This window comes from Carcharhinus amblyrhynchos, unplaced genomic scaffold (genome assembly GCF_965287045.1).
Source record: "Carcharhinus amblyrhynchos unplaced genomic scaffold, sCarAmb.v2.hapA scaffold_806, whole genome shotgun sequence".
In the NCBI taxonomy this organism is placed as follows: Eukaryota; Metazoa; Chordata; class Chondrichthyes; order Carcharhiniformes; family Carcharhinidae; genus Carcharhinus; species Carcharhinus amblyrhynchos.
Window position 1 is genome coordinate 1 of NW_027650546.1, and position 67,154 is coordinate 67,154.

The 67,154-nt window shown below is 50.2% G+C and overlaps 2 protein-coding genes across 2 annotated transcripts; one reads left to right on the plus strand and one right to left on the minus strand.

Annotated features, from left to right (window-relative positions):
- Positions 1-20,132: 20,132 nt before the first annotated feature.
- On the plus strand, positions 20,133-53,937 carry mettl17 (methyltransferase like 17). Its single transcript, XM_080184584.1, has 14 exons — positions 20,133-20,183; positions 20,315-20,477; positions 23,076-23,225; positions 25,257-25,365; positions 30,342-30,423; positions 31,053-31,126; positions 34,079-34,173; positions 37,371-37,447; positions 40,048-40,152; positions 43,572-43,640; positions 47,588-47,626; positions 47,750-47,842; positions 51,152-51,336; positions 53,776-53,937. The coding sequence occupies exons 1-14, from the start codon at positions 20,139-20,141 to the stop codon at positions 53,921-53,923; spliced, it is 1,434 nt and encodes a 477-aa protein (XP_080040710.1). The 5' UTR covers positions 20,133-20,138; the 3' UTR covers positions 53,924-53,937.
- A 7,614-nt stretch (positions 53,938-61,551) lies between these two features.
- Positions 61,552-63,504, minus strand: LOC145340153 (ribosome biogenesis protein WDR12-like). The gene is made up of 3 exons (XM_080184585.1): positions 63,345-63,504; positions 62,650-62,754; positions 61,552-62,284 (listed from the first exon to the last, which is right to left on the minus strand). The coding sequence occupies exons 1-3, from the start codon at positions 63,465-63,467 to the stop codon at positions 62,150-62,152; spliced, it is 363 nt and encodes a 120-aa protein (XP_080040711.1). The 5' UTR covers positions 63,468-63,504; the 3' UTR covers positions 61,552-62,149.
- Between the last annotated feature and the right edge of the window lie 3,650 nt (positions 63,505-67,154).

A 67,154-nucleotide genomic window follows, 5' to 3' on the forward strand; every position in this document is an offset into this window, starting at 1 on the left:
AGGGGCAGCCGAAGGGAGGTGTTTCCGGACCTGTGGAGGGGAATGATGGCGAAACGGTGTCAGTGCAAATCACCTGGAAGTAACGTCTGTTTAAAGTCCTACCGTGGAGTGTGGGGGTGCGTCACTGGCCAGGCCCGGTGTTTACTGACCCCTCGAGAAGGTGGGTAGTGCTGCACTCGGCGTGGCGTGGGTTCCATCAGGGAGTGAGCTATAGGATTCTGACCCAGCGACAGGAAGGAAAATAGCCAAAGGGTCTTTGATTTGATTCATTCTTTTCACACGCATTGCGACACAGTGAACAGTATTGTTTTTTTGCGCGCTTTACAGACGAAACATGCCGTTCGTAGAGAAGGAAAAGGACAAAGAACAACACGGCAGAGGAAACAGGCCCTTCGGCCCAACAAGCCCGCGCCGCCATTTTAACATCGTGAGTGCCCTCTTCAACCTATGACCTTCGTCTACGCCTACTGGACTCCGCGAGTGAGTGCAGAATGTAGTGTCACAGTCATAGCTCGGGTGCAAAGAACAACTTAATGCAAGGTAGGTCCAGGAGATCTCATTGAGACGTATAAGATGATGAATGGGATGGATAGGATAGAGGTGGAGAGACTCTTCCCGCTCAGAAAGGACAGGAGGACTAGGGGGCACAGCCTCAAGATAAAGGGGGGGAGCGGTTTAGAACGGAGTTGAGGAGGAACTTCTTCACTCAAAGGGTGGTGAATCTCTGGAATTCTCTGCCCGTTGAAGTGGTGGAGGCTGCCTCGCTAAATATTTTTAAGACGCGGGTTGATGGGTTTTTGATAAGAGAGGGGATTAAGGGTTATGGGGAGAGGGCGGGAATGTGGAACTGAGACACGACAGATCAGCCATGATCTTATTGAACGGCGGGGCAGGCTCGAAGGGCCAGATGGCCTACTCCTGCTCCCATTTCTTATGTTCTTATGTTCTTATTCAAAAGTCTGATGGCAGCGGGGAAGAAGCTGTTCTCGAGTCGGTTGGTACGTGACCACAGACTTTTAAACAAAGAACAACCCAGCACGGGAAACAGGCCCTTCGGCCCAACGAGCCCGCGCCGCCATTTTAACAAAGCATTTTCCTACACGTACCTTGCCCCGCGTGTATGCGAATGGTACCCCTATTGTAGCCAGATTCAGGGGAGAATAGCGTAGGGTCAAGTTGGTAAAACCAATCAGCCTAAGAGCACATCTTTGGGGGTGTGGGAGGAAACCGGAGCGCCCGGAGGAAACCCACACAACCACGGGGAGAATGCGCAAACTCCCGCAGACGCCAACCCAAATCCACGTGTCTGCACAGCTAGCAGTGATAGTCACTGAGCTGTCAAGGTCCAAGTCAAGTCAGCACGTTCTCCCCCTGAGTGGGTTCCCTCCGGGTGCTCCGGTTTCCTCCTGCAGTCCAAAGATGTGCAGGTTAGGTGGTAAATTATCATGCTAAATTGTCCCTTAGGGGGATTAGCAAGGCCATGCATGGGGTTATGGGATATGGCCTGGCTGGACGATGGCCGGTGCAGACTCGATGGGCTAAATGGCCTCCTTCTGCACTGTAGGGATTCTATTCCACGTAGGAGCGTTCTTTTCCGTGATGAATTCATTCACTGGATGTGGCCATCGCTGGGTGGGCCTGCATTTATTGTCCATCCTTAATTTTAATTTTTTAAAATTCATCTGCGTGATATGGGCGTCGCCGGCTACAAAGCATTTATTGCCCAGCCCTCGGTGCTCCCTCAGAAGGTGGTGGTGAGCTGCCTTCTTGAACAACTGAGTGGCTCACTGGGTTACTTCAGAGGGCAGCTGAGTGTCAACCACGTTGCTGTGTGGCCTCTGGAGTCACATGTAGGCCAGACCGGGTAAGGACGGCAGACTTCCCCTTCCCTCAAGGGACATTAGTGAACCAGATGGGTTTTTCCCACAATGGTTTCACCGTCATCCGTAGATTCATAATTCCAGATTTTTATTTATTGAATTCAAATTCAAACCCAGGTCCCCAGAACATTAGCTGAGTTTCTCGAATAATAATCCAGCAATAATACCCACTAGGCCATTGCCTCCCCTTGAACTAAATAGCCTATTAAGAACATAGAATAGAATATAGAACCCTACAGTACAGAAAGAGGCCATTCGGCCCATCGAGTCTGCACCGACCACAATCCCACCCAGGCTCTACCCCCATATCCCTACATAGTTACCCGCTAATCCAGAGGGTTAGATGATCAGAGGGTTAGATAGGGTGGACAGTGAGAGCCTTCTTCCTCGGATGGTGATGGCTAACACGAGGGGACATAGCTTTAAATTAAGGGGTGGTAATTATAGGACGGATGTTTCTGTACTCAGAGGGTAGTAAGGGCGTGGAATGCCCTGCCTGCAGCAGTTGTGGACTCGCCAACTTTAAGGGCGTTCAAATGGTCAGTGGATAGACACATGGATAACATGGGAATGGTTTAGGTTAGAGGCTCATTAGATTGCTTCCACTGGTCTGCGCAACATCGAGGGCCGAAGGGCCTGTTCTGTGCTGTAATGTTCTAATCCCTCTAACATCTCAAGACACTGACAGGCAATTTTTAGCATAGCCAATCAACCTAACCCACACATCTTTGGACTCTGGGAGGAAACCCACGCAAGACACAAGGAGAATGTGCAAACTCCACACAGACAGTGACCCGAGCCGGGAATCGAACCCAGGTCCACTGGAGCTGTGAAGCAGCAGTGCTAACCCACTGTGCTAACCGTGCCGCCCATTTTTTTTAATGCACTTCAACTGCTAATCAGCTCAGGAATTGCACCGCCTTTTACCCCACTGTTCCCCAAAGAGAAACTAGAACATAGAATCCAGAAGAATATCGTTCAAACACATCACTGTGGCTCTGGAGTCGTATGTAGGCCAGACCGGGTTAAGGACCGGATAAATGCCAAAAACACCAAACTCTTATTCATAGACAACAGCTTGAGGGGGTTGAGCTATGAGGAGAGGCTGAATAAACTAGGCTTGTACTCGTTAGAGTTTAGAAGAGTGAGGAGAGATCTCATTGAGACGTATAAGATGATGAATGGGATGGACAGGATAGAGGTGGAGAAGCTCTTCCCGCTCAGAAAGGACAGTAGGACTAGGGGGCACAGCCTCAAGATAAAGGGGGGGGCGGCGGTTTAGAACGGAGTTGAGGAGGAACTTCTTCACTCAAAGGGTGGTGAATCTCTGGAATTCTCTGCCCGTTGAAGTGGTGGAGGCTGCCTCGCTCAATATTTTTAAGACGCGGGTTGATGGGTTTTTGATGAGAGAGGGGATTAAGGGTTATGGGGAGAGGGCGGGAATGTGGAACTGAGCCACGACAGATCAGCCATGATCTTATTGAATGGCGGGGCAGGCTCGAGGGGGTAGATGGCCCACTCCTGCTCCTATTTCTTATGTTCTTAGCCTTTAGCACCATTCTTCCTACGAGTCTCATCTCCAAACTTAGTGACCTTGGGCTCAGCTCCTCCCCCTGCGACTGGATCTGAGACTTCCTAACCCACAGACCGCAGTGAGTAAGGAGAGGCAACAACCCTTCCTCCACGATCATCCTCAACACCGGTGCCCCATAAGGCTGTGTTCTCAGCTCCCTACTATACGCCTGTGATTGTGCGGCCAATTTCCTCTCTAACTCTATCTTCAAGTTTGCCACCGTAAAGGGTCGGATCTCAAACAATGACGAGACAGAGTACGGGAACGAGATGGAGAATCTGGTGAACTGGTGCGGCAACAATAATCTCTCCCTCAATGTCAACAAAATGAAGGAGGTAGTCATCGACTTCAGGAAACGTAGTGGAGAACATGCCGGTGACGAAGTAGAAATGGTCCCTCCACACCGACACTAAAGTTAAGAAAGCCCACCAACACCCCTTCTTTCTCAGGAGACTATGGAAATTTGGCATGTCCGCTACAACTCTCACCAACTTCTTCAGGTGCACCGCAGAAAGCATTCTTTCACAGGTTGGTATGGCTCACGCTCCAACCAAGGGGGCCGCAGCTGGAGTACTGTGTGCAGTTTTGGGCGCCGCACCTGCGCAAGGATATTTTGGCCCTGGAGGGAGTGCAGAGGAGGTTTACTAGGCTGATACCGGAGTTGAGGGGGTTGAGATATGAGGAGAGGCTGAATAAACTAGGCTTGTACTCGCTAGAGTTTAGAAGAATGAGGGGAGATCTCATTGAGACGTATAAGATGATGAATGGGATGGATAGGATAGAGGTGGAGAGACTCTTCCTGCTCAAAAAAGACAGTAGGACTAGGGGGCACAGCCTCAAGATAAAGGGGAGGCGGTTTAGAACAGAGTTGAGGAGGAACTTCTTCACTCAAAGGGTGGTGAATCTCTGGAATTCTCTGCCCGTTGAAGTGGTGGAGGCTGCCTCGCTAAATATTTTTAAGAAGCGGGTTGATGGGTTCTTGATAAGAGAGGGGATTAAGGGTTATGGGGAGAGGGCGGGAAAGTGGAACTGAGCCACAACAGATCAGCCATGATCTTATTGAATGGCGGGGCAGGCTCGAAGGGCTAGATGGCCTACTCCTGCTCCTATTTCTTATGTTCTTATGTTCTTATGTTCAAGACTGCAAGAAACTACAGATGGGTGCGAACGTCGCCCAGTCCATCACGCAAACCAGCCTCCCATCCTCTGACACTGTCTACACCTCCCGCTGTCTCAGGAAAGCAGCCAGCATAATCAAGAACCCCACGCACCCCGCACATTCTCTCTTCCACCTTCCTCCAGAAGGAAAAAGGCACAAAAGTCTGAGGTCACGTACCAACCAACTCAAGAACAGCTTCTTCCCTGTTGCCATCAGACTTTTGATTGGACTGACCTAGCATTAAAATGATCTTTCTCTACACCCTAGCTATGACAGAAGTGTGTCTCCTAGCCACGTGCTAGCGAGGGGAGGTGTAGGGAGAGACAGCAGTTGAACACATGGCTACAGGGATGGTGCAGGAGGGAGGGAGTCAGATACCTGGATAATTGGGGCTCATTCTGGGGTAGGTGGGACCTCTACAAACAGGATGGTCTACACCTGAACCCGAGGGGTACCAATATGCTGGGGGACAATATGCTAATACTCTTCAGGAGGGTTTAAACTAATTCAGCGGGGGGACGGGAACCTGGATTGTAGCTCCAATGTACAGGAGGTTGAGAGTAGTGAGGTCATGAATAAGGTCTCAAGGTCACAGGAGTGTACCGGCAGGCAGGAAGGTGGTTTGAAGTGTATCTCCTTCAAGGCCAGGGGCATCAGGAATGAGGTGGGTGAACTTGCAGCCTGGGTTGGTACCTGGGACTTTGATATTGTGGCCATTTCGGAGACACGGGTAGAGCAGGGACAGGAATGGTTGTGGCAGGTTCCGGGGTTCAGATGTTTCAGTAAGATCAGGGAAGGTGGTAAAAGAGGGGGGAGGTGTGACATTGTTAATCAAAGACAGTATAATGGTGGCAGAAAGGACTTTTGATGAGGAGTCGTCTATTCAGGTAGTATAGGCTGAGGTTAGAAACAGGAAAGGAGAGGTCACCCTGTTGGGAGTTTTCTACAGGTCTCCGAGAAGTTCCAGAGATGTCGAGGAAAGGATTGCAAAGATGATTCTGGATAGGAGCGAAAGTAACAGGGCAGTTGTTATGGGGGACTTTAACTTTACAAATATTGACCGGAAAAGATATAGTTCGAGTACTTTAGATGGGTCAGTTTTTTGTCCAATGTGTGCAGGAGGGTTTCCTGACACAGTATGTAGATGGGCCAACAAGAGGCGAGGCCTCATTGGATTTGGTGCTGGGGAATGAACCAGGTCAGGTGTTAGATTTGGAGGTAGGTGAACATTTTGGTGATAGTGACCACAATTGGGTTACGTCTACTTTAGCGATGGAAAGGGATAGGTATATACCGCAGGGCAAGAGTTATAGCTGGGGCAAAGGAAATTATGATGCGATTAGGCAAGGTATAGAATCCGTAGGATTGGAAAGGAAACTGCAGGGCATGGGCACAATTGAAATGCGGAGCTTGTTCAAAGAACGGCTACTGCGTGTTCTTGGTAAGTATGTACCTACCAGGCAGGGAGGAAGTGGTCGAGCGAGGGAACTGTGGTTTACTGAAGAAGTTGAAGCTCTTGTGAAGAGGAAGAAGGAGACTTATGTAAAGATGAGATGTGAAGGCTCAGTTAGGGCGCTTGAGAGTTACAAGCTAGCCAGGAAGAACCTAAAGAGAGAGCTAAAAAGAGCCAGGAGGGGACATGAGAAGTCTTTGGCAGGCAGGATCAAGGAAAACCCTAAAGCTTTCTATAGGTATGTCAGGAATAATTTTATATAATAATATTCATCATGGAGTTCGGTTACGAGTGGTGTGCCTCAGGGATCTGTTTTGGGGCCACTGCTGTTCGTAATCTTTATTAATGATCTGGATGAGGGTATAGTTGGGTGGATTAGTAAGTTTGCTGATGACACCAAAGTCGGAGGTGTGGTAGATTGTGAGGAAGGGTGTCGAAGTTTGCAGGGTGACTTGGACAGGTTGCAGAGCTGGGCCGCGAGGTGGCGGATGGAGTTTAATGCGGAGAAGTGTGAGGTAATCCATTTCGGTAGGAATAACAGATGTGTTGAGTATAGGGCTAACGGGAGGACTTTGAATAGTGTGGATGAACAGAGGGATCTAGGTGTATGTGTACATAGATCCCTGAAAGTTGGGAATCAAGTAGATAAGGTTGTTAAGAAGGCATACGGTGTCTTGGCGTTTATTGGTAGGGGGATTGAATTTAGGAGTCGCAGCGTCATGTTGCAACTGTACACAACTCTGGTGCGGCCGCACTTGGAGTACTGTGTGCAGTTCTGGTCCCCACATTACAGGAAGGATGTGGAGGCTTTGGAGAGGGTGCAGAGGAGGTTTACCAGGATGTTGCCTGGTATGCAGGGGAGGTCCTATGAGGAGAGACTGAGGGATTTGGGGTTGTTTTCACTGGAAAGAAGGCGGCTAAGAGGGGATCTTATAGAAACATATAAGATGATTAGAGGTTTAGATAGGGTGGATGGTGATAGCCTGTTTCCTCGGATGGAGAAATCTAGCACGAGGGGGCATGGCTTTAAATTAAGGGGGGGTAGTTATAGGACGGATGTCAGGGGCAGGTTCTTTACCCAGAGGGTGGTGAGGGACTGGAATGCCCTGCCTGCTGCAGTTGTAAATGCGCCTAGTTTGGGGGCGTTTAAGAGATTGGTGGATAGGTTTATGGACGAAAAGGGAGTGGTTTAGATTAGTGGGTCAATGTTTTTTTTTTAAAAAATAAGACTGGTCGGCGCAACATTGTGGGCCGAAGGGCCTGTTCCGCGCTGTAATGTTCTATGTTCTATGTTCTATGAATAAAAGAATGATTAGGGTAAGATTAGGGCCAGTCAAGGACAGTAGTGGGAAGTTGTGCTTGGAGTCCAAAGAGATAGGAGAGGCGCTAAATGAATATTTTTTGACAGTATTCACACAGGAAAAAGTCAACATTGTCAAGGAGAATACTGAGATACAGGCTATTAGACTAGACGGGTTTGAGGTTCATAAGGAGGAGATGTTAGCAATTCTGGAAAGTATGAAAATAGATAAAGCCCCTGGGCTGGATGGGATTTATCCTAGGATTCTCTGGGAAGCAAGGGAGGAGATTGCAGAGCCTTTGGTTTTGATCTTTATGTCGTCATTATCTACAGGAATAGTGCCAGAGGCTGGAGGATAGCAAATGTTGTCTCCTTGTTCAAGAAGGGCAGTAGAGACAACCCTGGTAATTATAGACCAGTAAGCCTTACTTCTTTGATGGGCAAAGTTTTGGAAAGGATTATAAGAGATAGGATTTATAATCATCTAGAAAGGAATAATTTGATTAGGGATAGTCAGCATGGTTTTGTGAAGGGTAGGTCGTGTCTCACAAACCTTATTGAGTTCTTTGAGAAGGTGACCAAAGAGGTGGATGAGGGAAAAGCAGTTAATGTGGTGTACATGGATTTCAGTAAAGCATTTGATAAAGTTCCCCACGGTAAGCTATTGCAGAAGATACGGAGGCATGGGATTGAGGGTGATTTAGCAGTTTGGATCAGAACTTGGCTAGCTGTAAGAAGACAGAGGGTGGTGGTTGATGGGAAATGTTCATCCTGGAGTTCAGTTACTAGTGGTGTACCGCAAGGATCTGTTTTGGGGCCACTGCTGTTTGTCATTTTTATAAGTGACCCTGGATGAGGACGTAGAAGGATGGGTTAGTAAATTTGCGGATGACACTAAAGTCGGTGGAGTTGTGGACAGTGCGGAAGGATGTTGCAGTTTGCAGAGCGACATAGATAAGCTGCAGAGCTGGGCTGAGAGGTGGCAAATGGAATTTAGTGCGGAAAAGTGTGAAGTGATTCACTTTGGAAGGAGAACAGGAATACAGAATACTGGGCTAATGGTAAGTTACTTGGTGGTGTGGATGAGCAGAGAGATCTTGGGGTACATGTGCTTAGATCCCTGAAAGTTGGCACCCAGGTTGATAGGGTTGTTAAGAAGGAGTACGGTCTGTTAGGTTTTATTGGTAGAGGGATTGAATTTCGGAGCCGCGAGGTCATGTTGCAGCTGTACAAAACCCTGGTGCGGCCACACTTGGAGTATTGCGTACAGTTCTGGTCGCCACATTATAGGAAAGATGTGGAGGCATTGGAAAGGGTGCAGAGGAGGTTTACCAGGATGTTGCCTGGTATGGTGGGAAGGTCTTATGAGGAAAGGCTGAGGGACTTGAGGTTGTTTTCATTAGAAAAAGAAGGTTAAGAGGTGACTTAATAGAGGCATATAAGACAATCAGAGGATTAGATAGGGTGGACAGTGAGAGCCTTTTTCCTCGGATGGAGTTGGTCAGCATGTGGACATAGCTTTAAATTGAGGGATGATAGATATAGGTCAGATGTCAGAAGTAGGTTCTGTGCTTAGGGAGTATAAGAGCATGGAATGCCATTCCTGCAACAGTAGTGGATTCGTCAACATTAAGGGTATTTAAGCGGTCACTGGATAAACATATGGATGATATTTGAATAGCGTAGGTTAGATGGGCTTTAGATTGATTTCACAGGTGGGCGCAACATCGAGGGCCAAAGGGCCTGTACTGCGTTGTTATGTTCTATGACTGTAACATTACATTCTGCACTCTCTCTTTTCCTTTTCCCCTATGGATTCTATGAACAGTATGCTTTCACTGTAGGCTGTGCGGGAAAACAATACTGTTCACTGTATACCAATGCATGCGACAATAATAAATCAAATCCTTTCCCTTCTCTCCTATGTACTCTATGAATGGTATGCTTTGTCTGCAAAGCTTGCAAGAGACGATACTTTGCACTGCATCCCATCACGTGACAATAATAAATCAAACCAAAACATTGGGCTCATAATGACACTAACTTTTGTTGCTTGGCAGATGTTTGCCACATCTGTGGAGCTCTTCTGGCACTTTCGCTCTTCGTTTCAGATCTCTGGTGGTTGCGGGGGTGGGGGACGCGGTTTAGGCTGGAGGTACTAGCAGATGTAGGGAAGTAGGGGAGGGGAAGAGGCAGTGGAGGGAATCGCAGGATGAGAACTCTCACACGGTGAGGGGGGTATACGTCATATACGTCAATCGAAACACCGCACGCTACTTTCACACACTCACCGCAAGGCCTCAGAGATTTCCTGCGCGTGCTCATCGGAATAAGTGTTCCAAACGCCACCATCCCCTTCCCATTCCCAGCGACATGCCAATTCATCGAGCTCCTCTTCCTCCTCCTCTGGATTCTTTCGCTTCCTGCCTATGAGAGGACCAACAGTTAACATCTCAAATACCCCGATCGACTGCCCCTGGAGTGCCGGGAACGGATCCGGGCAACCAGCTTCAGAGCAGGTAGACTGGATGATACTGTGGTTAGCACTGCTGTCTCACAGCACCAGGAACCCGGGTTCGATTCCCGGCTTGGGTCACTGTCTGCGTGTTCTCCCTGTGTCTGCGTGGGTTTCCTTCAGGTACTCCGGTTTCCTCCCACTCTCCAAAGATGTGCAGGTTGGATGGATTGGCCAGGCTAAATTGTCCCTTAATGTCCAAAGATGTGCAGGTTAGGTGGATTGGCCATGCTAAATTGTCCCTTAGTGTCCAAAGATGTGTAGGTTAGGTGGATTGGCCATATTAAATTGTTCCTTAGTGTCTAAAGATGTGTAGGTTAGGTGGATTGGCCATGATAAATTGTCCCTTAGTGTCCAAAGATGTGTAGGTTAGGTGGATTGGCCATGCTAAATTGTCTCTTAGTGTCCAAAGATATGTAGGTTAGGTGGATTGGCCATGCTAAATTGTCCCTTAGTGTCCAAAGATGTGTAGGCTAGGTAGATTGGCCATGATAAATTGCCCCTTAGTGTCAAGGGGATTTGCCTGGGGAAATGTATGGGATTATGGGGATAGGGCCTGGGTGGGATTGTTTTTCACTGCAGACTCGATGGGCCAAATGGCCTCCTTCTGCACTGTAGGATTCTACGAGTCGCATAGGGCCTAGATACGATCGCTAGACGATCAATCCAGAAACTCAGTTAATGTCCTGGGGACCCGGGTTCGAATCCCGCCACGGCAGATGGTGGAATTTGAATTCAGTAAAAAAAAAATCTGGAATTAAGAATCTACTGATGACGGTGAAACCATTGTCGGAAAAACCCCATCTGGTTCACTAATGTCCCTTTGGGGAAGGGGAAATCTGCCCGTCCTTACCCGGTCTGGCTTACACGTGACTCCAGAGGCCACACAGCAATGTGGTTGACTCTCAACTGCCCTCCAAGGGGCAACTAGAGATGGGCAAGAAATGCTGGACCCAGCAGGTGACACCCACAAATGAATAATAATAAAACACAGCTATATGTCAAGCCCTAAATGCGCGATATAACATAAAAATTAAGAGTCTGTTTAATCTTTCTTAGGATGCAGATGTCGCTGGCTGGGCCCCAGTGCTCATCACCTGTCCCTAATTGCCCCTTGGGAAGGTGGTGGGTGAGCCTCCCTTCTTGAACCTGCTGCAGTCCCCGTGTGCTGTGGATAACACTCCCACAGTGCTGTTAGGGAGGGAGTTCCAGGATTTGGACCCCAGTCACAGCGAAGGGACGGCCGATATATTCCCAAGTCAGGACAGTGAGAGCGTGTGGGGGGCTTGGAAGGGAATGTGGTTGTTAGAGCGTTTTCACAGCACAGAAAGTGACCCTTCGGCCCACTGTGTCCGTGCCGGCCACCGAGCACTTATCTATTCTAATACTATGTTCCAGCACTTGGTCCGTAGCCCTTGTACATTGTGGCATTCCAAGTGCTCATCTGAATGCTCCTTAAATGTGGTCACCTAGTGACGGGAAGGACGTAAATAAGGTTGAAAGAGCGCAGGGAAGGTTCACAAGGATGTTGCCGGGACTTGAGAAGCTGAGTTACAGAGAGAGATTGAATAGGTTAGGACTTTATTCCCTGGAGCGTAGAAGATTGAGGGGAGATTTGATGGAGGTGTATAAGATTTTGATGGGTATCGATAGAGTGAATGCAAGCAGGCTTTTTCCACTGGGGCTAGGGGAGAAAAAAAAACCAGAGGGCATGGGTTAAGGGTGAAAAGTTTAAAGGGAATATTGCGGGGGTGGGGGGGGGGGGCTTCTTCACGCAGAGAGTGGTGGGAGTGTGGAATGAGCTGCCGGATAAAGTGGTAAACGCGGGGTCACTCTTAACATTTAAGAAAAACTTGGATGGGTTCATGGATGAGAGGGGTGTGGAGGGATATGGTCCACCTGCAGGTCAGTGGGACTAGGCAAAAAAAAGATGGTTCGGCACAGACAAGAAGGGCCAAAAGGCCTGTTTCTGAGCCGTAATTTTCTGTGGTTCTCTGACTGCAAGGGTTCCTGCCTCTACCACCCTGTCAAACAGCGAGTCCCAGATTCCCACCACCTTCTGGGTGGAAAAAAGGATCTCCTCAAATCTCCTGCCTTTCATCTCTGTCCCCTCTACTAAGGGGAAAAGTTTCTTTCTATCTACCCTAGCATTTTAAGTTTTAAAGTTTATTAGCGTCACAAGTAGTCCTACATTAACACTGCAATGAAGTTACTTTGCCCGCGCCAAAACCAAGTGCGAGATAATGCATTCTGGAAGGTCCAACGCATGTCGAAATGATACAGTAAATGGTGGAACCCTTAAGAGTACTGACAGGCAGAGGGATCCGGGCGTACATGTCCACCCAGCACTGAAAGCGGCAACGCAGGTGGAGAAGGTAGTCAAGAAGGCATACGGCATGCTTGCCTTCAGCGGCTGGGGCACTGAGTATAAAACTTGGCAGGTCATGCTGCAGCTTTATAGAACCTTAGTTTGGCCTCATTTAGAATACTGTGTTCAATTCTGGTCGCCACACTACCAGAAGGATGTAAGAACACAAGAACATAAGAAATAGGAGCAGGAGTAGGCCAACTAGCCCCTCGAGCCTGCCCCGCCATTCAATAAGATCATGGCTGATCTGTCGTGGCTCAGCTCCACATTCCCGCCCTCTCCCCACAACCCTTAATCCCCTCTCTTATCAAAAACCCATCAACCCGCGTCTTAAAAATATTTAGCGAGGCAGCCTCCACCACTTCAATGGGCAGAGAATTCCAGAGATTCACCACCCTTTGAGTGAAGAAGTTCCTCCTCAACTCCGTTCTGAACTGCCCCCCCTTTATCTTGAGGCTGTGCCCCCTAGTCCTACTATCCTTTCTGAGTGGGAAGAGTCTCTCCACCTCTATCCTATCCATCCCATTCATCATCTTATACGTCTCAATGAGATCTCCCCTCATTCTTCTAAACTCTAACGAGTACAAGCCTAATTTATTCAGCCTCTCCTCATAGCTCAACCCCCTCAACTCCGGTATCAGCCGAGTAAACCTCCTCTGCACTCCCTCCAAGGCCAAAATATCCTTGCGTAAGTACGGCGCCCAAAACTGCACACAGTACTCCAGCTGCGGCCTCACCAATGCCCTATACAGCCACAGCAAGGTTCCCTAGGCTTTGGAGAGGATATAGAAGAGAGGATGTTCATAGAACATAGAACCCTACCGTGCAGAAAGAGGCCCTTCGGCCCATCGAGTCTGCACCGAACACAATCCCACCCAGGCCCTACCCCCATATCCCTACATATCATACCCGCTAATCCCTCTAACCTATGCATCCCTGGACACTAAGGGGCAATTTCTTAGCACAGCCAATCAACCTAACCCGCACATCTTTGGACTGTGGGAGGAAACCCACGCAGACATGAGGAGAACGTGCAAACTCCACGCAGACAGTGACCCGAGCCGGGAATTGAACCCAGGACCCTGGAGCTGTGAAGCTGCAGTGCTAACCCACTGTGCTACCGGGCCGCCCCTGATATGGAAGGTATTAGCTATGAGGGGAGGTTGGAGGAACTCGGTTTGTTCTCACTGGAACTGGGCGGAGGTTGAGGGGTGACCTGACAGAGGTCTACAAGTGGCAGAGTGGATAGTCAGATGCTCTTTCCTAGGGCAGAAAAGTCAAGTTCTGGAGGAAGTAGGTTTAAAGTGCAAGGGGAAAAGTTTAAAGGTGTGCGAGTGAAGTTTTTTTTTCAACACAGTGGGTGGAATGCGCTGCCTGGGGCGGTGGGAGCAGGTACGGTCACAGCATTTAAGGGGCAACTAGACAAATACGTGAATGAGAATTGAAAGATACGGACTCCATCAGTGCATACGGTTGGGGTGTGGAATGTACTGCCTGCTGTTGATAGTGGAGTTGCACACTTTAGGAACTTTCAAGCGGTTATTGGAAAGGCACATGGAGCACACCAGAACGATAGGGAGTGGGATAGCTTGATCTTGGGTTTGGACGTAGCTCGGCACAACACCGAGGGCCGAAGGGCCTGTACTGTTCTACGTTTTCTACGTGCTACGTCTACGTTTTAGTTTAGGCAGGCATCGTGATCTCAACCCTCTGCAGCAATCGCTATTGGTGCCGTTACGATCGGTAATAGAACATAGAACATAGAACATTACAGCGCAGAACAGGCCCTTCGGCCCACGATGTTGCGCCGACCAGTTAAAAAAAAACAACAACAGTGACCCACTAACCTAAACCAATCCCTTTTCGTCCATAAACCTATCCACAGACCTCTTAAACGCCCCCAAACTAGGCGCATTTACAACTGCAGCAGGCAGGGCATTCCAATCCCTCACCACCCTCTGGGTAAAGAACCTACCCCTGACATCTGTCCTATAACTACCCCCCCCTTAGTTTAAAGCCATGCCCCCTCGTGCTAGATTTTTCCATCAGAGGAAAAAGGCTATCACTATCCACCCTATCTAAACCTCTAATCATCTTATATGTTTCAATAAGATCCCCTCTTAGCCGCCTTCTTTCCAGCGAAAACAACCCCAAATCCCTCAGCCTCTCCTCATAGGATCTCCCCTCCATACCAGGCAACATCCTGGTAAACGTCCTCTGCACCCTCTCCAAAGCCTCCACATCCTTCCTGTAATGTGGGGACCAGAACTGCACACAATACTCCAAGTGCGGCCGCACCAGAGTTTTGTACAGTTGCAACATAACGCTACGACTCCTAAATTCAATCCCCCTACCAATAAACACCAAGACACCGTATGCCTTCTTAACAACCTTATCTACTTGATTCCCAACTTTCAGGGATCTATGTACACATACACCTAGATCCCTCTGCTCCTCCACACTATTCAAAGTCTTCCCGTTAGCCCTATACTCAACACATCTGTTATTCCCACCGAAATGGATTACCTCACATTTCTCCGCATTAAACTCCATCCGCCACCTCTCGGCCCAGCTCTGCAGCCTGTCTAAGTCTTCCTGCAAACTATGACACCCTTCCTCACTATCTACCACACCTCCGACTTTGGTATCATCAGCAAATTTACTGATCCACCCAACTATACCCTCATCCAGATCATTAATAAAAATCACAAACAGCAGTGGCCCCAAAACAGATCCCTGAGGCACACCACTCGTAACCGAACTCCATGATGAATATTTACCGTCACAACAGAAGTGAGACTCACCGGTCTATAATTCCCGGGGAAGTCTCTGTTCCCCTTCTTAAACAAATAGTATACAACGGAGGGAATAACACAGCAACTTGTCTTCTTTCACCTTCAGCAAGTTTATTCTGCCACCCAGCCCAGTGGAGTTGCAAACTCATTAAGATTCCCCCCCCCCTTACCCACCCAAATTCTTCCATCTTTGCCTTTTTATACCGTCTTGGCGGTCAGGTCAATGGCCATCACCCGTCTTTCATAAGGCTTAACAATGGAATTGCCCACTTGCTGCTACACTGACCGGTGTACCCACACCGCACTGACCGGGGCAACTCTAGAAGGCCGCTCACCATCAACTTCTCGAAGGGCAAATAAGGACGTGCAAAAAAAAAATACTGGCTCAGCCAGCGAGGACCGCAACTCACAAACGTATAAAAATAAATGTCGGGGAACTAAATTGCACGGTGGTTAGCACTGCCGTCTCACAGCGTCAGGGACCCAGGATCAATTCCTGGCTCAGGTCATTGTCTGTGCGGAGTTTGTACGTTCTCCCCCGCCGTGGCTGTGAGGGTTTCCTCCCACAGTCTGAAAGACATGCTGGTTAGGTGCGTTAGCCGTGATAAATTCTCCCTCCGTGTATCCGAACAGGCGCCGGAGTGTGGCGACTAGGGAGTTTTCACATTAACTTTATTATAGGGTTAATGTAAACCTGCTTGTGACAATAGTATACTTGAATATGTACAATATTCAATTCTAGAAGGCCGCTCACCATCAATATAATATTATACAATATAATATTATACAATATTATACAATAGTATACAATAGTATACTTGAAAAACTCTAAATAATAAATAAAATACAGTCGTAGAATCATTGAAGTTTATATCATGAAAACAGGCAATTTGACCCAACTTATTCATGCTGACCCTTTTGTTTTAAATCACTAAGCTCATCTCAATAGCCAGTGTATGGTCCAGTCTCCCATCCATTGATTCTGTCTGCATTTCCCACTGCCTTGGCAAAGCAGCCAGCATAATTAAGGGCCCCATGCACCCCAGACATCCTCTTTTCCACCTTCTTCCATCAGGAAAAAGATATAAAAGTCTAAGGTCATGTATCAACAACTCAAGAACAGCTTCTTCCCTGCTGCCATTGGACTTTTGAATGGACCTACCTCGCATTAAGTTGATCTTTCTCTACACCCTAGGTATGACTGTAACACTATATTCTGCACTCTCTCCTTTCCTTCTGTGAATAGTATGCTTTGACTGTACAGCATGCAAGAATATTTTTCACTGTATACTAATACACGTGACAATAATAAATCAAATCAAAATATCTCTCTACCCATCTTAGTCATGTAACTGTCTAAATGCTTTTTAAAAGACAAAATTGTACCCACCTCTACTACTACTACCTCTGACAGCTTGTTCCAGACACTCACCATCCTCTGTGTGAAAAAATTTTCCCTTCTCACCTTAACCCTACGCCTTCTAGACTTAGACTCCCCTACTTTTGGGAAAAGATATTGACTATCTAGCTGATCCGTGCCCCTAGTTATTTTATAAACCTCTATAAGACCACCCCTCAGCCTCCTACGCTCCAGGGGAAAAAAGTCCCAGTCTATCCAGCCTCGGGCATAACTATAAGGTTCATGGTGGGAGATATTGGGGAGATGTCCAAGGTAGGTTCTTTTACTCAGAGAGTGGTTTTGGGGTGTGGAATAGACTACCTGCTGTGATAGTGGAGTCGGACACTTTAGGAACTTTCAAGCGGTTATTGGACAGGCACGTGGAGCACACCAGAACGAAAGGGAATGGGGTAGCACGATCTTGGGTTTGGACGTAGCTAGGGACAACGTCGAGGGCCGAAGGGCCTGTACTGTTCTACGCAACTCAAGCCATCCAGATCAGTTTGACAATACTTCCAGTTGTGGTGCCCCTGAGTGTTGGGGGGGGGGGGGAGTTAGCAGGGTAAATATTGTGGATGTTGTGGGGTATAGGGGCTGGGTGGGATTGTTGATAGTACAGACTAGATGGGCTGAATGGCCTCCTTCTGCACTGTAGGAGTTCTAGACCTCGCCCTGCAGACATAAGGATGTTTGGTAAATAAGAAATTGGGGTGGAAAGTTGTGGGTTACTTATGCTTTTGTAACAAGCGCCACCTCACCAGCTAGCTTCTGGCTCCCTCTGCCTCCTGCCATGCCTTCAGTCCAGAGGGACAAATATGTCCCCCTCAGTCCACAGCCACTGCCTTCTCTTCCGGGCCCGCCTCCGGTCCCAGCGCTGATTGGTCTGATGCCACGTCCATCATCTAGCCCCTGCCGAAAGATCCGTTGATGATTGGTCAGTACCACGTCAATCAGCCACACCGCCGAAAGCTCGCCTGTCGATTGGCCAGTCGCACGTCAATCAACGACCCCGCCGCAGGATCCGCTGCCCGAATGGTCAGGGAACAAGCCCCGCCGCACCCACCCCACGCGGCGGCGTCTATTGGTGCAGGCCCAAGAAATCGTCCGCCCCTTCCCCATTGTCCGTCACCTATTGGTGAGCAGTCGTGTCAATCATCTAACCTCGTCGTTGATTGGTGAATCCGCAAGCCGTCCCGCCTCTCCACAGCTTCCGCTGATGATTGGTGAACCTGCACGTCAATCGTACGCACCTACTTTGTCTCCGCCGCGTATTGGTGAAGCATTACATCAATCATCTGAACTCCGTCCTTGATTGGTTAATATTCGTCCCGCCCCCCCAACATCAGCAGCGGCTCCTGATTAGCGGGAGGGAGGCGGCTTGCTGATTGGTTCAACGTCTCAAAGTGAGCGCGAGCGGACGGGGCGACTGGAGCTCGCTCGCTCTGTTGGGTAGGGGGGGGGAACAGGCTGGTGAGTCCTTCGACGTCTATTGGTTAGGGAGGCTGTCAATCAAGCACACTGTTCCCGCCTCCTCCCCCTCTCGGCCAATCCAACGCGGCAGCAGCTTCCGGGCGTGTTGACTCAGTCCGCCTGCCCCACGTGACCGGCTGGCAAGAAAGGGGCGGGGACAGGAATGGAACGGCCCCCGCATCACCCCCGCCCTCCTCATACCGATTGGCTGCCGTGTCTGTCTGTCATACAGGACCGTCCTCTGATTGGTCAGCCCTGGCACCTGCGGTCCCGCCCCTCGCTTCAATTGTCCTGGGGGGAGGGGCTAATGACTTGACCAAGAGGAGGCTGTTCAGTCCTTCGAGCCTGCTACCCCATTCATTTCGATTATGGCTGATCCTCAGATTCAATATCCTGATCTCGCCTTCCCCCCCCTTTGTCCCAAGTTCTATATCTAAACTGCTTCTAGGAAACTTACAATGTTTTGGCATCAAACTAGCCAATCCCACAAACTGATCACTCTCTGGGTGAAGAAATCAAGTAAGAAGTCTCACAACACCAGGGTAAAGTCCATCAGGTTTATTTGGTAGCAAACGCCACTAGCTTTCGGGGCTCTGCCCCTTCATCAGGTGAGTCACCTGACGAAGATGTCCAAAGACGTGCGGGGAAGGTTGATTGGCCATGCTAAAATTGCCCCTTAGTGTCCTGAGATGTGTAGGTTAGAGGGATTAGTGGATAAATATGTAGGGATATGGGGGTAGGACCTGGGTAGGATTATGGTCAGTGCAGACCCGATGGGCCGAATGGTCTCTTTCCATACTGTAGAACTTCTATGACTTCTTCAATGAAACCTGTTGGACTTTAACCTGGTGTTGTGAGACTTCTTACTGTGTTTACCGCAGTCCAGCACCAGCATCTCCACATCATGAAGAAATCAAGGCATTTGAAAGGGTGTTACATGATTCACCTGAATATAAACAATGCAACGGGGTTACAGGGTTAGGTGGATTACTCATGGTAAATTACACCTTATTGTCCAAAAATGCGTAGGTTAGGTGATTTTGATTTGATTCAGTATTGTCACATGTACTGGGATATAGCAAAAAGTATTATTTGTTATGCAAAGTATACTGTTCATAGGGGACAAGGAAAAGGATTTGATTTGATTTATTATTGTCACTTAAATTTTTAAAGTTAAAGTTTATTCCTGACTTGGATCACTGTCTGTGCGGAGTCTGCATGTTCTCCCTGTGTCTGCATGGGTTTCCTCCAGGTGCTCCAGTTTCCTCCCACAGTCAGAAAGATATGCTGGTTGGGTACACTGGCCACACTAAATTCTCCCTCAGTGTACCCGAACAGGTGCCAGAGTGTGGTGACGAGGGGATTTTCACGGTAACTTCATTACAGTGTTAATGTTAGCCTACTTGTGGACTAATAAAAAAACACAAAGATGAACAGGGTTATGGAGATAGAGCTTGGGTGGGATCGTTGTTGATGCAGGCTCGATGGGCTTAATAAACTTATACACAACAGCCCCGCCCCTCCCTTTACGGAGGGATCTCCCCCAATCACGTCGAGGGCCTGGGGTGGAGGATGATGCATGCAGCAGTTCCACACAACCGTAGGGTTCATGGGCTCTGAAGCTTGCCCCTTCTGTGGCCTTGTGGAGTCCGTGGACCATGTCTGTGTTCCTTAGGTTGCACTCCCTTTTTATTTTACTGAAGAACATTTTATTAATGTTTTGTTTGCACTTCAGTCCCACGCTTCTGATCTATGGACACCGTAGAGAGGGGTCAGGATGGTGACCTCCTCGCGAACCTGCTCCTGGGCCTGGCGAGACCCGCCATTTACAGGTCCAGGCAGTGGGCAATTGCGGGGGCCGTCCATCCGGACTGTCTGCCCCTCTACCGCGGCTATGTTCGTGGCCAGGTGACCCTGGAGAGGGAGCATGCTGTGTCCAAGGGCGCAGTTGACACCTTCCGCGCTCGTTGGGCACCGCAGGGGCTAGGGTGCGTTATAGACCCTAATAATCACATTTTAATTTGACTTTTTTTAAAGTTTCTTTTGTAGTTTGATTTTGTTCGGGCTGTTCCCCTTCCTTTTGGGGGGGGCTGCCCCTTTTACTTAGTCCTGATTTAACTTGAGTTTCTTTGGTTCGACCTTAAAAGGTCAACAGCCCGCCCGGAACCTTTATCCAGGGGGGGGCTCGGGCAGAGGGGTCGGTTTTCCCGGTGACACACGGTTAACATGGCGGCGTCCAGCGGTCGATTTAGGCTGTGCGGCCTAGTTCGGGTCAGGTTCACTCTCCCGGGGCGGCCGCGGAGCTGTATTTTTGGTCCCCTTCCCCCCCCTTCACCATGTGTATTTTAATCGCCTCAGCCCCGCTCTTGATAAATAACGTTTTTTAATGATTGTTTTTGCAGAATTTGAGCCGCCCGGCCCAGCGCCTGGGGGAGGAGGCCGGCCGCCTGCAGGAGCAGCAGCAGCAACGGGAGGTCCCGCACCGCCGGCACCCGGGGATCAGTCAGCTGAAGACGGTCCGCCTGCCCGAGGCGCTCTCGCAAGGGGCCCGGCTGCTGCTGGAGGGTAAGGAGCCCTCTTTCCCCCTCTCTCCTCACTGCGCAGGCGTCGTGGAGGGGTGGTGGGTCATCCAGGCCGTCAGGTGGCGCTGCGACCGGCGGCTGACTCCGCGTGCGCAGGCGCGTCAAGACTGCCTGGTTCGTCGCCGCCGCCGCCGGGTGGCGCTGCAGAGGCACTTTGTCTGGTCCTCCCAGGGTGCAGGCGGCATTCCTCCCCATCGCCTGGCGGCGCTGCAGGGGAGGGGGAACCCTTGTGCGGTCCTCCCAAGATCCAGGCTGAATTCCTCCCTCCCCATCGCCTGGTGGCGCTGCAAGGCGACCCTTCTGTGGTCCTCCCCAGATACAGGCGGCATTCCTCCACACCGCCTGGTGGCGCTGCAAGGGGACCCTAGTGTGGTCCTGCCAGGGTGCAGTCGTCATTCCTCCCCATCGCCTCGTGGCGCTGCAGGAGTCCTTTGTGTAGTTTCCCGCCCCCCCCCCCCCCCCCCCAAGTTACAGGCTGAATTCCTCCCTGTCGCCTGATGGCGCTGCAGGGGACCCTTGTGTGGTCCTCCTGGGGTGCAGTCGCCATTCCTCCCCATCACCTGGTGGCGCTGCAGGGGACCCTTCTGTGGTCCTCCCGGGGTGCAGTCTCCATTCCTCCCCATCACCTGGTGGCGCTGCAAAGGGACCCTGGTGTGGTCCTCCCAAGTTACAGGCTGAATTCCTCCCCATCACTTGGTGGCGCTAAGGGGGAGGAGGGTAAACAAAGTGTGGTCCTCCCAGGGCAGGTGTCATTCCTCCCCACCATGTGGAGGCGCTGCAGGGCTCATCCCCTCCACTCAACCCCAAACAAGACCATAAGATATTGGAGCAGAATTAGGCCATTCGGCCCATTGAGTCTGCTCCGCCATTTGATCATGACTGATTTGATTCTCAACCCTATTCTCCTGCTTTTTCCCCGTAACCTTTGATCTCCCCCCTCCTCCCTTTCGTTTACCGATCAAGATCCTATCTATGTCTGTCTTAAAAGACAATGAGGTGGCCTCCTCTGTGGCAATGAATTCCACAGATTCGCCGCCCTCTGGCTGAAGAAATTCCGCCTCATCGCGTCCCCTTTACTCTGAGGCTGCGCCCTCAGATCTCCTACTAATGGAAACATCTTCCCCATGTCCACTCTATCCCGAGCTTTTCAGTATCCCGAATCCCCACTCCTGTCCTAGCCCCGTTAAGGGCGAAGAGGCTATTCGTGCACCAACTCTGTGAAAGAGCAACACAATGAGATCCCCTTACCTTGCCCTCTCTTGTGCACACTGCTAGTTGCTTATATTTGCCTTCAACGGTGTTGATCCCTTTCCCCTTTGACCTGGGCCTGAGGGGGGGATCGCAATCTCCACATTATCGGAAGACACAAAACTTGGAAGTGTTGGGGAGGGGAGTGTAGAACTGCCAAAAGAACTCGTTATTAGCGTGGGTGGATAGGGGCAGCATGCTGGCACGGTGGTTTAGCATTGCTGCCCCCACAGCACCTGGGAGCCAGGACCTGGTTCGATTCCAGCCTTGGATGACTGCCTGCGGAGTTTCAATGTTCTCCCTGTGTCTGTTTGAGGTTTCACCGGGTGCTCCGGTTTCCTCCCACAGCCCAAAGATTTCAAGGTTAGGTGGATTGGCTATGCTAAATTTAGCCTTAGATGTCCCAAGGATGTGTAGGTGAGGGTGGCACAGAGGGTTAGCATTGCTGCCTCACTGCTCCAGGGACGTGGGTTCGATTCCCGGCTTGGGTCAGTGTCTGTGTGTGGAGTTTGCACGTTCTCCCCCGTGTCTGCATGGGTTTCCTCTGGGTACTCCGATTTCCTCCCAAGTCCCAAAGATGTGCGGGTTAGGGGTATTGATGATGTGGAGATGCCGGCGTTGGACTGGGGGTAAACACAGTAAGAAGTCTCACAACACCAGGTTAAAGTCCAACAAGTTTATTTGATAGTAAACACACGAGCTTTCGGAAACGCTGTTCCTTCGTCACACACCTTGACGAAGGAACAGCGTTCCGAAAGCTTGTGGCGTTTACTATCAAATAAACTGGTTGGACTTTAACCTGGTCTTGTGAGACTTCTTACTGTGGTTAGGGGTACTGGCCATGCTAAATTACCACTTGGTGTCCCGGGAGGCGTAGGTTAGAAGGATTGGCGTGTTAAATATGTGAGGTAGGATTATTGTCGGTGCAGACTCGATGGGCCAAACGGTCTCATAATGCACAGTAGGATTCTATGATTTCAAGGTTAGGTGGATTGGCCATGAAGAATTTCTCCTTAAGAGTCCAAAGATGTGCAGGTTAGGTGGCCATGGTAAGTGCACGGGCCTAGACGGGAGGCTCTTTTGGAGAATTGGTGCAGCCCTGATTGGTTGAAAGCCTACTTCTACACTCAATGAACCATTGAGTGTAGAATAAAAACAAAAAGTGTTTGACCTCCAAGTAGACGGCCAAGCCACTTAGCTCAAGGGGCAATCAGGGATTGGTGGTGGTCTTACCAGTGACGTCATGCACAAAATGGCTCCCACGTCGTGACCCAGCCATTTCTTTGCATTTGAAGAGCTTTGTTCCTATGACCTCTGCCCTCCGACCCCACAGAGAGCCCCGTCAGGCGGGTGGAAGAGAGCGCCCGGGAGCTGAGCGACTTCCTGTGGAGCCGCAAGAGAGCGGTGGAGGACCGGGAACTCCAAGCACGGGCCCAGCGCCTGTGGGAGCGGTTAGCAGCGAGCGCAGAGGGCAGCCGGACAGGTAACGGAGTGACGCCATTGGATGGGGAGTGCTTTGTCGGTGGGTGGGTGGGTGGGTGGGTTGGGGAGGGGCGTGAATTCGGTTGTAGTGTTTTGATCGTGAAGCATCATTCTTGACGCGCAGACAAATACTTTCCAATAGAGGACATCGAGAGTTGAAACCATGGGTGATTTTACCCATTTCTAACCCAGAACCACGAATAACCATGATTCATGAAGTGTCTGGTGTAAAAAAAAGTAGGGAGGTGTTGTATAGAGTGTCAGGGAGACCAAATCTGGAGTATTGTGCCTGGTTTTGGATAGCGTCTTTGAGAAACGATGCGGTGGTATTGTGGAGGCAGTTCAGAGGAGGTTTCAGCAGATTGAGTCCAGGGGATGAAGGGGTTTAAGTTTATTTATTAGTAACTTCAATGCGGTGTTAATGCGATACCGTGAAAATCCCCCAGTCGCCACGCTCGGGCGCCTGAGGGAGAATTTAGCACGGCCAATGCACGTAATCAGTATGTCTTTCGGACTGTGGGAGGAAACTGGAGCACCCGGAGGAAACCCATGCAGATACGGGGGGAAACGTACAGACTCTGCAAAGACAGTGACCCAAGCCAGGAATCGAACGCTGGCGCTGTGAGGCAGCTGTGCTAACCACCATGCCACCCTTTACCTGTGCTGTACCTGCGCACCAGCATTTTTGTAACTCGTGTACCAGGACACCCAGATCCCTCTGTATCTCGGGAGTTCTGCAGCCTCTCCCACATTGCGTTCCATCTGCCTTTTACTTTTTGCCGGCACGCTTAACCCACTTACTTCCTTTTACAGACTCCTTACGTTCTCTTCGCAGCTTACTTTCCCACCAGTTTGTGTCCTCAGTATATTTTGCAACCATACATAAGGCCCCTTTGTCTAAGTCATTGATACGTGGTTGAGATTCCAGTGCTGATCCCTATGACGCTCCACCAGTTACAGTTCCCACACCTGAAAATGACCCACTTACCCCTACTCTCGGCTCCCTGTTAGCTCAGCAATCCTTTATCAGTGGTTATATGTTACTTCCCCATCCCCCAACTCAATACCACAAACACATCTTTTGCAGTAATCTTCAATCGGCACCTTGTCGAATGCTTTTTGAAAATCCAAAGACACCGCGTCTACAGGTTCCCCTCTAATCCATCTGCTTATTACACCCCCAAAGGACTCCTGTTAGTTTGTCAAAGGGGATTTTCCCTTTCACAAAAATATTGCCTCCACTGGATTGCTTCTGATTTCTAAAAATTTCGATTCCGGCCATGGGAGACTGTGTGGAGCATGCACATTCTTCTCGTATCTGCATGGGTTTCCTCTGGATCCAAGGGTGTGCGGGAAAGGTAGATTGGCCATGCTAAATTGCCCCTTAGTGTGCAAAGATGTGGGGGTTAGGTGGATTGGCCATGGTAAATTGTCCCTTAGTGTCCAAAGATGTACAGGTTAGGTGGATTGGCCATGGTAAATTGTCCCTTAGTGTCCAAAGATGTACAGGTTAGGTGGATTGGCCATGCTAAATTGTCCCTTAGCGTCCAAAGATGTGCAGGTTAGGTGGATTGGCCATGCTAAATTGTCCCTTAGCGTCCAAAGATGTGCAGGTTAGGTGGATTGGCCGTGCTAAATTGTCCCTTAGTGTCCAAAGATGCGCAGGTTAGGTGGATTGGCCATGCTAAATTGTCCCTTAGTGTCCAAAGATGTGCAGGTTAGGTGGATTGGCCATGCTAAATTGTCCCTTAGTGTCCAAAGATGTACAGGTTAGGTGGATTGGCCATGATAAATTGCCCCTTAGTGTCAGGATGATTAGCAGGGTAAATATGTGCAATTATGTGAATAGGCCCCTGGCTGGGATTGTGATTGGTGCAGACTCAATGGGCCGAAGGGCCTCTTTCTGCACTGTAGGGCTTCTATGATTCTGTGACTCTCCGGTGGAACATCCTACCGCTTGTGAGATGCTAGAGAAACATAGAGAGTTGTTACTCTGGCACGTAACTTAACCGCCTCCTGTCTGGTGACATAGAGCCGCCCTCAAGGGACGCCCACGGAGACCAGCAGGGGCAGGAGGAGCGACTGCGGGAGCGCGTGCTCGCCGAGCTGCGACGGACCACCCACCGCTGGAAGGCAGTCAAGTGAGTGCGGGGGGTGGGGGCTCTCATCGGCCACAGAGAGCAAAGAGCTACTGGGGTGAAAAGTGGGAGGGCTGTGGTGTATCTGTAATGCCACCAAGTGACTAAAGACTGAGAGGCCCCAGGCTAATGCTGTGGGGTGGGGTGGGAAGTGGGCGGGGGGAGTGGGTGATGGGGAGGTGGGGGGGGACGTCACAGGTTCAAATCTGCGCCCTATGTACGTTCGCGCAATTTCACCTGCCCAAGCAATTTACAATTCCGGCACTATTCCCAGTAATGATGACCCCGCACCCCCCCCCAACTTCCATGTCTGCGTGGATTTCCTCTGGGTGTTCTCATTTTCTCCCACAGTCCAAAGATGTGCTGGTTAGGTGCGTTGGCCATGGTAAATTGCCCCTTAGTGTCCTGGGATGTATCGGTTAGAGGGATTAACAGGGTGAACATGTGGGGTTACAGAGATAGGGCTTAGGTGGGATTGTTGTCGGTGCAGACCCGATGGGCCAAATGGCCTCCTTCTGCACTGTAAGTTTCTATGAAATCTATGATTTGATGTGATTTATTATTGTCACATGTATTGGGGTACAGTGAGAAGTATTGTTTCTTGTGCACTATACAGATAAAACATATTGTTCATAGAGTACATGGGGAGGAGAGAGTGCGGAATGTTCTGCTACAGTCGTAGCTAGGGTGTAGAGAAAGATCAACTTCATGCGAGGTAGGTCCATTCAAAAGTCTGATAGCAGCAGGGAAGAAGATATTCTTGAGTCGGTTGCTACGTGGCATCAGACTTTTGTATCTTTTTCCTGATGGAAGAAAGTGGAAGAGAGAATGTCCGGGGTGTGTGGGGGTCCTTAATTATACTGGCTGCTTTTCCCGAGGCAGCAGGAAGTGTAGACAGTCAATGGATGGGAGGCTGGTTTGTGTGATGGATTGGGCTACATTCACAACCTTTCGTTGTTCCTTGCGGCCTTGGGCAGAGCAGGAGTCATACCAAGCTGTGATACAACCAGAAAGACTATTGTCACATTTATTGGGGTACAGTGAAAAATATTGTTTCTTGCACGATTTTCAGGTTTGCTGACGACACACCACCGTAACGGGTCGGATCTCAAACAATGATCAGACAGAGTACAGGAATGAAATAGAATCTGGTGAACTGGTACGATGACAATAATCTCTCCTTCAATGTCAACAAAACAAAGGAGATTGTCATCAACTTCAGGAAGCGTAAAGGAGAACATGCCTCTGTCTACATTAATGGGGACAAAGTAGAAATGGTTGAGAACTTCAAGTTTTTAAGTGTCCAGATCACCAACAACCTGTCCTGGACCCCGCCCCCCCCCAGTTAAGAAACCCCACCACACCTCTACTTTCTCAGAAGACTAAGGAAATTTGGCATGTCCGCTATGACTCTCACCAATTTTTACAGATGCACCGTAGAAAGCATTCTTTCTGGTTGTATCACAGCTCGGTACGGGCTCCTGCTCTGCCCAAGGTCACAAGGAACTACAAAAGGTCGTGAATGTAGCCCAATCCATCACACAAACCAGCCTCCCATCCACTGACTCTGTCTACACTTCCCACTGCCTCGGGAAAAGCAGCCAGCATAATTAAGGACCCCAGGCATTCTCACATACCAACCGACTCAAGAACAGCTTCTTCCCTGCTGCCATCAGACTTTTGAATGGACCTACCTCGCACTAAGTTGATCCTTCTCTACCCTAGCTGTGACTGTAACGTTACTTTCTGCACTCTCTCCTTGCCTTCTCTTTGAAGGGTATGCTTTTAGTGCGCAAGAAACAGTACTTTTCACTGTATACCGATACATGTGACAGTAAAGATCAAATCAAATGAATAAGAATGTGGACAAAGTATATCGTTCATAAAGTACATAAGGAGAAGGAAAGGAGAAAGTGCAGAATGTTCTTTCAAACAAAAACTTATCTGGTTCACTAATGTTCCCCCATCAGGGGAAGGGGGAAATCTGCCATCCTTACCCAGTCTGGCTGACACGTGACTCCAGACCCTCCCGTGCATCGTACCCCTTCCCCACCACCGCATCAACCCTGAACTGAGCTTACCCCCCCCCCCCCCCTCTCTGAAATAGCCAAGGAAGATCACTCAGTGCAAAGGGGCAATTAAGGGTGGGCATAAAATGCTTGGGGTCCTGCCAGCAATGCCCCCATCCCCTGCAAGGAAGCAAGGTCAACTTTAAACATGCCCTCCCTCCCTCCCGCCCCTCCCCAGCGAAGTGCAACTGTGCCAATCAGGTGCCTGCGTGTCCTTATCTGAGGAAGGATGCCCTTGCTATCGAGGGACCAAAGGTTTACCAGGCTGATTCCTGGGACGGCAGGTCTGTCAGATGAGGAGAGATATTCACTGGAGTTCAGAGGAGTGAACCTCAGAAAATCCTTACTTAGAATCATAGAATCCCTACAGTGCAGAATGAGGCCTTTTGGCCCATTGAGTCTGCACCGACCCTATCCACATAACCATGTGTATTTACCCTAGCTAATCCCCCTGACACTAAGGGACAATTTAGCATGGCCAATCCACCTAACCTGCACATCTTTGGACACTAAGGGACAATTTAGCACGGCCAATCCACCTAACCTGCACATCTTTGGACACTAAGAGACAATTTAGCATGATCAATGCATCCAACCTGCACATCTTTGGACTGTGGGAGGAAACCGGAGCACCCGGAGGAAACCCACGCAGACACGGGGAGAACGTGCAGATTCCACACAGATAGTGACCCGGGTCCCTGGCGCCATGAGGCTGCAGTGCTAACCATTGTGCCACCATATTGCCCCCGTAAGACAGGGTAGATTCAGAACAACCCTGAGGGTAGTTCATTCAGAATGTTCCCGATGGTGTGGGGGAACCCAGAACTAGGGGTCATAGTTTGAGGAGAAGGGGTAAGACACAGAGGAAGAGAAATCCTACAGTGCAGAAAGAGGCCATTTGGCCCATCAAGTCTGCACTGACGACAATCCCACCCAGGCCCTATCTCTGTATCCCTACACTTTTAACCGCTAATCCCTCTAAGTTGCGCATCCCAGGGCACTAAGGGGCAATTTAGCACGGCCAATCCACCTAACCTGCACATCTTTGGACACTAAGGAGCAATTTTAGCATAGCCAATGCATCCAACCTGCACATCTTTGGACTGTGGGAGGAAACCGGAGCACCCGGAGGAAACCCACGCAGACACGGGGAGAATGTGCAAACTCCGCACAGAGGGACAATTTAGCTTGGCCAATCCACCTAATCTGCACATCTTTGGACACTAAGGGACAATTTAGCACGGCCAATCCACCTAACCCGCACATCCTCGAAGGCCGGGAATCGAACCCAGGACCCTGCAGCTGTGAAGCAGCAGTGCTAACCCACTGTGCCACCCGTAGAACCTTTAGGAATCGAGGTGTACAAAATCATGAAGCGACGTGGATAGGATGAACGCACAGAGTCTTTTTCCCCAGGGAAGGGGGAATTGAAAACTAAAGGGCGTAGGCTAAAGGTGAGAGGGGAGAGATTTAAAAGGGACCTGAGGGATAACGTCTTCACACAGAGGGTGCTGTGTATGGAATGAGCTGCCAGAGAAAGTGGTTGAGGCGGCGGGTACCATAGCGACATTTTAAAAAGCATTTGGGTAAGCGCGTGGGATGGAAAAGGATGAGAGAGAACATAAGAACATAAGAAATAGGAGCAGGAGTAGGGCATCTAGCCCTTCGAGCCTGCCCCGCCATTCAATAAGATCATGGCTGATCTGTCGTGGCTCAGTTCCACATTCCCGCCCTCTCCCCATAACCCTTAATCCCCTCTCTTATCAAAAACCTATCAACCCGCGTCTTAAAAATATTTAGCGAGGCAGCCTCCACCACTTCAACGGGCAGAGAATTCCAGAGATTCACCACCCTTTGAGTGAAGAAGTTCCTCCTCAACTCCGTTCTAAACCGCCCCCCCCTTTGTCTTGAGGCTGTGCCCCCTAGTCCTACTGTCTTTTTTGAGCGGGAAGAGTCTCTCCACCTCTATCCTATCCATCCCATTCATCATCTTATATGTCTCAATGAGATCTCCCCTCATTCTTCTAAACTCTAACGAGTACAAGCCTAGTTTATTCAGCCTCTCCTCATAGCTCAATCCCCTCAACTCCGGTATCAGCCTAGTAAACCTCCTCTGCACTCCCTCCAGGGCCAAAATATCCTTGCGCAGGTGCGGCACCCAAAACTGCACACAGTACTCCAGCTGCGGCCTCACCAATGCCCTATACAGCTGCAGCGAGACCTCCCTACTTTTATATTCAATCCCCCTCGCTATGAAGGCCAGCATCCCATTCGCCTTCCTGACCACCTGCAGGCTGGGTTTTTGCGACTCATGCACAAGGACCCTGAGGTCCCTCTGCACCGTCGCCTGCTGCAGTTTTTCGCTACGTAAGTAATAGTCCTTCCTACCATTCTTCCTACCAAAGTGGACCACCTCACACTTGCCAACATTAAATTCCATTTGCCATTTCCTGGCCCATTCGCCCAGCCTATCTAGATCCTTCTGCAGACTCTCCACACCCTCCGCACAATTTGCCTTTCCCCCAATCTTGGTGTCATCAGCAAATTTCGACACCCTGCACTCGGTTCCCTCCTCCAGATCATCTGTATAAATGGTAAATAGCTGAGGCCCCAGCACCGACTCCTGGGGCACCCCACTAGTCACCATCCGCCAATCCGAATAGCACCCATTGACCCCCACTCTCTGCCTCCTATTTGACAACCAATCCTCTATCCACGCTAACACCCTACCCCCAACTCCATGTCCCCTGACCTTCTGCAATAACCTCTTGACAAGGTAGATATGGGCCAATCGCGGGCAGTTGGGACTAGCCGGGAGGGCAGCATGGATCAGTTGGGCCAAAGGGCCTGTTTCGCTGCCGTAATGCTAAATGACTCACCGTCATCTTCACTCTCCCGGTTTCTCATCAGTTACGACGCACAGCTGAGTCGCGTTTACGTGGCAGCGAGACTTGACGGCGGATACGCAGCGGTAACGAGAGTCCTACACGAGGTGAGTCTGCCTTCACCCACCCTCGTGCTGTACCTGTCCTGGGAGTGTTTGATGGGGGGACAGTGTAGAGGGAGCTTTACTCTGTATCTAACCCCGTGCTGTACCTGTCCTGGGAGTGTTTGATGGGGGGGACAGTGTAGAGGGAGCTTTACTCTGTATCTAACCCTGTGCTGTACCTGTCCTGGGAGTGTTTGATGGGGGGACAGTGTAGAGGGAGCTTTACTCTGTATCTAACCCCGTGCTGTACCTGTCCTGGGAGTGTTTGATGGGGGGACAGTGTAGAGGGAGCTTTACTCTGTATCTAACCCCGTGCTGTACCTGTCCTGGGAGTGTTTGATGGGGGGACAGTGTAGAGGGAGCTTTACTCTGTATCTAACCCCGTGCTGTACCTGTCCTGGGAGTGTTTGATGGGGGGGACAGTGTAGAGGGAGCTTTATTCTGTATCTAACCCCGTGCTGTACCTGTCCTGGGAGTGTTTGATGGGGGAACAGTGTAGAGGGAGCTTTACTCTGTATCTAACCCCGTGCTGTACCTGTCCTGGGAGTGTTTGATGTGGGGGACAGTGTAGATGTAGCTTTATTCTCTCTGCTCTGTGCCTGCGATATTATCGCGGTTCCTTCTGTTTGCAGATTAAGAAGCGAGTCCCTGAGTTTCAGCCTCGTGCGCTGTTGGACTTTGGATCTGGCACTGGTACTGTCACTTGGTGAGTGATGCAGACTCTGTTGCTGACTGCTGCCCCGCCTCTGAAAGATGTGCTGGTTAACACTGCTGCCTCAGAGCACCAGGTTCGATTCCTGGCCTCAGGTCACTGTCTGTGTGGAGTTTGCACATTCTCCCCGTGTCTGCGTGGGTTTCCTCCGGGTGCTCCGGTTTCCTCCCACAGTCTGAAAGACGTGCTCGTTAGGGTGTCATTGGCCGAGCTAAATTCTCCCTCAGTGTAACCTGAACAGGCACCGGAATGTGGCAACAAGGGGATTTTCACAGTTACTTCATTGCAGTGTTAACATAAGTCGACTTGTGACATTAATAAAGCAACGAAAAATATATTAAAAACTGTTACCAGTGGCATCCTTTCCTGTAAGTATCATAGTATCCCTACAGTGCAGAGGGAGACCATTCGGCCCATCGAGTATCATAGTATCCCCACAGTGCAGAAGGGGACCATTCGGCCCATCGAGTATGCACCAGCAGCAATCTCACCCAGGCCCAACCCCATGACTCCTCTTTTTTGCCCTGCTAATCCTCCAACACCAAGGGCCAATTGACCAATGGCCAATCCACCTAACCAGCACGTCTTTCAGACTGTGGGAGGAAACCCCCAGGGAGAACGTGCAAACTCCGCACAGACAGTGACCCAAGCCGGGAATCGAACCCGGGTCCCCTTCGCCACGAAGCAGCAGTGCTAACCACTGTGCCACCGCGCTTGCTGTGTTTAAGTTGGGTTTACAGTCTTTGTCTCCCTGTCTTAATGAAAATGCTCGCCTCCTTCATTGGTCAGAACATTGAATACAGGAGTTGGGACGTCTTGTTGAAGTTGTACAAGACATTGGTAAGGCCACACTTGGAATACTGTGTGCATTTCTGGTCACCCTATTATAGAAAGGATATTATTAAACTAGAAAGAGTGCAGAAAAGATTTACCAGGATGCTACCGGGACTTGATGGTTTGAGTTATAAGCAGAGTCTGGATAGACTGGGACTTTTTTCTCTGGAGTGTAGAAGGCTGAGAGGTGATGTTATAGAGGTCTATAAAATAATGAGGGGCACAGATCAGCTAGGTAGTCAATATCTTTTCCCAAAGGTAGGGGAGTCTAAAACTAGAAGGCATAGGTTTAAGGTGAGGGGGGAGAGATACAAAAGGGTCCAGAGTGGCAAATTTTTCACACAGAGGGCGGTGAGTGTCTGGAACAAGCTGCCAGAGGTAGTAGTAGAGGCGGGTACAGTTTTATCTTTTAGAAAACATTTAGACAGTTACATGGGTATAGAGGGGTATGGGCCAAATGTGGGCAATTGGAATAGCTTAGTGGTGTTTTAAAAAAAAAAGATAGCATGGACAAGTTGGGCTGAAGGGCCTGTTTCCATGCTGTAAACCTCTATGATTAAGTGGGCATTGCCCTATGCTGTATTGTGTTTGTTTGGAGGATTTTGTGTATTGGATGTTGGCTTTGGTTGGAACACATCAGAGATAGTTCCTTCACAGTTTTTGCATTGTTGGGGTTGTTGTGTTTCTTGTTTGCAATTGATAAAAGTTCTCACTAATTGTCTTACTATACATGTCAACAATATTCATAATTAAACTTTGTTTTTGATGTAAGCTCCTCGTGGATCAGTTGAGTCACACCTGGAGTGAACTTCTCATGCTCATTCAAGCCAAATTCAACGTCAAACATTACAGGTCAGGCGAGCTTCAAAGAACATCCTGAAGTCTCCAATCTGACTTGTAATAAGTCATGTACTTGTCAAGTCAACCCTGATAAATGTGTAGTGGTCCATTTTGGCAGGTCCAATGGGATGAAGGGATATAATATTAAGGGTAAGACTCTTAGCAGTGTTGAGGATCAGAAGGATCTTGGGGTCCGGGTCCATAGGACTCTTAAATCGGCCTCGCAGGTAGAGGATGTGGTTAAGAAGGCGGATGGTGTACTGGCCTTCATTAATCGAGGGATTGAGTTTAGGAGTCGGCAGGTAATGCTGCAACTTTATACGACCCTTGTCAGACCCCACTTGGAGTACTGTGTGCAGTTCTGGTCGCCTCACTACAGGAAGGATGTGGAAGCTATTGAGAGGGTGCAGAGGAGATTTACAAGGATGTTGCCTGGATTGGGTGGCATGCCTTATGAGGATAGGTTGAGAGAGCTCAGTCTCTTCTCCCTGGAGAGACGAAGGATGAGAGGTGACCTGATAGAGGTTTATAAGATGTTGAGAGGTATAGATAGGGTGGATTCTCAGAGGCTTTTTCCCAGGGTCGCTACAAGAGGACACAGGTTTAAGGTGCTGGGGAGCAGGTACAGAGGAGATGTCAGGGGTAAGTTTTTCACTCAGAGGGTGGTGAGTGAGTGGAAGCGGCTGCCGTCGGTGGTGGTGGAGGCAAATTCAAAAGGGTCTTTTAAGAGACTTCTGGATGAGTACATGGGATTTAACGGGATTGAGGGTTATAGATAGGCCTGGTAGGTAGGGATATCATCGGCGCAACTTGTGGGCTGAAGGGCCTGTTTGTGCTGTAGTTTTTCTATGATTCTAAGTATTTAAAAAAAAAAGCACCTTTTTTTTAAAAGACAATTACATTTTACAACTCTTTATCATTTTTACAATTTGTCTATCATTTAACAAACACAGACCGCTCGACAGATGGCAGCAGGGGAAGAAGCTGTTCTTGAGTCGGTCGGTACGCGTCCTCAGACTTTTGTATCTCTTTCCCGACGGAAGAAGGTGGAGGAGAGAATGTCCGGGGTGCGTGGGGGTCCTTGATTATGCCGGCTGCTTTTCCCCGAGGCAGCGGGAAGTGTAGTCAGTGGCGGTTCAGTTCATGGTCAATGGTAACCCCCAGGACCGTGGTGGGGAAGGGGTTCAGTCACGTCGAGTGAGGTGGTTTGGTTGCGGGTTGGGACGTTGTGAAACAGGGATGGAATGTGTTTACAGTTGTGTCTGTCGACAGGGCGAGCCGCGTGGCCTGGGGAGAGTCGCTGCAGGAGTACCTGTGTGTGGACAACTCGCAGGCAATGCACCAGGTTGCGGAGTTCCTGATGAGAGGTGAGGCCCACCCTCGTGACCCACCGGGCAGTGTTCTTTGTTCGCTCGTGGGACGTGGGCATCGCTGCCAAGGCCCCCTATGTTTGTCCCCTGTCCCTAATTGCTCCCTGAAACTGACTACAGGTGGCTCAACCGTTCTACCATTGCACGGCTGCCTCACGGCGTCTAGGATTGGGTTCAACTCCTGGCATTGGGTCACTGTCTGTGTGGAGTCTGCACGTTGCCCTGGTATGGAGGACATTAGCTGTGAGGAGAAGTTGGAGAAACTTTGGAGGTTTGTTCTCACTGGAGCGACGGAGGTTGAGGGAGCGACCTGATAGAAGTCTACAGGGTTATGAGGGGGCATGGACAGAGTGGATAGTCAGAAGCTTTTTCCCAGGGTGGAAGAGTCAGTTACTCGGGGGGGCACAGGTTTGAGGTGCGAGGTTTAAAGGAGATGTACGAGGCAGATTTTTTTACACGGAGGGTGGTGGGTGCCTGGAACTCGTTGCCAGGGGAGGTAGTGGAAGCGGATACGGTCGTGAGTTTTAAGGAGCGTCTTGACAAATACACGAATAGGATGGGAATAGAGGGATACGGTCCCCGGAAGGGGAGGGGGTTTAGTTCGGATGGGCAGCGTGGTCGGTGCAGGCTTGGAGGGCCGAAGGGCCTGTTCCTGTGCCGTAATTTTCTTCGTTCTTTTCTTTGCCCTGCCCCGCGTCTGCGTGGATTTCCTCCGGGTGCCCTGGTTTCTTCCCACAGTCCGAAAGACGGGCTGGTTAGATGCGTTGACCGTGCTAAATGCTACCCTCTGTCTACCCAAACAGGTGGCGACCAGGGGAGTTTCACAGTAACTTCATTGCAGTGTTAATGTAAGCCTTCTTGTGACACTAATAAGTAAACTTTAAAACAGAGAGAGAGGGACGGTTAAGAGTTGACCACGATTGTCGTTTTTGGAGGGGGGGGGGTGGGGTGTGTTGAAATCTGGAGTCACATTTCGGCCAGACAGGGAAAGAAAGGCAGATTTCCCCTCCCCGAGAGAGGGGATATAAGTGAACCAGATGAGTTTTTTTTTTAACAACAATCAATGATAGTTGTCGTGGTCATCATTACTGGGATTAGTGCCATATATTCCAAACCCTGCACCATCTAGATGGACAAGGTGCAGCAGATGCATGGGGAACACCAGCACCACCACAAAGATACAAAAATCCGAGGTCGCGTACCAACCGACTCGAGAACAGCTTCTTCCCTGCGGTCATCAGACTTTTGAATGGACCTCCCGTTAAGTTGATTTTTCGCTACACCCTAGCTGTGACTCCCTTTCCCTAGCACCCTCTCCTTTCCTTCTCTATGAACGGTATGCTCTGTCTGTATAGCTCGCAAGAAACAATACTGTATGTTAATACAAGTGACGAATCAAATCAAAAATATGCAAGTTCTCCCTCCGAGCCCCGCTCACCATCCCGACTTGGGACTATATCGGCCGTTCCTTCACTGTTGCTGGGGTCCAAATCCCGGAACTTCCTCCCTAACAGCACTGTGGGTGTTACCCACGCCACATGGGGACTGCAGCAGGTTCAAGAAGGGGCCTGCCACCTTCTCAAGGGGCAATTAGGGGATGGGCAATAAATGCTGGCCAGCCAGCGAGGCCCACATCCCACGAATATATACACACACACGTACATAATGTATATGTGCGGAGAGAGTGCAGGAAAGTGGCATAGAATCCCTACAGTGCAGAAGGAGGCCATTCAGCCCATCGAGTCTGCACTGGCAAAAATCCCACCCAGACCCTATCCCCGTAAACCTGTGCATTTACCCCGCTAATCCCCCTGACACTAAGGGACAATTTAACACAGCCAATCCACCTAACCTCCACAGTTTTGGACTGTGGGAGGAAACTGGAGCACCCGGAGGAAACCCACGCAGATACAGGGAGAATGTGCAAACTCCACACAGACAGTGACCCGAGCTGGGAATCGAACCCAGGTCCCTGGCACTGAGGCCATGGTGCTAACCACTGTGACCTAGGAGATCATGATCTAGGTCGATGACAGGAGCGGTCTCAGAGCTCCTGTTGAGCTGTTGTTTAAGCAGCTCTCCTGTGAAGGAGCTTTGGACGTTGTAGTTTATTGGGGGCCACATTATATATAAGTGCAATTCTTGACCTTGCCATCTTCTAAACAAACCCGTCTCTCTCTGTTGGGTCCATTCATTCCTTCGAATAGACATCGGCAACACTTGGTATGGTTTTAAGAATGATTTTCTTTATCGGATAAAATTTAAAATTAATACTACCAAGGCATAAGAGCGAGAGAGACTGGGGACTGGCTTCACAGCCAGGTGCTGTACTAATCTTGACCACTCACTGAACTTGGAAACGCGCACTGAAATGAACAATACGTGTTATGGATAATCCAATTGAAATTGTTGGTATAAACCGTGTCCTTAACTTTCATAAACAATTGGCAGCTGTGTGGCAGTGAAAAACTTTATGAAACGGCCATCTCTGCTATTATTGTATTTTAAATGAATGCATGTCCCAGAATTCCCAGCAGAGTTTTAAAATGTGGCCAAGTCCCAGAATTCCCAACAGTTTTAAAATGTGGCCAAGTTAGCTTTAAAGCTTAGCGCAGTTAGTTACATCCACAGGAATATCTGAAAAATGAGGTATTTTAACTGTAGCAAACCATACAAAGGATCCCGCACTCTCCAACTTACCGTCACTTCTCCAGCCTGTTACCCAGGGAACAGGAGGAGGCCCCGTTCAGCCCCTTCTCCGGCCTGTTACACGGGGAACAGGAGGAGGCCCCGTTCAGCCCCTTCTCCGGCCTGTTACACAGGCAACAGGAGGAGGCCCCGTTCAGCCCCTTCTCCGGCCTGTTGCACGGGGAACAGGAGGAGGCCCCGTTCAGCCCCTTCTCCGGCCTGTCACACGGGGAACAGGAGGAGGCCCCGTTCAGCCCCTTCTCCGACCTGTTACACAGGGAACAGGAGGAGGCCCCGTTCAGCCCCTTCTCCGGCCTGTTACACGGGGAACAGGAGGAGGCCCCGTTCAGCCCCTTCTCCGGCCTGTTACCCAGGGAACAGGAGGAGGCCCCTTTAGTCTATTCCGTTAGGCTGATCTGGACCTTAACTCCATGTACTTGTTCCCATGTACTCGTCCCCAACCTTTGAAACTGAGTGATTCTCCTCATCTCTTTTCCACCCATTAGGAGGGAGCGACGTAGACACGGAACAAGTCAGTGGGGTTTACTTCAGACACTTTCTACCCGTCTCGCCAAAGGTTTGTGTGTGTTATTGAACTTGCGCGGGTGAGAGGGTGGGTGACCACACTAAAAAATAGAAAAAAATTTTTGAAAAAAGAAGACAGAGGGTGGTGGTCAATGGGAAATATTCGACCTGGAGTCCAGTTGCTAGTGGTGTACGTCAGGGACATGTTTTGGGGCCACTGCTGTTTGTCATTTTTATAAATGACCCAGATGAGGGTGTAGAAGGATGAGGTCATGTTGCAACTGTACAGAACTCTGGCGCGGCCGCACTTGGAGTATTGCGTACAGTTCTGGTCGCCGCGTTATAGGAAGGATGTAGAAGCATTGGAAAGGGTGCAGAGGAGGTTTACCAGGATAAAAAAATTTAATTTTAAATTTAAAAATCCTAACACGAGGGGACACAGCTTTAGATTGAGGGGTGGTAATTATAGGAGGGATGTCAGAGGTAGGTTCTTCACTCAGAGGGTAGTAAGGGCGTGGAATGCCCTGCCTGCAGCAGTTGTGGACTCGCCAACTTTAAGGGCGTTCAAATGGTCAGTGGATGGGCATATGGATAACATGGGAATAGTTTAGGTTAGAGGGTCATTAGATTGGTTCCACTGGTCGGGGCAACATCGAGGCCGAAGGGCCTGTACTGCGCTGTAATGTTCTATGTTCTAAATGAATGACCCTCAGTCTGTATGGTGAGTGACTGACTGTAGGGGGTCTCAGAGATACTCGATCCCTCTCAGTCCCTGTTGACCAGGGACTGACTGTGGGGGGGGGGGGTGTCCTTCGAGAGAGAGGAGCCCTTTTGATCTGTTGTAGGCCTGTGACTGTCTGTGGGGGCGGCCACCGAAAGACATGAATTGTTTCATGGAATCGTAGAACCCCTACAGTGCGGAAGGAGGCCATTCAGCCCATTGAGTCTGCACCGACCACAATCCCACCCAGGCCCTATCCCCATAGCACTACTTACTTACCCCGCTAATCCCCCTAACACTAAGGGACAATTTAGCGTGACCAGTCACCCTAACCTGTAAATCTTTGGAGTGTGGGAGGAAACTGGGATACCCAGAGGAAACCCATGCAGACACGGGGAGAATGTGCAAACTCCACATAGACGCTGACCCGAGGCCAGAATTGAACCTGGGTCCTCGGCGTTATGAGACAGCAGTGCCAACCCACAGAGCCACCGTGCCGCCCTGTGATCCAGTTTAATTTCTCTATTTTGCATGGTCTGTGTACGGCCAGATAGCTTCCCTTCATTCACAGCTATCTGTTCAATCCACCCTGCCACCTGCTGTTGCAGTCCGAGTAATGTGTTGGGTTTTCCCAAAAAAGCAGTATTTTGGGGATTTTCCAGAAAGTTCTTTGCCTCTCTGGGCATCCTCAGGAGGTTTGTCCTGTTGGCACTTTCTGGGGGATGAGATTGGCAGGGGTGGGGGGGGGGGGGGGTGGCGGAGGCATTTTTTAAGATTTCTGTACGCCACAGCTTGAAGAGTCCATACCCTTAAGGGCACATTACATCAATATAAAAGCACCAAATACTTCTTCCAAAGAAGAATTAGGGTGGCACAGTGGGTTAGCACTGCTGCCTCACAGCGCCAGGGACCCTGGTTCAATTCCGGCCTCGGGTCACTGTCTGCGTGGAGTTTGCACATTCTCCCCATGTCTGCATGGTTTTCTCTGAGTGCTCTGGTTTCCTCCCACAGTCCAAAGATGTGCAGGTTAGGTGATTGGCCCTGCTAAACTTACCCTAGTGTGAGGGGGATCAGCTGGGTAAATATGTGGGGTTACGGGAATAGGGCCTGGGTGGGATTGTTGTCAGTGCAGACTCGATGGGCCGAATGGCCTCATTCTGCACAGTAGGGACTCTGTGAATCTATTGAAAAATAGAATCCCTACAATGCAGAAGAGGCCAGTTAGCCCAATAGTCCACCTGCACCAACTCGGACCCAGGCCTCTTTTCCTCCCCCCACCTCCTCCCAGCCTATCCCCTGTGACCCCACACATTTAGCATGGCCATTCCATCTAACCTGCACATCTTTGATTGTGGGAGGAAACCCTCGCAGACAGGGGAGAACTTGTAGACTCCACACAGACAGTGGACCGAGGCTGGAATCAAACCCAGAGGGTCGTGAATGTGGCCCAATCCATCAGGCAAACCAGCCTCCCATCCATTGACTCTGCCTACACTTCCCGCTGCCTCGGGGAAAAGCAGCCAGCGTAATTAAGGACCCCCCCACACACCCCGGACATTCTCTCTTCCACCTTCTTCCGGAAGAAAAGAGATACAAAAGTCTGAGGTCCCGTACCGACCGATTCAAGAACAGCTTCTTCCCTGCTGCCGTCAGACTTCTGAATGGACCCACCTCGCATTAAGTTGATCTTTCTCTACACCCTAGCTATGACTGTAACACTACATTCTGCACCCTCTCATTTCCTTCTCTATGGGTGGTATACTTTGTCTGTATAGTGCACAAGAAACAATACTTTTCACTGTATCCCAATACATGTGACAATAATAAATCAAATCAAAATCAAGAGATTTCCAGCTCATTGGCCATGGTGAAATTCAAGCTGTGTCTTTGTGTTCTCTCCCACTCTCTCTCTGTTTCTCTGTCTTCTTGCAGTAAAGTTGTTTGACCTGGTGGTATCAGCGTTCTCGCTGTCTGAACTGCCCACCTTGGCCGAGCGTCTGCGAGTGGTGGAGACCTTGTGGAGGAAAACCGAGAACTTCTTGGTGAGTTGTGCAACCGGCCTTGCTGGGTTTGGGCTTTGCAGTTTGTTTTGTCATTCATCCGTGGGACATGGGTGTCCGCTGGCTGGGCCCCCGCGTTTACTGCCCATCCCTAGTTGCCCCTTTGGAGGGCAGTTGAACATAGAACATTACAGCGCAGAACAGGCCCTTCGGCCCACGATGTTGCGCCGACCAGTTACAAAACAATGACCCTCTAACCTAAACCAAACCCTTTCCATCCATAAACCTATCCACGGATCTCTTAAACGCCCCCAAACTAGGCGCATTTACAATTGCAGCAGGCAGGGCATTCCAATCCCTCACCACCCTCTGGGTAAAGAACCTACCCCTGACATCCACCCTATAACTACCACCCCTTAATTTAAAGCCATGCCCCCTCGTGCTAGCTTTCTCCATCCGAGGAAAAAGGCTATCACTGTCCACCCTATCTAAACCTCTAATCATCTTATATGTTTCAATAAGATCCCCTCTTAGCCGCCTTCTTTCCAACGAAAACAACCCTAAATCCCTCAGTCTCTCCTCATAGGACCTCCCCTCCATACCAGGCAACATCCTGGTAAACCTCCTCTGCACCCTCTCCAAAGCCTCCACATCCTTCCTGTAATGTGGGGACCAGAACTGCACACAGTACTCCAAGTGCGGCCGCACCAGAGTTGTGTACAGTTGCAACATGATGCTGCGACTCCTAAATTCAATCCCCCTACCAATAAACGCCAAGACACTGTATGCCTTCTTAACAACCTTATCTACTTGATTCCCAACTTTCAGGGATCTATGTACACATACACCTAGATCCCTCTGTTCATCCACACTATTCAAAGTCCTCCCGTTAGCCCTATACTCAACACATCTGTTATTCCTGCCAAAGTGAATTACCTCACACTTCTCCGCATTAAACTCCATCCGCCACCTCTCGGCCCAGCTCTGCAACCTGTCTAAGTCTTCCTGCAAACTATGACACCCTTCCTCACTATCTACCACACCTCCGACTTTGGTGTCATCAGCAAACTTACTAATCCACCCAACTATACCCTCATCCAGATCATTAATAAAAATTACAAACAGCAGTGGCCCCAAAACAGATCCCTGAGGCACACCACTCGAAACCGAACTCCATGATGAATATTTACCATCAACCGCCACCCTCTGTCTCCTATCCGCTAGCCAATTCCTGATCCAATTCCCTAGATCACCCCCAATCCCATACATCTGAATTTTCTGCAGAAGCCTACCATGGTGAACCTTATTGCTGTGTGGCCTCTGGAGTCACGTGTAGGCCAGAAAGAGGTAAGGACGTGTAGGACCCCATTTATTCATTAAAACAGACGTGGGCAGCACTCGGTACAGATTGAAGATGATTTTCTTTCATAGGATAGAATCGTAGAATCCCTACAGTGCAGAAAGAGGGCCCTTCGGCCCATCGAGTCCACACCGACCACAATCCCACCCAGGCCCTACCCCCATAATCCCTACACATTTACCCACTAATCCCTCTAACCTACGCATCCCTAGACGCTAAGGGGCAGTTTCTTAGCACGGCCAATCAACCTAACCCGCACATCTTTGGACTGTGGGAGGAAACCGGAGCACCCGGAGGATCTTTTTCCCAGGTCGGAGGTGACGATCACGAGGGGTCACGGGCTCAAAGTGAGAGGGGCGAGCTACAGCTCAGGTATCAGATGGGCGTTTTTTTTGCACAGAGGGTGGTGGGGGCCTGGAATGCGCTGCCAAGCAGGGTGGTGGAGGCGGACACGCTGGGATCATTTAAGACTTATCTGGATAGCCACATGAACAGACTGGGAATGGAGGGATACAGAAGAATGGTCCAGTTGGACCAATGAACGGCACAGGCTTGGAGGGCCGAAGGGCCTGTTTCTGGTGCTGTAGTGTTCTTTGAAACCCACACAGACACGAGGAGAATGTGCAAACTCCACACAGACAGTGACCCGAGGCCGGGAATCGAACTCAGATCCCTGGAGCTGTGAAGCAGCAGTGCTAACCCACTGTGCTACCATGTCACCCGTTCTTTACTGAATAAGAATTTATTCTTTATTGAATAAAACCTAATGCTACAGAAGCGGCGAGAGGGGGAGCTGGAGACTGGCTTCGTAGCCAGGTCCCTGTACAGACTTGAACTCGGACCTCACATTGGGCTGAACCAACTGAATTGTTGCTGCAATGTATGAATTATTATCTGTGTTATTGAAGGAGCTGGGAACACACAGTCTCCAACTTTCATAAACAATTGGCAGCTGTGGCCGTGAAAAGCTTCTGTTTGGTCGTTTCTGCTGACGTTGTATTTTCAAAAGCATTCAATTTCTAGGTTCAGCCCGGTAGCCCCATCTAAGTTCTAAAACGTGGCTAAGTTAGCTTGAAAGATTAGCATAGTAGGTTATACAGGCAGAAATATCTTGAAATAAGGTCTTTTAACTGAAGCGAACCATACAAAGGATCCACAGGACAGCAGATTTCCTTCCTTAAAGGACATTAGTGAATGAGTGATTAGTTGAGGAGACTGTGTGTATAAAGTTTTACCTTCCCTTCCTTCAGAGGAGCGGGCAAGACCCCCATTCCACCTTCCCCCACGCTCGGCAGATCTCCCCTTTCCCCCTCGAGAGGAACATCAGTGGACCAGATGGGGATTCGTTGTTAACGAGAATCGATGTTAGTCTTGACGGTCATCGTTACTGGGAGTAGTGCCGTATTATCCTGATGCTATTAATTGCCGTGGTGAACGGATAGAGATTGATTGATTGCTGCAATGAGTAGACAGACCCCCTCCCTACCCCCAAGCCCGCCCCTTAGCCCACCCCCACCCGTACCATTATGTGAGCTTCAAGGATGTTCCAATGATAACATTGTCCGAAAATCAAAGCAGCAACTTAAACCTAGAAACTTGATCATTGTTATTAACATTTACTAACATTCACTTTGTTTTTGTCTCCCTCATTCCTTACCCCTCTCTCTCTCTCTCTCTCTCTCTCTCCCCCCCCCTCCCCCTTTTTCTTTCTCTCTCTCTCTCTCTCTCTCTCTTACCCCCCTCTCTCTCTCTCTCCCTCTCTCTCTCTCCCCCCCTTTCTCTCTTGTGTCTCTCTCTCTCTCTCTACCCCCCCCTTTCTCTCTCTCTCCCCCCACCTTTCTCTCTCTCTCTCTCTCTCTCTCTCTCTCTCTCTCTCCCCCCCCTCCCTTTCTCTCTCTCTCTCTCTCTTTCTCTCCCCTTCCACCCTCTTTCTCTGTCTGTCTTTCTCTCCTCCTCCCTCTCTATCTGCCTTCCTCCCCCCCCTTTACCCTCTCACTCCCTCCCTCACCACCTCCCTTTGCCCTCTCGTTGCCCCCTCACCTCCCTTTGCGCTCTCACTCCCCCCCCCCCCCCCCCCGCCCTCTCTTCCCCCTCGCTATAGGTGTTAGTTGAGAATGGGACAAAGGATGGACATCAGATCCTGATGGAAGCTCGCGATGCTGTATTAAAGGTGAGTGTGAATGTAGCACTGCCCTCTGTCCTGCCGCCCGCTCTGATCTCAGTTTCATTCACTGACCTGAGCCCCGGGACTGTCCCTGGGTTCGGGTGGAGAGTTCAGTAGTGGATTCAGATTCTAGTTACTCTCCGCCATGTCTCAGCAGACAGCACTCCTTGGTCAGGCCCTCCTTAACCCTCTCTCTGCCCCAGTTAATATTTTATACCCTCGATCGGGACCCTCCTTAAGAACATAAGAACATAAGAAATAGGAGCAGGAGTAGGCCATCTAGCCCTTCGAGCCTGCCCCGCCATTCAATAAGATCATGGCTGATCTATCGCTGCTCAGTTCCACATTCCCGCCCTCTCCCCATAACCCTTAATCCCCTCTCTTATCAAAAACCCATCAACCCGCATCTTAAAAATATTTAGCGAGGCAGCCTCCACCACTTCAACGGGCAGAGAATTCCAGAGATTCACCACCCTTTGAGTGAAGAAGTTCCTCCTCAACTCCGTTCTAAACCGCCCCCCTTTTATCTTGAGGCTGTGCCCCCTAGTCCTACTGTCCTTTCTGAGCGGGAAGAGTCTCTCCACCTCTATCCTATCCATCCCATTCATCACCTTATACGTCTCAATGAGATCTCCCCTCATTCTTCTAAACTCTAACGAGTACAAGCCTAGTTTATTCAGCCTCTCCTCATAGCTCAACCCCCTCAACTCCGGTATCAGCCTAGTAAACCTCCTCTGCACTCCCTCCAAGGCCAAAATATCTTTGCGCAGGTGCGGCGCCCAAAACTGCACACAGTACTCCAGCTGCGGCCTCACCAATGCCCTATACAGCTGCAGCAAGACCTCCCTACTTTTATATTCAATCCCCCTCGCGATGAAGGCCAGCATCCCATTCGCCTTCCTGACCACCTGCTGCACCTGCAAGCTGGGTTTTTGCGACTCATGCACAAGGACCCCGAGGTCCCTCTGCACCGTCGCCTGCTGCAGTTTTTCGCCATGTAAGTAAATTAACCCTCTCTCTGCCCCAGTTAATATTTTATACCCTCGATCGGGACCCTCCTTAACTCTCTCTCTGCCCCAGTTAATATTTTATACCCTCGATCGGGACCCTCCTTAACCCTCTCTCTGCCCCAGTTAATGTTTTATACCCTCGATCGGGACCCTCCTTAACCCTCTCTCTGCCCCAGTTAATGTTTTATACCCTCGATCAGGACCCTCCTTAACCCTCTCTCTGTCCCAGTTAATATTTTATCAAAGTCTGTCACTCAATCCCTACCCTCATTCATTCAATTGTCTTGCAAGAAACACAAGGGGCTGGAGTGGACCATTCAGCCCATCAAGCCTGTTCTTACATTCAACACGATGGAATGGTGATAGAACATAGAACACTACGGCACAAACAGGCCCTTCGGCCCACAAGTTGCGCCGATCATATCCCTACCTACTAGGCCTACTTATAACCCTCAATCCCATTAAATCCCATGTACTCATCCAGAAGTCTCTTAAAAGACCCTATTGAATCCGCCTCCATCACCACCGACGGCAGCCGATTCCACTCACTCACCACCCTCTGAGTGAAAAACTTACCCCTGACATCTCCTCTGTACCTGCTCCCCAGCACCTTAAACCTGTGTCCTCTCGTAGCGACCATTTCAGCCCTGGGAAAAAGCCTCTGAGAATCCACCCTATCTATTCCTCTCAACATCTTATAAACCTCTATCAGGTCGCCTCTCATCCTTCGTCTCTCCAGGGAGAAGAGACCGAGCTCCCTCAACCTATCCTCATAAGGCATGCCTCCCAGTCCGGGCAACATCCTTGTAAATCTCCTCTGCGCCCTTTCAATGGCTTCCACATCCTTCCTGTAGTGAGGTGACCAGAACTGCGCACAGTACTCCAAGTGGGGTCTGGCCAGGGTCTTATAAAGCTGCAGCATTATCTCCCGACTCCTAAACTCAATCCCTCGATTAATGAAGGCCAGTACACCATACGCCTTCTTGACCACATCTTGATCTTGAGGTTTTTTTTTTAAGTTTATTTATTATTCATAAGTCAGCTTACATTAACACTGCAATGAAGTTGCTGTGAAAATCCCTTAGTCGCCACACTCCGGCGCCTGTTCGGGTTAGACTGAGGGAGAATTTAGCACGGCCAACGCACCCTAACCAGCACGTCTTTCAGACTGTGGGAGGAAACCGGAGCACCCGGAGGAAACCCACACAGACACGGGGAGAATGTGCAGTCTCTGCACAGACGGCGACCCGAGCCGGGAATCGAACCCGGGTCCCTGGCGCTGTGAGGCAGCCGTGCTAACCAGCGTGCCACCCCAGAGACCGATCCGGTGAATGTTCGCCGTGCTGCCTCTTGTACAAGTCTATCCTTTCTGAAACGCAGTGACTGTAAACAGTGTGGAAGATTCCAGCTGTAATCTCACCGAAACCCTGCAAAGGCTTATATTATTCATATACCCCGATTTCCCCCTCGCAACTCAAGCAGATGTCCCAATATGCCTTCCTCATTGCTCGTCGTATCTGTTTTATTCATTCACTCGTGGGCATCGCTGGCTGGTCAGGATTTATTGTCTGTCCCTAATTACCCCTCGGGAAGGTGGTGGGGGAGCTGCGCCACCTCGAACCGGCTGCAGTCCCCGTGTGGTGTGGGTAACACCCACAGTGCCGTTAGGGAAGGGAGTTCCAGGATTTGTACCCCAGTGAAGGAGCGGCTGATCTATTTCCCAGTCGGGATGGTGAGTGGGGTTCGGAGGGGGATAGAACAAAGAACAACCCAGCACGGGAAACAGGCCCTTCGGCCCAACGAGCCCGCGCTGCCATTTTAACAAAGCATTTTCCTATACCTACCTTGCCCCGCGTGTATGCTAATGGTACCCCTATTGTAACCAGATTCAGGGGAGAATAGCGTAGGGTCAATTTGGTACACCAGCCAGCCTGAGAGCACATCTTTGGGGGTGTGGGAGGAAACCGGAGGAAACCCACGCAAGCACGGGGAGAATGCGCAAACTCCCCGCAGACACCGGCCCAAATCCATGTGTCTGCACAGCAATCAGCGATAGTCACTGAGCTGTCGTGGTGCCCATCCGCTGGTCCAGGTTTAAGCACACAACACGACGCAAAGTGCTAGGCCACTCTCGAAACATCCAAGAGCAGCCCACGCACGACCCACCATGTGCATGCCCCTCATTTGACAACAAGGTGGACCGACGCACCTGCGGATTAAAAGAGACAAAACATTAACATGTAGCATTGCAGGTGGTGGTGTTCCCCGTGTGTCTGCTGTCCCTCGTCCTCCTAGACGGTAGGGGTGGTAGGTTTGGAAGGTGCTGTCGGAAGGAGCCTCGGCGAGTCACTGCGGTGTATCTTGTAGACGGTACACACACACACTGCGGTCCCTGTGTGTGGGTGGTGGAGGGAGGGAGTGTTAGTGGATGGGGTGCCAGTCAACCTGTACACTAACCTTCTGTGTTCCTTGTGCTAGTGCACCCAGAGTCCCTTTTGAACATCAACACTTAAAATATTTCTAACATTTAGCCTTTTTCCTTGGATGGAGAAAGCTAGCACGAGGGGGCATGGCTTTTAATTAAGGGGGGGTAGTTATAGGACGGATGTCAGGGGTAGGTTCTTTACCCAGAGGGTGGTGAGGGACTGGAATGCCCTGCCTGCTGCAGTTGTAAATGCGCCTAGTTTGGGGGCGTTTAAGAGATCCGTGGATAGGTTTATGGATTGGTATAGGTTAGTGGGTCATTGTTTTTTAACTGGTCGGCGCAACATCGTGGGCCGAAGGGCCTGTTCTGCGCTGTAATGTTCTATGTTCTATTACAAAACAATCCTCAGATGCTTATTCTCTCCACCCTGCCCTTCTCCACCCCTCCCCCCCCCACCTTCCCTACCCATCCCACCCTCTCCCTATCCATCTCCCCCTCTCTCTCTTCCCCATTCACAGGTCAAAGATGAAGAATCTTGCGGTCACGTCTTTGCTCCAGTGAGTACCCTCCTCCCAATGCCGCCTCAATGTTTATTTTATTGTCTTACTTTATTTTGTGTAAGTTATCCCCACTATGACCGTCTCTGTCTCTCTCTCCTCTCTCTCTCTCTTTCACTCCAGTGCCCTCACGATCTAACCTGCCCCAAGCTGATGGGCACGGTGCCCCTGCCGTGTAACTTCACGCAAGCTTATCATCCCCTGCCCTTCGCCGGGGTGAGTATCAGCGCCGTCACCGCCGTCGTGCGCCACCTCCCTGCTAGGCCCCAAAAGCCTGAGCCTAAAGTTCCACCTTCCTTCAGTTTGGGAACGCTGTTCCTGTGGTGATAGGATGCCTGACTACTAGGCCCCAAAAGCCTGAGCCTCTCTTCAGTTGGGGAACGCTGTTCCTGTGGTGACAAGATGCCTGACTACTAGGCCCCAAAAGCCTGAGCCTAAAGTTCCACCTTCCTTCAGTTGGGGAACGCTGTTCCTGTGGCGACAGGATGCCTGACTGCTAGGCCCCAAAAGCCTGAGCCTAAAGTTCCACCTTCCTTCAGCTTGGGAACGCTGCTCCTGTGGTGACAGGATGCCTGACTGCTAGGCCCCAAAAGGCTGAGCCTCTCTTCAGTTGGGGAACGCTGTTCCTGTGGCGACAGGATGCCTGACTGCTAGGCCCCAAAAGCCTGAGCCTAAAGTTCCACCTTTCTTCAGTTGGGGAACGCTGTTCCTGTGGCGACAGGATACCTGACTGCTAGGCCCCAAAAGCCTGAGCCTAAAGTTCCACCTTCCTTCAGTTGGGGAACGCTGTTCCTGTGGTGACAGGATGCCTGACTGCTAGGCCCCAAAAGGCTGAGCCTCTCTTCAGTTGGGGAACGCTGTTCCTGTGGCGACAGGATGCCTGACTGCTAGGCCCCAAAAGCCTGAGCCTAAAATTCCACCTCCCTTCAGCTTGGGAACGCTGTTCCTGTAGGGACAGGATGATGCCCAAGGGGCATTTAAAAGGGGCAGCCGGGTAAACCCACAAAGATTGACCGCGTGGCTAATAGTGAGGCAGAGCCTCTAGGGCGACGAGAAGATGGAGACGAGATGGTCCAGTAGACGGATAAATGGCAGATGGAATCTAACCCTGAGAAGTGAGAGGCGATGCACTTTGGAAAGGAGTAATTTGACAAGGAGGTAGTCAACGAATGGTAGGACATTCGGAAGTTCTGTGGAACGGAGGGACCTTGGCGTGTTTGTCCACGGATCTCTGAAGGTGGAGGGGCATGTTGATAGGGTGGTGAGAAAGGGAAACCTGCCTTTATCAGTCGAGGCAAAGAATGTTTTGATTTATTGTTGTCACGTGTATTGGGATACAGTGAAAAGTATTGTTTCTTGTGCTCTATACAAGCAAACCATACCACTCATAGAGAAGGAAAGGAGAGAGTGCGGAATGTAGTGTTACAGTCATAGCGAGGGTGTAGATCAACTTAATGCGAGGTAGGTCTGTTCGAAAGTCTGACGGCAGCAGGGAAGAAGCTGTTCTTGAGTCGGTCGGTACGTGACCTCAGACTTTTGTATCTTTTTCCCGATGGAAGAAGGTGGAAGAGAGAATGTGCGGGGGTCCTTGATTATGCCGGCTGCTTTTCCCCGAGGCTGTGGGAAGTGTAGCGTCAATGGATGGGAGGCTGGTTTGAGTGGTAGACTGAGTTTTGTTCACAACCCTTTGTAGTTTCATAGATACATCATAGAATCATAGAAACCCTACCGTGCAAAAAGAGGCCCATCGAGTCTGCACCGACCACAATCCCACCCAGGCCCTACCCCCCTATCCCTACATATTTTAACCCACTAATCCTCTCTAACTTATGCATCTAATCGTGGCCCATCCACCTAACCTGCACATCTTTGGAGTGTGGGAGGAAACCGGAGTACCCGGAGGGAACCCACGCAGACACGAGGAGAATGTGCCAACTCCACGCAGACAGCGAGCCGAGCCGGGACTCGAACTCGGGTCCCTGGAGCTGTGAAGCAGCAGTGCTGTGCTACTCTGCCACCCTTTTCTTGTGGTCTTGGTCTTGGTCAGAGCAGGAGCCACCCTCCCTTTGATACCAACCAGAAAGCTGCCGGTCCTACCCTGAGCTCTGCGCGGAGCGTGACGCACCTCAAGCTACTCCCTGGCCTTAGCTGATGGCAGCGGGGAAGAAACCGTCCTTGAGTCAATTGACAGTCAGGTTGGAGTTGTGTCGAACTTTGGTGAGGCCACAGCTGGAGTAACGTCAGCAGTTCTATGAGGAGAGACTGAAGGATTTAGGGTTGTTTTCGTTGGAAAGAAGGCGGCTAAGAGGGGATCTTATTGAAACATATAAGATGATTAGAGGTTTAGATAGGGTGGACAGTGATAGCCTTTTTCCTCGGATGGAGAAAGCTAGCACGAGGGGGCATGGCTTTAAATTAAGGGGTGGTAGTTATAGGACGGATGTCAGGGGTAGGTTCTTTACCCAGAGGGTGGTGAGGGATTGGAATGCCCTGCCTGCTGCAGTTGTAAATGCGCCTAGTTTGGGGGCGTTTAAGAGGTCTGTGGATAGGTTTATGGACGGAAAGGGATTGGTTTAGGTTAGAGGGTCATTGTTTTTGTAACTGGTCGGCGCAACATCGTGGGCCGAAGGGCCTGTTCTGCGCTGTAATGTTCTATGTTCTAGTTGTCACGTTGTAATAAGGACATAAGAAATAGGAGCAGGAGTAGGCCAACTAGTAGGAAGGATGTGAAGGCGCTGGAAGTGGGTGCAGAGGACATTCACCAGGAGGCTGCCTGGGATGGAACATCTAAATTATGAAGGGAGGTTGGATAGGGTTGGGTTGTTTTCTCTGGAGCAGAGAAGACTGAGAGGCAACCTGATCAAGATGCGGAAGACTATGAGGGACACGGACAGAGTGGATAGAGAGTAACTGTCCCCCTCAGTTGAAGGGTCAGTCACGAGGTTGGGGGGGGGGTGGGGGGCACACATTAAATGTGAGGGGCAGGAGATTTAGGGAGGATGTGAGGAAAAACTTTCTTACCCAGAGGGTGGTGATGGTCTGGGGAATGCGTTGCCTGGGAGGGGGACGGAGGTGGGTTGACATCCAGGCCTAGGCTGGGTAACACCCACACAGTGCCCTTAGGGAGGGAGTTCCAGGATTTGGACCCCAGCAACAGTGAAGGAACCATCCCAAGTTGGGATGGTGAATGAGGTTCGGAGGGGGATCTTCCAGGTGGTGGTGTTCCCCGTGTGTCTGCTGTCCCTCGTCCTTCTAGACGGTAGGGGTGGTGGGTTTGGAAGGTGCTGTCGGAAGGAGCCTCGGCGAGTCGCTGCGGTGTATCTTGTAGACGGTACACACACACTGCGGTCACTGTGTGTGGGTGGTGGAGGGGAGGGAGGGAGTGTTTGTCGATGGGGTGCTTTGCCCTGGATGGTGTCGAGCTTCTCGAGTGTTGTTGAAGCCACGCTCACCCAGGCAATAATGGGTTGACGCCCAGTGTGTTTCTCTGTTCTAATCTTCACGTTTTTGCCCTCTCCTCCGCAGAACACCGGCGTCAAGCTGGAGAAATTCTCGTACGTCATCCTGCGACGCGGGCCCCGGGAGGAGGCCCAGCTCTGGCCCCGGGTCATCCAGCCCGTCCTGTGTCGGACACGGCACGTCCACGCCCACCTCTGCTGTGCCGACGGCAGTTTGCGACATGTAGTGCTCACCTCTCGCAAGAGCGGCAGGTAACTCCCGGAGACCTGCGGGGGTTCTTCTGTTTGGGTAGTTTGGGGTTGTGGGTGGAGGGATTTTTTTGGGGGTGGGGGTGGGAGAGCAGGTTCGTCAATGTACAAGCTTCCCCGATCCAAGTTGAGTTAGAACGTAGAAAAACTACAGCACAAACAGGCCCTTCGGCCCACAAGTTGCGCCAATGATATCCCGACCTACCAGGCCTATCTGTAACCCTCAATCCCATTAGATCCCGTGTACTCATCCAGAAGTCTCTTAAAAGACCCCAGCGAGTTCGCCTCCACCACCACCGATTCCACTCACTCACCACCCTCTGAGTGAAAAACTTACCCCTGACATCTCCTCTGTACCTGCTCCCCAGCACCTTAAACCTGTGTCCTCTCGTAGCGACCATTTCAGCCCTGGGAAATAGCCTCCGAGAATCCACCCTATCTATACCTCTCAACATCTCATAAACCTCTATCAGGTCCCCTCTCGTCCTTCGTCTCTCCAGGGAGCAGAGACCGCGCTCCCTCAACCTATCCTCATGAGGCATGCCTCCCAATCCAGGCAACTCGAGGTTCTGCCGAGTCTTGAACCCCGGATCGCTGGGACTCAGAGTCCAGGTTGCTCACCCTTACACTGCGGAACCCACACAGTTACCAAAGGAGCGGAGATGGGATACCCAGTAGGGTGTGGAAAGGGAGTGAGGGAGAGGGGTGGGGCAAGAGAGGAGGTGGGGTGAGGGGGGTGGGGAGGCTGGACAGGGGAGCAATCCCCCACCCTGTGCTTCCATCCGCTCTCTGAGGTGCCGAGGTCCGCACCACCGCTGACTAAAGATGAGTGAGCCGGGGCGGGGGGGGGGGAGGAGATTTATTCCCGATATCCCGGCCCCTGCTGCCTATTCCTCAATCGTGTTAAAACGGATTATCCGATCCTCATAGAATCTACGGCCATGGGGACGGGTTCTTCAGTCCAAAAAGCCCATCTGAGCAAACCCCTCTTGCCTGCGTTTGGCCCATATCCCTCTCAATCTTTCCATGTGTCTGTCCAAATGTCCCTGCCTCAGCCACTCCCTCCGCCAGCTCATTCCACATCACCCCACCCGCCCCCCGCAGCTCTGTGTAAAGAAAAATTGCTCCTCAGGTTCCCATTAATCCTTCATCTTAAACCCTAAGTGCTCTCGATTTCCCAACCCTGGGAACAAGACTGAGTGCGTTCGCCCTATCCATTGCCTCCGATGATAGACCTCGATAAGATCACCCCTCACTCCAAAGAAAAAGATTCCCTAGCCTCTCCAATCTCTCCCTATAACTCAGGCCCTTTGAGCCCTGGCAACATCCTTGTAAATCTCTTCTGCCCTCTCTCTCTCTCTCCCTCCAGTTTAATAACATCTTTCCGACAGCAAGGCGACCAAAGCTCATCACAATACTCCAGGTGCGGTCTCACCAATGTCATAGAACCCTACAGTGCAGAAAGAGGCCCTTCGGCCCATCGAGTCTGCACCGACCACAACCCCACCCCCCCATATCCCTACATATTGTACCCACTAATCCCTCTAACCTACACATCCCTGGACACTAAGGGGCAATTTCTTAGCACAGCCAATCAACCTAACCCGCACATCTTTGGACTGTGGGAGGAAACCCACGCAGACACGAGGAGAATGTGCAAACTCCACGCAGACAGTGACCCCGAGGCCGGGAATCGAACCCAGGACCCCGGAGCTGTGAAGCAGCAGTGCTAACCCACTGTGCCACCGTGCCACTCTGTACAACGGCAGCATAACTTCCCAATCTCTATACTCAGTGCCCTGACTGATGAAGGCCAGCATGCCAGAAGTCTTTTTCACTGCCCTGTCTACCTGTGACTCCACTTTTTAGAGTAAAGACTAGATTACATCCTTTATCTTTGTAATCTTTTTATTAGCCGCAAGTAGGTTTGTACTTATTGTGAAAATCCGGCGCCTGTTCGGGTTACACAGAGGGAGAATTTAGCACGGCCGATGCACCCTAACCAGCGCGTCTTTCGGACCGTGGGAGGAAACCCACGCAGACACGGGGGAGAACGCGCAAACTCCACACAGACGGTGACCCGAGGCTGGAACTGAACCCCAGGTCCCTGGCGCTGAGAGGCAGCGGTGCCAACCACCGCGCCGCGCCCATGCCCCTGAACTCCAAGGTCCCTCTGTTCCACGGTACTCCCCAACGTCCTGCCGTTCACCTCCAGAAGTGTTTTGGGATCTTGCTATGCACAGACAGCCCTGCCGCCTTCGCTACGTTTGCAAGGATGACCGCCCTCGTTGAAGGGTTTCCGTTGCGATGTCCTTTTGGGCGGTGGGGGGGGGGTGCGGTGTATGTGTTTGTGGAAGTTGTTGTAGAAACCAAAGTTTGCTCTCTTTTTTTTAATGTCACCCTCTCTCTCTCTCTCCCTGCCCTTACCCCCTCTCTCCACAGAGACCTGTACCGATGGGCCCGTAACAGCTCCTGGGGGGACCGGCTGCCCGTGCCCACCGACTGCATCGCCGAGGGACGCGGGAGCGTGGCAGGAAGCGGCGGTGACACGCAAGGAGGGGTGGGGGCGGGATCCCCGCCGGAGCGGTGATGGGACGGATTGGTTTGCCACTTCTCAAGTCAGGAGAGTTGGGGGGGGGGGTGGTGCGGTGTGGTGGGAACCTTGGTGAGTTGCTGCAACGCGCACACACACACACACACACACACATACACACGAGATGCTGCCACTGTGTGTGTGTCAGTGGTCATAGAGATGTACAACAGGCCCTTCGGCCCAACCCGTCCATGCTAAACCAGGTTTCCTGAACTGAACTGGTCCCATCTGCCTGCGTTGGGCCCCTATCCCTCTGTAAACCTTTCCCATCCATGTACCTGTCCAAATGTTGTCAGTGTTACCTCCGCCTCGACCACCTCCCTCGGCAGCTCATTTCCACCACCCTCTGTGTAAAAAGGTTAACCGCTCGGGTCCCTTTTCCACTCCCACCTTTAAACCTATGCCCTTTAGCTTTGGGACTCCCCCTCCCACTACAGGATGTGCAGGTTAGGTGGATTGGCCAATGCTAAATTGTCCCTTAATGTCCAGAGATGTGCAGGTTAGGTGGATTGGCCATGCTAAATTGCCCCTTAGTGTCCAAAGATGTGTAGGTTAGGTGGATTGGCCGTGCTAAATTGTCCCTTAGTGTCCAAAGATGTGTAGGTTAGGTGGATTGGCCATGCTAAATTGTCCCTTAGTGTCCAAAGATGTGCAGGTTAGGTGGATTGGCCGTGCTAAATTGTCCCTTAGTGTCCAAAGATGTGCAGGTTAGGTGGGATTGGCCGTGCTAAATTGTCCCTTAGTATTGGGGGGAGTAGCTAGGATAAACATATTTGGTTATGGGGATAGGGCCTAGGTGGCATTATGGCTGGTGCAGATTTGATGGGCCGAATAGCCTCTTTCTGTACTGTAAGGATTCTATGGAAAAAGCCCACACATTAACACAGACAATCTGTCCCGTCACCAGTTTGTGAGACAAACTGGGCCTGGAAGCCACTAACTCTGTCTCCTGGGAGGGTGATGGGGAGAGGGCGGGAATGTGGAACTGAGCCACGACAGATCAGCCATGATCTTATTGAATGGCGGGGCAGGCTCGAAGGGCCAGATGGCCTACTCCTGCTCCTGTTTCTTACGTTATGAAACTCTAAAATAAAATAAACAAATAAATAGTGGGTTTTTTTTGTCAACCAATTCTGTCTTTTACTGCTGAGATTTGTGGTTTGTGTTTGGCAGCTGTGAATAAGGGAGCGGGAAATAGCTACCACCTCGCCAACTTCAGGTATTCCCATCTCGAAGACTAAGGAAATTTGGCATGTCCGCTATGACTCTCATCAACGTTTACAGATGCACCATAGAAAACATTCTTTCTGGTTGTATCGCAGCTCGATATGGGCTCCTGCTCTGCCCAAGACTGCAAGGAACTACAGAAGGTCATGAATGTAGCCCAATCCATCACGCAAACCAGCCTCCCATCCATTAACTTTACCTAAACTTCCTGCTGCCTTGGAAAAGCAACCAGTATATTTAAGGATCCCACACGCCTAGGACATTCTCTCTTCCACCTTCTTCTCTCAGGAAAAAGATACAAAAGTCTGAGGTCACGTACCAACTAACTCAAGAACAGCTTCTTCCCTGCTGGCACGAGACTTTTGAATGGACCTACCTTTATATTAAGTTGATCTTTCTCTACACCCTAGCTATGACTGTAACACCACATTCTGCACCCTCTCCTTTCCTCCTCTGAACAAAATGCATTTTCTGTATAGGGTGCAAGAAACAATACTTTTCACTGTATCCCAATACATGTGGCAATAATAAATCAAGTGCATAATGAGGGGAGATGACAGTGGAAGGACATACTTCTCAAAGCAGAGGGAGTGGGGCATGGATTAAAGTGAGGAATAAAGGGGATTTGAGGGGAAATTAAGCACCAAGTGGGGCTGGTTGCAGGGAAGGAGGATGGATAGGGATGGGAGAGAAGTTACAGTGAGAAAGTTTATGAAACACATAAGGCAGGCTTATGCGTTAGGGGTTCATAAGAACATAAGAAATAGGAGCAGGAGTAGGCCATCTAGCCCTTCGAGCCTGCCCCGCCATTCAATAAGATCATGGCTGATCTGTCGTGGCTCAGTTCCACTTTCCCGCCCTCTCCCCATAACCCTTAATCCCCTCGCTTATCAAAAACCCATCAACCCGCTTCTTAAAAATATTTAGCGAGGCAGCCTCCACCACTTCAACAGGCAGAGAATTCCAGAGATTCACCACCCTTTGAGTGAAGAAGTTCCTCCTCAACTCCGTTCTAAACCGCCCCCCCCCCCCCACTTTATCTTGAGGCTGTGCTCCCTAGTCCTACTGTCCTTTCTAAGCGGGAAGAGTCTCACCACCTCTATCCTATCCATCCCATTCATCATCTTATACGTCTCAATGACTTCTCCCCTCATTCTTCTAAACTCTTAACGAGTACAAGCCCAGTTTATTCAGCCTCTCCTCATAGCTCAACCCCCTCAACTCCGGCATCAGCCTAGTAAACCTCCTCTGCACTCCCTCCAAGGCCACAATATCCTTGCGTAAGTGCGGCGCCCAAAACTGCACACAGTACTCCAGCTGCGGCCTCACCAATGCCCTATACAGCCGCAGCAAGACCTCCCTACTTTTATATTCAATCCCCCTCGCTATGAAGGCCAGCATCCCATTCGCCTTCCTGACCACCTGCTGCACCTGCAGGCTGGGTTTTTGCGACTCATGCATAAGGACCCCGAGGTCCCTCTGCACCGTCGCCTGCTGCAGTTTTTTCGCCACTTAAGTAATAATCCTTCCTACCACTATTCCTACCAAAGTGGACCACCTCACACTTGCCAACATTAAATTCCATTTGCCATTTCCTGGCCCATTCGCCCAGCCTATCTAGATCCTTCATAAGTTCATGAGATACAGGAGCAGAATTAGGCCATTCGGCCCATTGAGTCCCCTGCACCATTCGATCATGGCTGATATATGCTCCTCATCCCCATTTTCCTGCCTTCTCCCCGTAGCCCTTCAACCCAATACCCATTAAAAATCTGTCTAACTAACTCCTCCTCAAATGTACTCACTGTCCCAGCATCCACAGCACTTTGGAGTAGTGAATTCCACAGATTCACAACCCTTTGTAGTTTCTCCTCAGCTGTTTTAAATTTGCTATCCCTTATCCTAAGACTATGACCTCTTGTCCAAGAATGCCTCACAAGAGGAAGCATCTGCTTCACATCTATTTTATCCAAATCTTTTATCTTCTTGTGTACCTCAATTTGATCTCCCCTCATTCTCCTAAATTCCAGAGTATTGGCCTAAACCGTTCAATCTCTCTTCCTACAACAGATCCCTCACCCCCTGGAATCAATCTTGTGAACCTCCTCTGAACTGCCTCCAATGCCACTACATCTTTCCTCAATAAGGGGACCAAAACTGTGCACAATACTCCAGGTTCCAGATCCACAGAGGGTTAGGGGAAATTACAATCAAGGACTGAAAAGTGGTTTTCCTCTCATATGGCAGACATCCGAGGGGGCGGGGCCACCTACACTGCTCGTGTTCTCAAATTTGTATGCGCAACAGGTAAAGATGCTGTTAACACATATACCTGTACACCATAGAGAAATAGCCTGAAGTCAGGTAGGCTGGATATAGTCAGGCACATTGATAGCCCACATTATGGGAACAACTGTGATTTTTAGTCACAAACACAGGACATAAAATTCACTGATGCTGAACAGAGCAATAGTCAGGGACAATAAAGAGACTGCCTGTGGTGTAAGAATAACAGCAGATGTGCTGTGTGCAGTGAGGCACATACACCACATTCTGTAGGAATGTACGAGGCCCAGGTTGTAACAACAAATGGTATGCAAGATGTGTTGTTTCTACAACTGAGCATACTCCCTAAAGGGGAAAAAGGTCGCTGAGATAGTCAGGGCAGCAGTGATTAAGTTGGCAAAAGGTTGATTACCGCCGATCTGAACTGGACATAGAACATAGAACATTACAGCGCAGAACAGGCCCTTCGGCCCACGATGTTGCGCCGACCAGTTACAAAAACAATGACCCACTAGCCTATACCAATCCCTTTTCGTCCATAAACCTATCCAGAGATCTCTTAAACGCCCCCAAACTAGACGCATTTACAACTGCAGCAGGCAGGGCATTCCAATCCCTCACCACCCGCTGGGTAAAGAACCTACCCCTGACATCCGTCCTGTAGCTACCCCCCCTTAATTTAAAGCCGTGCCCCCTCGTGCTAGCTTTCTCCATCCGAGGAAAAAGGCTATCACTATCCACCCTATCTAAACCTCTAATCATCTTATATGTTTCAATAAGATCCCCTCTTAGCCGCCTTCTTTCCAACGAAAACAACCCTAAATGATTAAACCCTAAAAACATGTAACAGTGTTGGATAAGATGGATGAGTTTACTAATGCACTCTTGTGATAACAGGAGACATTGTTAGATGGGGAGTAGAGGGGATGGAAACTTAGGGCACCTTAAGCCAATAGGGGAATGACAACACATAGATGGGACAGGGACCACCAATTAGGGGAGAACACCACATTGCAAAGCCATTACAATGCTTGTGAAAAAAAGTATAAAAATGTGCTGCAAATCGATGTAAGGTGTGCCTATTTTTTTTGGGCACCCGGTCTTGCAAGAACGTTAAATAAAATATCTTGCTCCTTCGGAACGTGACGCGACTAAAATGGTTCGACTATGAGCTGCGTTTCTCACATTTGTAATCACTCTCCTCACGCCACTCCCTGAGATCTTTGGACGGACCACGTCCATCAGCTAAATCAGACCCTCAGAACAGTGTCACCACTAACATACAGGGCGAATGAGGATGCAATTCCTTGACCATTTGAGGGCAGCACAGTGGTTAGCACTGCTACCTCACAGCACCAGGGACTCGGGTTCAATTCCCAGCTCGGCTGTGTGGAATTTGCACATTCTCCCTGTGTCTGCATGGGTTTCCTCCAGGTGCTCTGGTTTCCTCCCACAGTCTGAAAGACGTGCTGGTTAGGGCGCATTGCCCATGCTAAATTCTCCCTCAGTGTAACCTGAACAAGCGCCAGGGTGTGGCGACTAGGGGATTTTCACAGTAACTTCATTGCAGTGTTAATGTAAGCCTACTTGTGACAATAATAAATACATTGAGAAAACTTTATTCATTGGCTCCCGGATGTTTTATAAATCTGACAACTGTTGCGACTACCATGGATTTGAAATTGACACTATAGTGATGACGATATGACACAGTGGTTGGCATTGCTGCCTCACAGCACCAGAGACCCGAGTTCGATTCCTGGCTTGGGTCAATGTTAGTGTGGAGTTTACATGTTCTCCTTGTGTCTGCATGGGTTTCCTCCGGTTTGCTCCCAAAGATGAGCAGGTTAGGTGGATTGGCCATGCTAAATTGTCCCTTGGTGTCCAAAGATGTGCAGGTTAGGTGGATTGGCCATGCTAAATTGTCCCTTGGTGTCCAAAGATGTGCAGGTTAGGTGGATTGGCCATGCTAAATTGTCCCTTGGTGTCCAAAGATGTGCAGGTTAGGTGGATTGGCCATGCTAAATTGTCCCTTGGTGTCCAAAGATGTGCAGGTTAGGTGGATTGGCCATGCTAAATTGTCCCTTGGTGTCCAAAGATGTGCAGGTTAGGTGGATTAGCCATGTTAAATTGCACCTTACTGTCAGTGGGATCAATAGGGTAAATACGTGGGGTTATGGGGATAGGGCCTGGGTGGAATTGACATGGGTGTAGGCTCAATGGGCTGAATGGCCTCCATCTGGACTGTATGGATTCTATGATATGAGGGAGCCAGCTTTGAAACCCACCACACCAGGTAGTAAAATTTGAATTCAATAAAAATCTGGAGTGAGAAATCTAACAGTGACCATAGAACCATAGAAAATTACAGCTCAGAAACAGGCCTTTTGGCCCTTCTTGTCTGTGCCAAACCATATTTTTGCCTTGTCCCACTGACCTGCACTTGGACCATATCCCTCCACCCCCCTCATCCATAAACCCGTCCAAGTTTTTCTTAAATGTTAAAAGTGAGCCCGCATTTACCACTTTATCCGGCATCTCATTCCACACTCCCACCACTCTATGTGTGAAGAAGCCCCCCTCTAATATTCCCTTTAAACTTTTCTCCTTTCACCCTTAACCCATGCCCTCTGTTTTTTTTCCTCCCCTAGCCTCAGTGGAAAAACCCTGCTTGCATTCACTCTATCTATTACCCATCAAAATCTTATACACCTCTATCAAATCTCCCCTCACTCTTCTACGCTCCAGGGAATAAAGTCCTAACCTATTCAATTCTATCCATGAAACCCTTGTCAATTATTGTAAAAACCCAAGTATTCACTCTGTCGACACTTCCCACTGCTTCGGAAAGCTAGCCAGCAAAATTAAGGACCCCACGCACCCCGGACATTCTCTCTTCCACCTTCTTCCATCAGGAAAAACATACAAAAGTCTGAGGTCACATACCAACTGACTCAAGAACAGCTTCTTTCCTGCTGCCGTCAGACTTTTGAATGGACTTTGAGTTGGTCTTTCTCTACGCCCTAGCTATGACTGTAACACTAGTTCTGCACTCTCACCTTTCCTTCTTCCCTATATAAAGTTATTTATTAGTATTACAGTCGGCTTACATTAACACTGCAATGAAGTTACTGTGAAAATCCCCTAGTCGCCACACTCCGGTGCCTGTTCGGGTACACTGAGGGAGAATTTAGCACGGCTAATGCACCTAAACGGCACGTCTTTCAGACTGTGGGAGGAAACCGGAGCACCCGGAGGAAACCCACGCAGACACGGGGAGAACATGCAGATTCTACACAGACAGTGACCCAAGCCGGGAATCGAACCCGGTTCCCTGGCACCGTGAGGTAGCAGTGCTAACCGCTGTGTCTACAAAGGCTTTTTAAAATGTTGCTATTGTACCTGCCTCAACCGTCCACCTTCTCTGGCAGCTCATTCCATACACGCGCCACCCTCTGTCTGAAGAGGTTATCCCTCAGGTCGTTGGACTTTAACCTGGTGTTGTGAGACTTCTTACTGCCTTCTTTGGCCGAGCCAGTTTTGTATCCACTTTGCCAGTTCACCTCTGATCCCATACAACTTCACCTCCTGCACCAGTCTGCCATGAGGGACCTTGTCAAAGGCCTGTCATTAAAGTGAAGAAGGTTAAGAGGTGACCTAATTGAGGCATACAAGACGATCAGAGGATTGGATAGGGTGGACAGCGAGAGCCTTTTTCCTCGGATGGTGATGGCTAACACGAGGGGACGTAGCTTTAAATTGAGGGGTGGTAATTATAGGACGGATGTCAGAGGTAGGTTCTTCACTCAGAGGGTAGTAAGGGCATGGAATGCCCTGCCTGCAACAGTTGTGGGACTCGCCAACTTTAAGGGCATTTAACTGGTCATTGGATAAACATATGGATGATATTGGAACAGTGTAGGTTAGATGGGCTTTAGATCGGTTTCACAGGTTGGCGCAACATCGAGGGCCGAAGGGCCTGTAACTGCGCTATAATGTTCTATGTTCTCCTTAAAATCCCATAAAACAGCTAATTTAAAGAAAGTAACACACATAGACAAGACACTGGGGTATCATTCCTTTTTTACTGAGTAGTTATCACCCACATACGGTACAAATCATGCTGGCACTAGTCGCTTCTGACCTACACGCTCAGCGTAAACTCACACCCTCTGTTATTTAATCCGCTGTGCAGAGAAATATTCCAGAATGGAGCTGTGTGAAGCTTAAGGGCAATTGTAGCCCACTGCAACCACCCCCCCCTTCCCCTCCACCAACCCCCGCTCTAATGAGTGAGAGCGAGAAAGGACCCAACTCAACGATTGTAAGATTCAACTTGGCCCCAAAAGAAAAAGTAGCTTAAATTAACCCGACAGACCAGGAGAATTTTACACTCCCAAAGAGTAAAAACCCTTCGCTCGGTCCCTGAAGACATTCGCTGTCCCATCTACAGACAATTCACCCATGAATTCAGACCATTATCAGAAAGTGCTCACTTTATGCTGACGGAGAGACTCTTAATTTTAAGAGGGGTTCCTGACAGAGAGGCCCCCCCCCCCCCACAACTCTTGAAAAGGCGTCCCTGATGGAGAGACCGTCCGATAAGATTATTAAGCTCTTCGAATGACAGTTCCGGCACTAATGCCCTCGCCCGCTCCGATTTTCGGGTACGGCTGTCCGTCGCGTTTCTCTCCGCGTCCACCTACAGGTCTACCCATCGAGGGTGCGGCTGCTCCACTTGAGGAAGTAGACATTTCCCGAGGCGTCTCCGCAGACCCCCACCCCAGGGTCGACCGGGTTCACCTCCAGGCACAGAACAGCGGCCTGACAGGTAAAGAGACCAACCTGTGGGCGGAGAGAGACGCAGAGCAGGTTAGAGAGAGAGGGAGAGAGAGGGAGAGTGTGGGGGGGAGGTGGTGGGGGTGGGGGGAGAAAGGGGGGAGGGGGAGAAAGGGGGGGGAGGGAGGGGGAGAGAGGGGGAGAAAGGGGGGGAGGGGGAGAAAGGGGGGGAGGGGGAGAAAGGGGGGGGGGAGGGGGAGAAAGGGGGGGGGGGAGAGAAAGGGGGGGGAGGGGGAGAAAGGGGGGGGAGGGGGAGAAAGGGGAGGGAAAGACCGAGGTGGGGAGAGTGGGAGAGCAATTGAGAGAGAAGACGGGAGTGAGAGCGAAGAGGAGGTGACAGAGCTGGGAGCAGCAGACAATCAAGTGTTTACCTGTTTCATTGACTCGCGATCCCACAGACGCACAGTCCGATCCCAGGAGGCAGTCACAAACAAGTCAGTGGTGTCAGACACTGCCGTCACCCTGTCAGAGTGAACCTGGAGTAGAAATATTATCAACGTTAAACTGAGTGAGATACATAAAAATATCAAACACTCCCAGGACAGGTACAGCACAGGGTTAGATACAGAGTAAAGCTCCCTCTACACTGTCCCCCCCATCAAACACTCCCAGGACAGGTACAGCACGGGGTTAGATACAGAGTAAAGCTCCCTCTACACTGTCCCCCCCATCAAACACTCCCAGGACAGGTACAGCACGGGGTTAGATACAGAGTAAAGCTCCCTCTACACTGTCCCCCCATCAAACACTCCCAGGACAGGTACAGCACGGGGTTAGATACAGAGTAAAGCTCCTTCTACACTGTCCCCATCAAACAATCCCAGGACAGGTACAGCACGGGGTTAGATACAGAGTAAAGCTCCCTCTACACTGTCCCCCCCATCAAACACTCCCAGGACAGGTACAGCACGGGGTTAGATACAGAGTAAAGCTCCCTCTACACTGTCCCCCCATCAAACACTCCCAGGACAGGTACAGCACAGGGTTAGATACAGGGTGAAGCCCTGACCCAACCCAAAGCCCGCCGCCTGTAACCGTACCAGAGAGTCGCGCGCGTCCTGTTTACCTGTTTGTGCCTCCAGGTGGTTGGTGGCTGGTAATATTGTTGGCTCAACTCATCTTCTGGGACGGCAGTGGGGTCCCACTCGGAGCACCACAGTGATCCCCGCGAGTCCGCGCACAGCAGCATCCGAGCTGGAGGAGAGGAGGGGCACAAATAATATTAAGTGTACTGTTGCGACGTAGGGTCGAGTAATTATAGTTTGGGAGGTATGAAGCTAGAATTTGGCGTTGGTTAAAATTGCACACTGCTACGTTTTGAATTATTATTGTCACATGTATTGGGATACAGTGTTTTTTGCGTTATACAAACAAAGCATACCATTCATAGAGTACATAAGAGAGAAGGAAAAGGATTTGTTTGATTTATCATTATCACATGTGTTGGGATACAGCGAAAAGTATTATTCTTTTGCTCGTTTTACAGACAGGGTATACCGTTGTAGCCAAACGGGCCAGCTGAAATGGTGTTTTGTAAAGCACTCTGGGCCAATTGGGCAAGAAACTAAACCGACAGACAAACAGGCTGCAACCCTGATGAGTAAATACACAGGATATGGGCCATCTCCAGGATGAAAGGGACTTTCTGGTCACACTGGGTTGTGTACCAGACATAGGGGCACCGTGAATCCTTATTTAGGAGGAAGGTATGTGACCTCTGTGCCTCCAGCACCCACAGACGTGGCCGCCAGGGACACACCCAGAGATCGGTGTGGTAGCACCCGATTGGACTCTTATCGATCAGGGGGGATCAAGTCCTGATTGATTGATTGGCAATGGCCAAAAAAGGGGCGTGAAACCAAACGGGGTATAAAGGGTGCTGCACAACCAGGAATCTCTCTCTCTCTGACCCCACGAACGAGCTACAACAATGGTGACCATCGCCAGCAAGAGGAGAGCCACCACACCCAAGAAGGAAGACCAGAGCCAGAGTGCCAGGCCAGACCAAAGGACCAGACTACGCAGACGACTACCGAGACCAGCACACAGGAAAAGGCCAATATCTGCTTGGGTACTTGCCAGTCACGCAAAAGTTAAGTCAAGGTCTTGTATTGGACTTGAATTCTAGTATTTTCCCGCAAGGTAACTTATTGTTGGTCGGGTGGGTGATTATTGATTGTGTGGGTTTAAATAAATATTGGTTGTACTTCTAAGACGTCTACTCGTAGTTATTTGTCCGCCGTACAAGGGTTAAAACAGACTGTGCGGCAGGCAACACAGCTCAGAGAAGGAAAGGAGAGAGTGCAGAATGTGGTGTTACAGTCATTGCTACGGTGTAGAGAAAGATCAACTTAATAGGCCCATTCAGAAGTCTGACAGCAGCAGGGAAGAAGCTGTTCTTGGTACACGATCTCGGACTTTTATATCTTTTTGGCGATGGAAGATGGCAGAGAGAGAACGTCCGGGGTACGTGGGGGTCCTTGATTATGCAGGGGGGAAAGCATTGCATGGTCCCTGGGACTGCAAGTCTACAGATCCTTAGAAGTGGCAGCACAGGTGGATAAGGTGGTGAAGAAAGCGTATCCCGTGCTTGCCTCCATCAGACGGGGCACCGAGTATAAAAGTTGGCAAACTATGTGACAGTTGTATAAAATGTTGGTGAGGCCACATTTGGAAATACTGTGTCCAATTCTGGTCACCGCACTACCAGGAGGATGTGGAGGCTTTGGAGAACGCCCAGAAAAGGTTGACCAGGATGTTGCCTGGTATGCAGGGTATGAGCTATGAGGGGAGATTGAATAAACTCTTCCTTAGAAACTCTACAGTGCAGAAAGAGGCCCTTCGGCCCATCGAGTCTGCACCGAACACAATCCCACCCAGGTCCTATCCCATATCCCTACATATTATACCCACTAGTCCCTCTAACCTACGCATCCCTGGACACTAAGGGGCAATTTCTTAGCACGGCCAATCAACCTAACCCGCACATCTTTGGACTGCGGGAGGAAACCGGAGCACCCAGAGGAAACCCACGCAGACACGGGGAGAATGTGCAAACTGCACACAGACGGTGACCCCGAGGCCGGGAATCGAACCCAGGACCCTGGAGCTGTGAAGCAGCAGTGCTAACCCACTGTGCTACCGTGCCGCCCTGGGATTGTTCTCCTTGGAAAGACGGAAGCTGAGGAGCGACCTGATAGAAGTTTATAAAACGATGAGGGGTATAGATAGGGCGAACAGTTGGAAGCTTTTCCCCAGGGTGGAAATGACAATTACAAGGGGGGCACAAGATCAAGGTGAGGGGGGGGGGGGGGGGGGGGGGGAAGGTTGGGTGGAGATGTGGGGGGCGGGGGGGGGAGCAGTTTTTTTTACACAGAGGGCGGTGGGGCCCTGGAATGCGCTGCCAAGTGAGGTGGTTGAGGCAGATACGTTAGTGACGTTTAAGATTTATCTGGATGGACACCAGGAACAGACGGGAAATAGAAGGATATGAGAGGTTTGTCAAGCTAGGGCAATGTGACCGGTGCAGGCTTGGAGGGCCGAAGGGCCTGCTCCTGTGCTGTTCTTTGTTCTTTAAACAGTGGTTGTTTTTTATTTTGTGATTCGAGACTTTAAAAAGCACACAGAGAGCCCAGACTGAAACTATTCTATCGAAAGGCCAAGCAGCAGTTTTTAACCAGGACAACAGGCTTTTGAATTTAGCCAATCAATTTGAATCAGGATACCAAGAACCCATTAAATTTAAATCTGATGGTTTTGACAGCATGGGACAACCTTGGGGAATCCGTGAGCTACGTCTACATTGAATACCATAGGCTACACACCCTGGGGCGGCATGGTGGCACAGTGGGTTAGCACTGCTGCTTCACAGCTCCAGGGACCTGGGTTCGATTCCCAGCTCAGGTCAATGTCTGGGCAGAGTTTGCACATTCTCCTCGTGTCTGCGTGGGTTTCCTCCAGGTGCTCCGGTTTCCTCCCACACTCCAAAGATATGTGGGTTAGGTTGATTGGACATGCTAAAAATTGCCCCTTAGTGTACTAGGATGTATAGGTTAGAGGGATTAGTGGGTATAATATGTAGAACATAGAACATAGAACATTACAGCGCAGAACAGGCCCTTTGGCCCACGATGTTGCGCCGACCAATTAAGAAAAAAGCAATGACCCTCTAACCTAAACCAAACCCTTTCCATCCATAAACCTATCCACGGATCTCTTAAATGACCCCAAACTTGGCGCATCTACAACTGCAGCAGGCAGGGCATTCCAATCCCTCACCACCCTCTGGGTAAAGAACCTACATCTGACATCCGTCCTATAACTACCACCCCTTAATTTAAAGCTATGCCCCCTCGTGCTAGCTTTCTCCATCCGAGGAAAAAGGCTATCACTGTCCACCCTATCTAAACCTCTAATCATCTTATATGTTTCAATAAGATCCCCTCTTAGCCGCCTTCTTTCCAATGAAAACAACCTCAAATCCCTCAGTCTCTCCTCATAGGACCTCCCCTCCATACCAGGCAACATCCTGGTAAACCTCCTCTGCACCCTCTCCAAAGCCTCCACATCCTTCCTATAATGTGGGGACCAGAACTGCACACAGTACTCCAAGTGCGGCCGCACCAGAGTTGTGTACAGTTGCATCATGACGCTGCGACTCCTAAATTCAATCCCCCTACCAATAAACGCCAAGACACCGTACGCCTTCCTAACAACCTTATCGACTTGATTCCCAACTTTCAGGGATCTATGTACACATACACCTAGATCCCTCTGCTCATCCACACTATTCAGAGTCCTACCGTTAGCCCTATACTCAACACATCTGTTATTCCTGCCAAAGTGAATTACCCCACACTTTTCCGCAGGGAAAATG

Coding starts and splice junctions, on each gene's coding strand:
- mettl17 (XM_080184584.1), top strand. CDS start 20,139: ATGGCGGCGTCCAGCGGTCGATTTAGGCTGTGCGGCCTAGTTCGG. Junction 23,226..25,256: donor CGCAGAGGGCAGCCGGACAG/GTAACGGAGTGA, acceptor CTGGTGACATAG/AGCCGCCCTCAAGGGACGCC. Junction 31,127..34,078: donor GGCACTGGTACTGTCACTTG/GTGAGTGATGCA, acceptor GTCTGTCGACAG/GGCGAGCCGCGTGGCCTGGG.
- LOC145340153 (XM_080184585.1), bottom strand. CDS start 63,467: ATGCTGCTGTGCGCGGACTCGCGGGGATCACTGTGGTGCTCCGAGTGG. Junction 62,755..63,344: donor CCACCTGGAGGCACAAACAG/GTAAACAGGACG, acceptor TTTCTACTCCAG/GTTCACTCTGACAGGGTGAC. Junction 62,285..62,649: donor ATCGCGAGTCAATGAAACAG/GTAAACACTTGA, acceptor CTCCGCCCACAG/GTTGGTCTCTTTACCTGTCA.